The 72,089-nt window shown below is 36.2% G+C and overlaps 1 pseudogene; it reads left to right on the top strand.

The window, feature by feature from the left end:
• The first annotated feature begins 13,901 nt into the window (after positions 1 to 13,901).
• On the top strand, positions 13,902 to 14,552 carry LOC136145862 (large ribosomal subunit protein uL30 pseudogene; annotated as a pseudogene).
• Positions 14,553 to 72,089: the final 57,537 nt, after the last annotated feature.

Below are 72,089 nucleotides of genomic sequence, written 5' to 3' on the forward strand. Positions count from 1 at the left end.
ACTCCAGTTTTCCTGCCTGGAGAGTTCCCATGGACAGAGGAGCCTGGTGGATTCCAGTCCATGGAGTCACAAAGAGTAGGACACGACTGAGTGACCAAGCACAGCACAGCACGTGCAACATCAATGACAAAAGTACATTCATTTTCTGTAAAAGTCCAATATAAAAAGATAGTTATATTTTTATATCTATCAGTGACAGTTTAAATAGTGTCTCCCAAAATTCATGTCCACCCAGAACCTCAGAGTGACACTTTATTTGGAAATGTCCTTGGAGGTGAATTAAAGATCTTGAGACAGTATCATACTAGATTTATGGTGGGCCCTAAATTCAATAACTAGTCTCCTTTTAAGAAGAGGAAAGGAAACAGAGAGACATAGAGAAAGAGGCCAAGTAAAGACAAATGCCGAGACTGAAGCTGTGCTTTCACAAGCCAACGAACACCAGGAGGCACCAGATATTGGAAAAGGCAAGTAAGGGATTATCTCCCAAACCTCTCATTAGTCCTGCCAACGCTTCGGTTTTGTCCTTCTGATCTCCAGAATTCTAAGAGAATAAATTGCTCTTTTTTTAATTAAACAGCTCAGTTTGTGGTAATTTAGTTTTTCGCCCCTGAAAAATTAATAAATGTACCAAGAGTTATAGTTGAAATTGAAATTGAGAAAGAAATGAAACAATTGAATACCCAACTAAACTTCTAAACAGAAAGCCATAAGGTAAATTTAAGAATAAAATTAAAATATTAAGTAAATGCAGGGACACAAAGAAAATGGATTAGAAGTCTTAACTCTTGTAAAAACACCAATTTCCCTCTAGATCATCTCCATTTAAATATATTACCAAGCAAAATTTCAATAGATATTTTTGCTTAACTAGATAAACCCTTTACAAACCTTGCATGCAAATGATCAAAAATAGCAAAGACACTCTTGAAAAAATTGAAGCAAAGCAGAAGCAATTTCTCTACTGAATTTCAATAATTATAAACCTGCTAATTAGGTCATGTGATATTAATACCAACTAAGTACAGACAAGAATAAACAAAGAGACCAATGAAAATTAATTAAGGGCCTAAAAAAGATTTACATACAAATAAATTCTTGATTTACAGTCAACATAGTATTGTACAACAGAGTAATGAGACATTAATTATTATTTCAATAATTTGTGCCCCCATATTGACATCCTTCTGCATGATTAAAAAAAAAACCACAAAACTGGCTTTGAGCTTCCAACATTTGCAAAATCAATTTCAGTTTGATTGGATCCTTAAGTGTGAAAGGCAAAAAAAAAAAAAAAAAAAATCTCTTTCTGGAGAGGATGTTAGAAAATAAAATTATCTTGAACAAGAGAAAGAGTTCTTAAATAAGACCTAAAATCACAAAATATGAAGATAAAGCTTGATAAAATAAACTATATTAAAATTAAGAGCTGTTGACAATCAGATTATGCCCTATTGTGCGGTCCAATATGATAACTAATAGCCACATATGACTGTTAAATTTTAAATTAGATAAATTTAAATAAATTTACAATTTTTTTTTTTCTTATTTGCACTAGCCACATTTTAGGTGCTAATGGCTAAGTCGTATAAGAGAGGGGAGAAAAATCTGTGAAAAACGCAGTTGTGTAGCTGCTTTGCTGCTGCTACTACTAAGTCACTTCAGTCGTGTCCGACTCTGTGCGACCCCATAGACGGCAGCCCACCAGGCTCCCCTGTCCCTGGGATTCTCCAGGCAAGAACACTGGAGTGGGTTGCCATTTCCTTCTCCAATGCATGAAAGTGAAAAGTGAAGGTGAAGTCGCTCAGTCGTGTCTGGCTTGGCGACCCCATGGACTGCAGCCTATCAGGCTCCCCCGTCCCTGGAATTCTCCAGGCAAGAGTAGTGGAGTGGGGTGCCATTGCCTTCTCCGGTGTAGCTGCTCTAGAGTGAGTTAAATAAAAAAGACACAGAGTTGAGGAAGCTATTTAAAATACATAAAATTCTTGTAACCAGAATATATTAAAAACGTCTACAAATCAACAAATAAGACAATATAATAATGAACAACAGACTTAAGACTCTCAACCTAGAGACTACCTTGCATACAGAAATGTCTAAGTAGCAAAAAGGGCTATAGAAAATGAGTAGTGAGATAACCAGTGGGAAACAGCAGCGGGACATCACATTCTAAGTGCGATGAGAAAACACACTCGGAGGACTGTGAATGACAAGTGGCATGGATTTGCCATTTTTAAGGATCTCTCTGGCTGCTGTGCAGAGAATAGACTGGGGTTTATAAAAGCAGAAACCTAGAGATTAGTGAGAGTACAGTATTCCTGTAAGAGATAACAGAGATTTGGACCAGATGGAGAAATATGAAGTTAGAATTGCCTAGGATCAAGACATATTTTGAGAATAGTTCTGATAGTATTTGTTGTTTGACTTCAGTATATGAATGGATTCTGGATTAACTAACATAAAAAAAATGTAGAAGAATGAATGATTTGAGAGGAATGATTCTATGAATCTAAGTCCTGCTTTGGACTTATTTTGTTATATAGAATCAATTTTTCTGAAAGACATTTGGATATATGAGCTTGAAAAGTAAGAGAGTCATAGATAAAGAAAAAGATGTAGGAGCCATCATAATTTTGCTTAATATGAAGATGTGCAGATGAAATATTCAGAATTATTTGCAAACTACATATCAGATAAGGGAATAACATCCAACATATAGAAGGAACTCATACAACTCAATAACAGAGCAAAATAAAATAATCCAAATTTTAAAAAATGGGCAAAGGACCTGAATAGATGTATTTTCCAAAGAACACATACAGTGGCCCAACAGGTACATGAAAAGACGCTCATCCTCACTAATTATCAGGTAAATACAAGTAAAAAAAACCACAATTGGCATCATATTACACCTGTTAAAATGACTACTATCAAAAAGACAAGCAGACATATCTTGGCAAGGATGTGAAAAAAAAAGGAACCCTGATGTACTATTAGTGGGGATGTAAATTGGCACAACCACTATGGGAAACGAGTAAGGAAGTTTCTCAGAAAATTAAAAGTAAAAACAACATTTTATATAGCAACTCTTACTATCTATCTATCTATCTATCTATATATATATATATATGGTGTATATTTGAAGAACGTGAAATCACTATCTGCACCTCCTATATTTATTGCAACATTATTCAGGAAGCCAAGATCCGGAAATGCCCTAAGGATCTACCAACGAAGAATTGTATAATAAAAATGTGGCCTCTCCCTCTCTATTAATGTGCCATATTTTATGCATACAATGGAATATTTGCTATTGCTGTTTAGTCTCTAAGTCATGTCCAACTCTTTGCAACCCCATGGATGGTAGCCTGCCAGTCTCCTCTGTCCATGAGATTTCCCAGGCAAGAATACTGGAGTGGGTTTCCATTTCCTTCTCCAAAGTATTCTCTGACCCAGGGGTCAAACTCTCATCTCCTGCATTGGTAGGAGGATTTTTTATCACTGAGCCACCAGCAAAGCATAATGGAATATTATTCAGACACAAAAATAATGAAATTGTTCCCTTGAGACAATGTAGATTAACTGTGAGGGCACTTTGCTGATTGAAAAAAGTCTAATAGAGAAAGATAAAAATTTTAAGATCTCACATACGTATGGGATCTAAAAAAACAAAAGCTGAACTCATAGAAACAGGGAGTAAAATGATAGTTAAGAGGGCCCAGGAATACAGGAAATGGGGAGATTTTAAAGGGTACAAACTTCCAGTAGTAAGATTAATAAATTCTGGGAATCTAATATTCAGAATTGTGTCTATAATTGTATTATATACTTAAAAATTGCTAAGAAAGTAAATCTTAAGTGTCCTTACCTCACACACACACACACAGGTAATTATGTGAGGTGATGGAGGTATTGACTAACTCTGTTATGGCAATCATTTCTAAATTGATTCATATGTATAATCAACACATCATATGACTGGAACTTATTGTTATATGTCTGTTGTCTCTCAATAAGTCAGAAAACTGAGGGGGAGAAAAATGACAGCAACAACAAGAAGCTCCAATATTTAGTGTGAAGTTTTGGCTTACCCAGTGGGAGCTGATGGTCATTAACTAAAGTGTAGATGGAGAGCCTGATGGGGTTCAGTCCATGGGGATGCAGAAGTTAGATATAACAGCAACTAAACCACCAACTACCAACAAGTGCAAAAGAAGGAGCGAGTGTGCTGGACCTTCTATAGTAAGTGGAGTGAGAGGGAATGAGAATTTCATGTTAGTGGTATCTCTCACACCTGTTTCTTGTCTGCCCTCTGCTTGGTTCTTTTATTCCAAGAACAATAAAAATGTCAGTACCAGGAGATTACATGAGATGATACAGTTGCTTGGCATCAAACGAAACAGGCAAAAGCTGGAAAGAGTAAGAAGATTGTGTTGCAATTAATTTTTTTTTTTTTCTCTTGGTAGCTATCACTTTTAAGTTGCATTTCTTTTGTTCTCCATTTTGATTGTTATCCCCTAACCCCTTGCCTTTCCCTTTTGCATTTATTGTTGGTATTTCCATCTAATTCTGTTTCAGCCTTATTTATGATATTTAAAAGTAATTTTCTGTAGTTATGTTAGTTTGCAATTCTCAAGTTATTTCCTTAGTTTATCAATTTCTCTTCAACTCTCACTCTACTTTTCTTAAAGATTACTGCTTTGAGTCCTTATTTTTTTTTTTTTTCATAATTGGAGCAATTTATTTCTTTAGCATACAATACTTGTTTAAAAAACTAGTGTTTTGATTACTTTTGCTTATTCTTTGAGTTACATTTTTCTATTGCCAGAATTTTTCATCTTCTTTGCACACATTAGTGTTTGTCATTTTGTTTTTTGTCTGTATAGTTGCATAATTGTCTTGCCATTCTTAATTTTGCTCTTATTTAAAGTGACTTGCTCTTTCTAAGGCACATAGTTAGTCCTCTGCAAAACAAATTTAAATTCTTTTTATCTGCATGTTTTCAATACAATGTGAGGGCTGGAAATTGTATACCCATTCGGGGTCCAAAAGCATAAACCCCTTCTTGAGGACTTGATTTTGATCTCTCTTTTGAGGTTTTTTTTTTCCTGTGTAATGTATAAATGTTCCATTTATATCGGGATATTCTAACACAATGGATGGATACTCCTAACCTTACAGTAATTTCCCAGTTTATGCCTTGTTTAGCCAATGCCTACCTTAGAGTTTGTTGTCATTTTTCAGCATCATGTGAGTTCCCTCACCCATCACAACAATTTCAAAACTGAAAAGCCTAGGGCACCTATTGGTTTTGGGCCAGGTTTTTTTCAGTATATGACAGGAGCAGTCTCACCTGGATTTCTGAGTTTCTTTGTTTGATACTCCTATTTTCTCTGGGGATTCTAGAATATTTGCTTTCCCTTGTTCACAGTATTTCTCAGTTACTACGCATTGTAGGAAGAACTGGCTCCCTGTGGCTACGGTAACTGCGTTTTCTCTTTCTGCAGTTCTCCCAGACTGGAGAGGGAGCATTGTGAACAGCTGTATTCCTTTTGTCTCTGTTGAGATAGTTTAATATTGATTCTTAGACATTTTTCAGAGACTTTTCCATGAATATTGCAGACAATTGCTGGATTTTGTCAGCCCACCTTCATTTTAAAGTGTAGATTCTGGGAAGGAAGGGCTTACATTTTTAAAATTAAAAATAATTAATAAAATGCAATATCTAACCACCCCCCTTCATGTTTTTCTTGAAACGACACTTAGGATTATTTCATTTCCAGGAAACTTCTGTTAGGTCTATACCTTATGAAGTTTTAATCTATACAAGCTTAATTTACTATCTTAATGTGTAACTTTCACTAGTTTATAGATATATTTCAACTTACACAGCTTTTGGTTTCAGCTGAACTTTCCCAGAAAAATTATTTTAAGTGGTTCACCAGGATTTATTTTTATTTTATATATAATAAATGCAGTCCTCCAATTGCCCATTAATTTTTTTTACAGAGATAATCAAAATGGTTAAAGGTTACTTGTTACAGCTGTGTAACATTAAAAAGAAGAAAGAACTACTAATTACAATAATTAGAGAAGGAAATTGAGAGAAAACAGTTAGATATATTGGGCTTATTGCTGTTTTATTTAAAGATACGCTTTAGATGATCTATTAAAGATTATTTAATTAAGAGGAATAAGATTTTCTGATCACAGACTTGAGTCAATTTGAGCAAAGAAATAGCTATGTTGAAACTGCTGTTCAGTTAATGAGACCAAGGCTGATCCAAACACAATGTGAAGAGGAAATATTCAAGTTCCACACTCAGTCTCCCAGGCTTTTTAATTACATGTATAATTATAGAATCTGTACATTTTCCCAAACTCAACCTTAGAGTCCCACTGTACTGAAACACTATTATTCCAGAAATTCTTAAAGTTTCTCTGTCTGTGATACCATTATGGTGTACTTTTTTTTTCTATGACATCCATAGGCCAAAGAAATCATCATTTTGTTTGTTTAATAGGTTAAAAAAAAAAACCTTAAAACTGTTCATATTCTAAAATGTACTAGTGTACATAAACTGAAAAAGAATTTTATTTCATTCTTGAAATATTCACTAACTTATTAATGGGTTGTGTGTGCCTATTTCAACCCTTGAATTAGATTGGATCCTAATTCCTCTTCCAAACTGATTTTTGAGTGACAATTTCTTAAAAAAAATTTTTTTCTATTATTAATGTATTAAGAGTTTATTTTCAGAGCAGTTTTAGACTTATGGCATATTTGAGGGAAATATACAGAGATTTCCTATGTATTTCCTGACCCCACACTTGCAAAACATTCTGCATTACCAACATTCACCACCACAGCATTTGTTTTAATTGATGAATGTATGCTGACAAGTCACCCAAAGTCCATATTGACATTAGCATTCACTTGATATTGTATATTCTATACATTTGGACAAATGTATAATGACATAAATCATCATTATATAATCATACAGAGAATTTTCACTGCTCTAAAATCCTATGTGATCCAACTGTTCATCTCTCTCCCCTCCCCCAAGCCCCACCAACCAGTAACTTTTTTATTGTCTCCATAATTTGTATAATCCAGAATTTCATATAGCTAAAAACATAAAACATATAGATTTAAAAAATTAAATTGCCTTTCACTTAGTAATATGCATTTAGGGTTCCTCCATGTCTTTTTATGACTTGATAGCTTATTTCATTTTAGTGCCAAGTAATATTCCATTGTCTGGACGTACCAACCAAGGATATCTTGGTTGCTTCCAAGTTTTGGCAATTATGAGTAAAATAAAACTCCTGTAGACATCCATTTGTAGGCTTTTCTGCTGACAGAAGTTTTAAACTCTTTTGGGTAACTACTAATGAGCATGGCTATCATATCACATGGTAAGAGTAAGTTTAATTTTGTAAGAAACTGCCAAACTGTGGCAGTGGCATTTTGCATTCCTACCTGAAATGAATGAGAGGTCCTGTTGCTCCACATCTTGGCCAGCATTTGAGGCTGTCAGTGCCTAGATATTGGGTATTCTAATAGGGGTGTAGGAGTATTTCATTGTTGTTTTAATATGCATTTCCCTGATGATCTATGACATGGAACATCTTTTCATATGCTTATTTACCATCTGTGTATCTTCTTTGATGAGGAGTCTGTTAAAATCTTTAACATTTTTTAAATCAGATAGTTTGCTTTCTTATCACTGAATTTTAAGAGTTCTTTGTGTGTTTTGGGTAAAAATTCTTTATCAGATGTCTTTTACAAATATTTTCTCCAAACCTGTCTTATCTTCTGGTTATTTTAATATTGTCTTTCACAGAGTGTAAGTTTTTAAATTTAGTGGAGTCCAGCTTATCAATTCTTTCTTTCATGGATATTAACTCTGGTATTATATGAAAGAAATCATCACTGTATCCAAGGTCATCCATATTTTCTCATATTTGCTTTCTAGGAGTTTTATAGTTTTTAGTTTTACTTTTATACCTGTGATCAACTTTGAGTTAATTTTTGTGAAGGGTATAAGGTATATGTCTATATTGGTAATTATATTTTATCACAAAAATCACTAGAAATCTAGCTTGCAAAAATGCATTATTATTCAAAAGAATGTAGTAAATATAATGCTGAAATTGTTAACTTCTTCAAGCTAGTATTTTACACATTGTTCAACAGATATTCAGCATTGCTGAATTTCCTTTGAAAATTTAACATATCCTACAGCATTCCCATGAGTTCAGGTGGTATATAGAAGTGTCACAAGATACATTTTGGGAATTGTGGGTATCTACCATTGATAGAAAAACCAAGGGCCTAAAATGTATAAAAAAACAAATCTACAGACATTATTAAAGCAAAATGCTAAGTAGCAGAAGATATTTGAAGTACAACTGGGAGAAAATATTTGCCAATGATGTTCCTGACAAGGGCTTAGTTTCCAAAATATAAAAATAGCTCATACAATTCAATAACAACAAAACAACAACAACAAAACAACCTACTCAAAAATTGGGCAGAAGACCTAAATAGGCATTTCTTCAAAGAAGGCATACAGATGACCAACAGGCACATAAAAAGATGCTCAACACTGCTAATTATTAGAGACATGCAAATCCAAATTCCAGTGCAGTACCATCTCACACCAGTCAGAATGGATGTCATAAAATGTCTACAAATAATAAATGCTGGGGAAGGTGTGGAGAAAAGGAAACTCTCTTCCACTGTTGGTAGGGATATAAGCTGGTGCAGCCACAATGGAAAAATGGTATGAAGGTTCCTCAAAAAACTAAAAGCAGAGTTACTGTATGATCCAACAGTTCCATTCCTGGGCATATGTACAGCCAAAAACTATAGTTCAAAGATTCATGAACCCTATGTTTATAGCAGTACTGTTCACAATTGCCAAGACATAGAAACAACTTAAATGTTCACCAACATATGAACAGATAGAGAAGATGTGCATATATACATACATACAATGGAAAATACTCATACTCAGACAAAGAATGAAATGTCATTTGTAACAACACTGATGGACCTAGAGATTATTATACTAAGGGAAGTAAGTCAGAAAGACAAAAACAAATACCATATGATATCTCTTACACATGGAATCTAAAATATGACAAAAATGAACTTATCTAAGAAATGGACTCACACATGTAGAAAATAGGCTTGTGGTTGCCAAAGGAAGGGAGTGGGAGAAGATGAATGGGAGTTTGGGATTGGCAGATGCAAACTATTATATGCAGAATGAATAAACAAGGTCTTAATGCATACACAAGGGACTATATTCAATATCCTACGATAGACCATAGTGGAAAAGAATATGAAAAATATCTATGTATTAATTATTAATATGCATAATTGAATCACTTTGATGTACAGAAGAAATTAGCACAACATTGTAAATCAACTGAACTTGAATAAAATAAATTTAAAGCAGTTCTACAAAGCAATCATAAAAGAAAATATAATTCAACAGGAAAAAAATGAATAAATGCCATTATTTTGTAATGAAATATTTCTGAAGTATTTTATAGGAGAAATATATGAAAATGCAATTGATTTCTATAGCAATAAGTGAATAAAAAATAAAACTATAATAGATACCATCATATACTCACTGTAGGGACTTAGCAATACATTGAAATCATTAACAATTTCTATTTTTCCAAAAGTACAGAATGATAGAATTTTTATATACTACTTGTAGGAGTGTAAGCTAATATATGGACTATGGAAATGAGTTTGGTCATTAGAAATTCACATATTCTCTAAAATGTAACTCCACTCCAAGTATATACTCTAGACACATGCATGCTCAACTACACAGATGTTGCTCAGATTGAGAAAAACTGGAAACAAATTAAATCTCTAATAAAATAAAGAATTAAATTGTATATTCATGAAATGGCCTATAACACAGGAAGGAAATGAGCAATATTGAACACAGGAAGGAAATGAAAAATAAAATGTCAAATCAAAGCCAGACACATAAAACATAGTATGTGAAGCCACTGACATAAATTTCAAAATTAAACAAAATTAAATGATTTTTCATGGATTGCTGGAGGTAAACTCAACAAAACAAGTTACTGATTCCCACAGGTTTTGGAGTAGGGGTATTTTATAGAGAGTATGATATTGTGGGCTTCCCTCATGGCTCAGAAGGTAAAGAATCTGTCCATATTGCTGGAGACCTGAGTTTGATCCCTGTGTTGGGAAGATCCACTGGAGAAGGGAACAGTTACCCACACCAGTATTCTTGTCTGGAGAATTCCATGGACAGAGGAGCCTCACAGGTTATAGTCCGTGGGGTCACAAAGAGTCAGACATGACCGAGTCACTTTCACTTTCAAGATGTTGTGAGGAAGAGACAATTGGTAACAATTTAGGAGATTCTAACAATGTTATATATTTTGATCTGGGAGATAGATACACAATGTTGACTTTGTAATAATTTGTTTAACTGCAAGTTTTGTTTTACACTCTTTTCTATGAATGTATTACATGTCTCAATTTTAAAAATAAATGGTTAAAAAACTAGGAAATATAAAATCAAAATGTTAAGAACTGATTGAAATATAATTCAGTATCTTTTTTTTTTAAGAACTAGGTGAAAAGTTTAGATAGCAAAAATTAGCATTTAAAATTTTGGGTGGAGAGAGATGATTAGTAGTTGCATTTTCTACATTTCTGCTGTGTTTTTTCTCAAGATGTATCAACAATAAACAAACAAAAAATCAAAACGGGCCATGTATACTAACAAAGCACACTTACTCTCCAATACCTTCTGTAGTTGTCCCTACTGTATAGTATAATGATGTTTTTACTGGTAGATTTTACAGGTTTTGCAGGTTGTAGAGTCACATGAGACAAAAACAAAAGAGTTTTCTGCAGATTAATGGATTATATTACTATCTAGAGTAGAATACATAATGGAAAAGGGATGATTGACAGGTCTAATTGGTAAAAGCAGAACAAACTTGAGAAGATGCCTGTGGAAATAAGTTACACTGCTAAGATCAGGCTGTTTCACTATTACAAAAAAGTTAGAAGAAAAGCTTAATTTTATTTAAAATTCATTTGTTAGGCTACAGAGAGGGACAATCTGTACTTTGCAAGTGAACAAGATATAAGATGTAAATTTTATAAGTGTTTGTAATCCAATGAAACATGGGTAATCAATTGTTATTACATAAGCTTTAATTGTCTTCATCATATAATTTTGACTGAGGGGCTAAAATGAGTAAAGAATTAAAAAAAAATATTTTTAAACAATTTCTGGAATGAGTGTGTGTGTGTGTGTGTGTGTGTGTGTGTGTTCAATCATATCTGACTCTTTGTGACCCCATGGACTGTAGCCTGCTAAGATCCTCTGTCCATGGAATTTTCCAGGCAAGAATACTGGAGTGTTGGTTGCCACTGTCTACTCCAGGGGACCTTTCTGACCCGGGATCATACCCGTGTCTTTTGCATCTCCTACATTGTCAGGTAGATTCTTTATTACTGTGCCACCTGTGAAGCCTATTGTATCACAGACACACCAAAAACACGTATTAAAAAAAAATTAATAAGATTTTTATTCTTGAAAACAGTTGTACAACCTCCATCTGCCAATGTAGAAGAGGAAGGAGTTGTGGGATGGATCCCTGGGTCAGGAATATCCTCTGCGGTGGGAAATGGCAACCTACTCCGGTGTTCTTGCCTGGGAAATCCCATGGACAGAGGAGCCTGGTGGGGTCACAAAGAGTCAAACACTACTGAGCGACTGAACATGCACGCACAGCCTAAAGCAAAATGTTTAAATGTTTTATATATTGACAATATAAATATTTAAAATAAAATACAAGCCTTTCTTTTACTCATGTTATAATCTATTTAAGACATTTTCTGTAGCCCTCCTGCAAAAGTGGCCATGCTCAGAGTAATGTCTTTCCATTAAACTCTATTGATTCTGGTAGTAGGTTGCACAAGATCAGAGATTGAAGAGCAAATGGACTGGTGAAAAGAAGTTGTGCATAGCTTTGGTCAACCCATAGGTAACTTTTTTGTTTGTTTTTGAAAATTTAAAAGAAATTCCTCCTTTTTTATCAAAGGGAAGTTTGGCTTTATCCCACCCCCCATCACTCCACTCCATACCCACTTCCCATAAGCTAGATGTCTTGTGCAATGTACAGTATGCAAAATCATACTCGATTACTCTGTAGTTGAGGGACTCCAGGTTCAAGATCTATTTTATGATGATATTTTTTTAAGCCACTGTTAATTTGACAAGTTAGGTTAAATATTATATGTAAATATATACATGAATGAAATTGTCTACTTAAAAACACATACACACACACACACACAAATACTTCAGGTTAATTAATTTAGTAAAAGTTCAACTAAATATTTTAATGTGAAACACTACTTTCAACAATCTGTTTATACCAATAGATCAGATTGTTCTGTTTCCATCTGCCTTAATAAGTTTCGTATCACAATTATGTTGTAGTGCAATTTATTTTGCCAAGATATCTTTTTAATGTTATGAATCCTGTTGCTTGTGATATGACACATTTGTTAAAAATGAATACTTTTGCATGAAGTGAAGTAATGTACATGATATAAGTTGTATGTCCTATAGGAAAGCAACATGATCATACCTCAAAGTCCTGTTGACTTTTATTTCCTATTTTAAAAGCAAAAATAGTTTATAGCACCATAAACAGCATGTAATAAATACTTTTCATGATGTGACAATGTGAATACTAGTCCCAATAAATATATTATTGTCCTAACACTCACAGTTCATTAGAGAAATGCTGCCAGTTTGTAAACAAATATGCAAGCCATCAAGCTTTAAGGCCAAACTTGATCAGCAGAAGAATTTTAATTAGAAATGGCTCAAATCCCAGATCACAGGTATGAAAAAAATAGTATAAAATGTGAACTTTGAAATAGGGGGAAATTTTATTTCACTGATTTCTTTAAGCTATTCCATCTATAATATATTGTTCTTGACTTCTTGGAAGAAGACTAAAAACAAGAATGCTTGACTGATTAGGATTGTTCCATAGGAAATAATAGATGCCTGTTATTAATTATAACATCAAATGCAAAATAAGAAGTGATTTTTTATTTCTATTTTTGATGCCAGATTATTAAAGTAGATGAAAATAATGTAATTAAATTTGCTTTTCAGATAACAGCAGGGAAAATTTCACTATGTCAGATCACTGGTTACTCTACTAATTTTCAATTTTCTATGATGTAATATAAGGTACTTAAATGCTAGTTTTTGCAGAATCTTGTTTCTGAGTAAATATACTCCATTGTTTTTTAGAACGATGATGTCTTTCAATTTTTTTACCAAGAAACACACACACAAATATATTTTCCATCATGATGTAGCATATATGTATGAATTACATTTGTGCGCATAAGCAAAAGTTCATACACACACACCCTGAATGGCCTTTATAGGTGTAAAAACTTGCATATAATCCACACTATGCTTCCTTGGAAGCTCAGATGTTAAGAATCTGCCTGCAACACTGCAATGCAGAAGAGGCAGGTTTGATCTCTGGGTCAGGAAGATCCCCTGGAAATGGGAATGGCAAACCACTTTAGTATTCTTGCTTGGAGAATTCCACAGACGGAGGAGTCTGGCAGGCTACAGTCCCTAGAGTCACAAAGAGTCATACATGACAGAGCAATTAACACAAACATGCTATTTTATCTATTATATAATTTTCATTAATAATAATATCATTTTATTATTTTTCATTAAGAAAAAATAAAGATCTCAAATCTCTTCAAATTAATGTTACTGACTTTACTAACAGTTTGAAAAACATCCCCTTTCTCTTTCCCAGCTGGAACGATGGAGGGTGCAGAAGAGAAGAAAAAGAAGGTTCCTATTGTGCCGGAAACCCTTAAGATAAAGGGAAGGATTTCAGAGAGATTAGGATCAAGTGCCTTAGAAAGAAATTTTCCCAAAAGATGCTTTGAAAGGCAAGGAGGAAGCTTATCCATGAAAAAGCTAAGCACTTCACAAGGAATACAGGCAGATGTGAACTGCATTTGAACTGAAATTTGAATGGCTGTGGTGGCAAGATAAACCTGCAACTTTTTTGTACCCATGGAACCCAAATTGGCGTTTGTCATCAGAATCAGAGTTACCAATGAAGTGAGCACAAAGTTTTTGAAGGTGTTACAGCTTCTTTCCCTTTGTCAGATCTTCAACAGCACCTTTGTGAAGTCCAACAAGGTTTCAATTAACATGCTGAGAATTGTGGAATCATACATTGCATAGGGGAACCCAAATCTGAAGTCCATAAATGAATTGATCTACAGCATGGCTATGGCAAAATCAACAAGAAACAAATTACCTTGATGGATAATGTTTATTTCTCAATCTCTTGGCAAATATGACCTCATCTGCATAGAATATCTGGTCCATGAGATCTGTACTTTTGGAAAATGTTTCAAAGAAGCAACAGCTTCCTGTGGCCCTTTAGTGTCTTCTCCATGAGGCAGAATGAAGCAAAAGACCACCTGTCATTTGCATCCACTCTCTTGAGTTACTTCTACAGGGAGTTGTTGCAGTTAAGTGCTCATTCTATTACTTTATTTATTTATTTATTTGAAGAAAAGGCACACTTCAAGGCTGAAGCAGGGAAAGACAGAACTATATTTTAATTGCAACTCTACCATGTTTTATTTGTTATTTTCTGAGACTGCTTTCTTATTTACAAATCTATACTAACAATTGATATCCAAGTTTGTTATATAGATTAAATTTTATGATGAATACAAACCACTAAATTTCAAAAAAGTCAATAAATGTTAAATGATGTTAATGCTAATGGCTGTCTTACAATATACAGCATGTCTGTAAATAATTTTGTTTATGTTCTGTTGGACTTCTTGCTTTATCATATCTTTCTTCCTTTTATTTTTGTCTTAAAAACTGAAGCAATGTAACCAACTGCCATGAACCCATTGACATGACTTCTGTTCTTTGATTTAAACAATTTATCTATAAAATGTATGATCATAATCTTAACTTTATCATGTCGGAAAGCATTGGTAATAATGCTAATTAAAATAGTGATAGATTACATGGAATTTTCTACAAAGTCACACATGTATAACTATTAGACACGTATAAAAATAAGTCATCTTTGGGGGGGAATACCAAAGGGAATTACAGGATCAGTATGTTATACTCATTCAACAATTATTTCCCATGCTTCAAAAAACAGAAACTCTATATCTAGCTACTTTGCATAAACAAAAAATATGTATCTAGCAAAAATAAAGGAACAAGGGTATTCCATTAATATTTTCTCAAATACTAACCTGACATGGAAGTACTACATCTTACAAATCCTGTACTATGTTCTCATTTTTTAATTCTGCACTTGAGAGATGTCAGCCTTCTGAGTCTGACTACGACAGAGTAGCTTATTTCGGACCAAACAGTTCATAATGAATAATGATTAAGAATTTTAAAAGAAATTATTTAAATACAGTAAAGAATGACCAGGACTGCTAGGGCTTGTGCCAAAATCACAAAGAGGAAAATAATGCATTGAAAGAATAAAATTTTTTGCTACTTCTTCCACTTGGGGCATTGACGGATTCTTTGTTCAGGCTTTTGATACTCATCATAATTACTTAGAGATTAATCTATTTTGCTGCATGTGGTTGTGACTTTTTTTTATTTTATCACTTGGTAGTATTCTGTTGCCTAGATAATATCAGCTGACTTATCCATTCATCTGCTGATGACATTTGTTCTTTTTCCAGTATTTGGCTATTTTATTATATTTGGCTATTATATGGTTAATCCTCCCATGGAAAGTGATAGATGCTCAGTCATGTCCAACTTTGTGTGACCCCATGGACTGTAGCTTGCCAGGCTCCTCTGTCCATGGGATTTTCCAGGCAATAATACTGGAGTGAGTAACCATTCCCTTCTCCAGGTGATCCTCCCAAACTAGGGATCAAACCCCAGTCTCCTGCATTGCAGGCAGATTCTGAACCACCAGTGAAACCCACTGTATTATGTTGTTAAAATTGCTTTAAATATTTGGGGAAAGTCTTTCTTTTAAGGAATTGTCCATTTCATATAAATTTTTGGATTATGGACACAAAGTTGTTCGTAATAGTAGCAGTTAGTCTTATGGCATCTGTAATTCCTACCTCCTAATGTTCTTGCCCTGTATAATCCCCTCCCTTGATGCATGGACAAGACCTGTGACTTTCTTCTAGCCAATAGCACAAGGCAAAATTCTGTGCAGAAAGAAGTGTACAACTGTAAAATTTCCCTCATAAATCTGAGGCAGAGTATTTCTTTTAGGCAGGAAAATGAGGCAATCATATGTTCACCTTCTTTGTTTCCCATCTCCCAAGGATCACTTTAATATCCACTGTCATGAAAACCCTTTTCCTCCCAAGATTTTGGTGTTTTTTTTTTTTTTCTTCCCTTGTGGAAGGATAAATCCGGCCCCTGTTCCTCCATCTTGGTCAGAGGCAGATGTCCCCTTATATATTTTGAAATATAAATTTTGAGGAGAATTATGTCTGCCTCTGAATCTTGTTCATAGAATTTTATTATGGTTTCTTGAAGTAAAACTATAAAGTAGTGCCATTGCATATCATAAACATTTATAATTAAGTAACAATTCAAGTTTTCATTTTCATATTAGTTAAACATTTAAACTTATACCAACAAATAATGATTGTATTGTTCCCATTATTCAGTTTCTCAGTCATGTCCAACTATTTGAGACCCCATGGACTGCAACACAGCAGGTTTTCCTGTCCTTCACTATCTCCTGGACTTTGCTGGAACTTATGTCCATTGTCCAATGAATGTATAGTGTTGTATAACCTTTTTCTTTTTTCTACCTTCCTTTACCAGTCTGATACCTTTATTTATTCACTTTCTCAGAAACTTCTATTTTAATATCCTCTTAAAATCTGTAATATGTGTTGGATATCTCTGTCTTCTTTCCTCACGCTGAATCAGTACATAGGGGCCTCAGAGGAAAAATTTCTCATTATACACTGTACATTTCAAAAACTGAAGACACAACCAAACTTAAAGACTGCTTTGGGAATGTCGTTCACTGATTTTGGAACCTGAAATAAACAAACAAAAAAGGTCTAATGCAGTTCTACAGACAGAGATAATTTTTTTCTCCAAATGCCCTGACCCCTGGTGGAATAAATCCTCTTGAATATTTTTTTTTAATTGCCTCATCTATTAAAGATAGAAGACCATTGTGGGACTGTGACTGTGGTACTCAGCACAGAAAGACACAATGGCACAAATACTATATGTGCATATAGTTGTAGTAGATTGATATAAATAATTTAATACTGAAGGGATTCTATGTGGTTGCTTAGTTGCTAAGTCATGCCTTACCCCTTTGTGATCCCATAGACTGTAGCTCACCAGACTTCTCTGTCCATGGGTTTTCCTAGGCAAGATTACTAGAGTAGGTTGCCATTTCTTTCTCCAGGGGATCTTTACAACCCAGGGTTTGAACCCATGTCTCTGGTTTGGCTGGCCGATTCTCTACCACTTAGCCACATGGGAAGCTGTAATAATTAAGCTCTAACTATATATTTTTTTCTTAAGTTTATATTCACTTATAGCTATGGAACCAAGAAATGCCCTGTGGGGTCATCCCCCAGGTAAAGTCCTCTCCATGTCCCCTGTCTCCTGTTTGTAGAAAAGCTGAAATCTCTCAGACTTTCCTGAGTCAAAAAAGAACAGACTCAAGCAGTTAATGATTAGGAAAATAGAATCACAGACTCACTGTCTAATGTACATTCCTGAGTTGTTTTACAGACACTATAACTGCCACCAGAGGGAAAAAGCTAACTGCATGACAACCAGACTGTATCCATTACATAAGCTTGTCCATCTTGAGCAGTATTGAGGCTATGGCTAGGGCAATTTCAAGAACTGGCCTTAAAAGGATGGGATTAACGGTATTTCTCACAATAATCTACATATTTATGGGTATTAAAATGATTGTAGCTTGCTCTATCCACACATGTAAGTGGGCAATTAAAATGGTCAGCAAAGAGATTCTTCAAAACCAGATTAATGTCTTTTTTTTTTTTCTAAGACTTCAATACCCTTTCTCAGCATGAAGCAGTTACAGGAGACAGACCTTTGTCCTTAAGCCCATAGAGAAGAAATGAAATGATATCTGATAGGGGTGAGTGGGGGGATTTGTAAGCAGCTCTTTGCAGGGAACTACCCTCAGCAAGAAATCCTTTCTCCTCGTCACTATAGCAAATCTATATTGCAACTAAACTTAAATCAGGCATCTCTATTCTCTGCTCATCTCCAGTTCAAGCACACTTTTCAAATCATTTGATCACACATGCCTCACATAACCTGTTGTTTCTTCCTGTAGAGCAAAGAAATAGACATGAAGAATAATGTAATTAACAGAAGACCAAACCTTTCCCCTAGCTTCCCTTTCAGTAATGTTATGAAAAAACTGTGTGAACAAACTGTTGTCAAGGTTAGTATCTAAAGAAAGATCATAAGACAAGCTTGCATTTAGTGGGGGTGACAATGGCTCTGCCCTCTGTCTCAATGATTAACTGAGATTTACTTCCACTTTTCCCTTTAAAATTTTCATAGCCAAGCAGAATCTTCAGAGACGGTTTTTGGTGGACCCTGAGTTCACCATCTCCCTAGACTTACAGTGATCTTATTAAAAGCAACTTTCTTTTCTACCAACAACTGCCTCTTGGGTATTGACTTTTTGAGTGGCAAGCAGCCAGACATGAGTTCAGTTATAGGTAAAAAGTTATAACCATCTTATAATTATTATTTAACTTTATTCAAGAGAGACCTAAAGTTTTCCATTAGCTATCATTTGCAAAATCAACTAATAAATTATAGTTAATTATTTGCTGAAATAATTAGTTAACTAATTAACCAACTCATTAAATTGTCAATTAAGCTTATCATAGAGCAAATAGAACCGCTTGTGAAAAACCATGATGTTATAAGTGAAGACATGCAGGAAATACTCTTCATAGAACAGAAATGATAGACTCATGCTTGACAAGAGAAAAAATATTATTATCACTAGCCTTCTTTTCCCTTAAACTTTTTAGACCAAGACTAATATTTTTTTTTTTTTAAATAAGTCGTAGGAGAGTTTCCTCCAGGGGGTAAAAGGAACAAGTTTCAGAATATAGAGTAAGTGAAAAATTTGTGAGCTCTGAAAATTTTTATTTTCAGCAACACTTGATATTATTACATTCTAATTAGTGTGTGAACATTTAAAAAATGATTTTAAAACATCTTGCATATGTCATTTACCATAATATGAAATACTTGGACATACACAGTTTCTTTTTTTAAAAAATAATGTTAAATTACCATTATTTCTATTAGTAGTGTGCCCTATTGGCTCAATTTCAATACATGTAGGGAGGTGTAGTAGTTTATCAATCCATTGACAAAGAAAGTGACAAAATTATTAACAAGTTCAAAATTTCACATGTTAACTTTTTATCATTACAATAGAGGAAAAAGTAAATGATCAGATTTGTAAATGCATTAAACACCAATTATATCTTTATATCTTTGTAAGTTTTATGCTTTTCAAAGATAATGATAAACATTATTATGTAAAGTGTCATTATGTAATAAGAAATATCTGTGTTATGCAATTATTTATAATTAATACATAACTATATAATTCTTTTTTCATTTATCATTTTCAAAAAGTATTATATGAATACAGCAGACTGTGCATAAATATTACCCTTTTCAGCCAATGTTCCTTGAAATAATATAAAATGAACTTTAAGAAGAAAATATTTCCATAGCAGCACTGAAAAAGAAGTCTATGATCAGTGGAATAAATACATTAAGAAGATATGTATCACAGCCTGAAAAATCCAAGATAGGAAAAATATGCAGGTGTGAATATGAAGATAAACTTAAAATATCTTCTGTTTGATGCCTCAATTCATTTTCTTTTTCTTTTTGCTCCTGCACATTTTTGAATTATAGCATAATACAGGAAAATGCTGAAATCATACCTGTACAACTGAACAAATTTTTGCAAAATGAACTCACCCATGTAATCAGAACCCAGAGAAAAGAGCCCACTATTACCAGTATCCCAGCATGCTTACTTGTATCTCCCTCCAGTTACTAATCTCACCAGCAATAACTATTTCCCTTTTGTAAACGAGACTCTGGTAACTCATTGTGTTCTATATTTGCTTGCACATGCTACACAATTTTCACATGCTTATTCGGCATTCTCTTTTGTGAAATCACCGTCAAATATTTTGTACATTCTTAAAATTGGATTGGCCTTCCCAGGGATACTTCATATCCTACTACTGTTCTTGACTTCATTTTTTACTTCCTTAATACTGTCTTTTAATAGGCAGAGATTTTTAATTTCAGTGATGTCCAGTTTGTGATAATGATTTTTATGTTTTTTTAAGAAAGATGTTACTTCAAACTGCTGCAGATATATTGTTATCCAATTGTTCACAACAGTCATAGCTAATCATTTTGATACCTTGAGTATCTGTTGCAATGGTATTTTTAATTTATGATATTCATAACATGTCTTTTCTCCCTTTTTTTCTCAATTAATTTCTCTAGAGGTAAGTAAAATGTGTTAATTGCTTAAAGGACCAGTGTTTAGTTTAGCTCATTTTCTCAAATGTATGTTTTCTATTCTGTTTAATCAGTTTCTGTTATTTTGCTATATCTTTACTTGAGTTTATTTTTGCTTAATTCATTTTTTCCCCTCCAGTTTCATAAGCTAGAGCCCTTTATATTTTTATTCAGGCTTTTATTATTTTTTATTTTATTCATTTAGAGATATGACTTTTTCTCTGGACACTGACTTAGTTGCATCTCCCAAATGTTCACCTGTCTTAATTCCATTATCACTGAATTCAAAATGGTTTCTAACTTGGCTTGTTTTACTATATCTTTACTTCCACAATCTTTGTGCTTAATTTGATGCATTCAAGATTATAACCTTGTCTCCACTATTGAAAAGTTGATTATAATGTCATAGTTTATGGACCTCTTTTGAGTTTACTCTGTTGGAGTTCATTTAACTTCCTGAATATGTAGATTTGTGTGTGTGTTTTTGGCTCTGTGTCTGTCTGTTTTAGATTAAATTCAGGGAGTTTTCTGCCATTATTCTTCCAGATGCTCTTTCTGTCCTTTCATCTATTTCTTGTTCCTCTAGGATTCCTATTATGTCTATATTAGTATGTTCAATGATGCCCCCAATGTCTCTTGGGCTTCCCTTATAGTTAAGTTGATAAAGAATCCGCTTGCAATGCAGGAGACCAAGTTCGATCTCTGGGTTGGAAAGATCCTCTGGAGAAGGAAATGGCAACCCACTCCAGTATTCTTGCTGGAGAATCCATGGACAGAGGAGCCTGGCAGGCTACAGTCCCAAGAGTTGGACATGACTTAGCGACTAAACCACCACCACCCATGTCTCTTAGACTGTGCATTTTTTTCTCCATTCTTTTTCCTTTATGCTCCTCAAACTAGACAATTGCTCTGTCTTCAGGTTCTCTTATACATTATACTTACTGTCTACTAAAATCTACTACTGAACTTCTCTAGTGATTTTTTCATTTGTTACTATACATCTCAGTTCCAGTATGTCTGTCTTTTTTGTTCTTCTTCACATTTAAAAAAAATTTCTCTTCATATTCTCTATTTTTCATATAGTGTTCTCTTGGTTTCCTTTAGCTCTTCGAGCATATTTAAGATACTTGATTTAAAGTATCTGCCTAGTAAGTCAGTCCAATGTCATACTTTCTTAAAAGCAATTTTTGTGAATTTTTTATGTGAATGTGTTACATTTTCTTGTTAAAGAAATGTTTTCTTCGTTGAAAACTTGCTATTTTGAATATTATAATGTGGTAACCCTGGAAATACAATTATTTCCTTCTTCACAGTTTTTGTGTATTGCTTTCTATGCCCTGTAGGTGTTTGTTTAGTGTCTTTTCCAATTTATTTTTGTAAAGTGTGTTTTCTTTCTCATATTTGATCTCTCAAGTCTCTTCTTATTAGAGATTGGCAGAATTTCCCTGAACACCAGGAGCCCTCTTCCACCTGGGGGTGGGGGGGGAGGGGGAGGAAATAGAGAGAGATAGAAAAAAGTAAGTAGGTAAACAACAACAAAAAAAGAAAAAATGATCTCTCATAATCTTTGCAAATTTACTCTGTGCTGGGAGCACTCCTTCACCCATCAATTCTTAGCAAGGGTCTTTACAATTCTGCCTTACCTTTACTTTCTACCTACATGCAGTAAGCCTAGAGATGATAGTTTATGGTCTTTACAGGTCTTTTCTGAGCATGTGGTATGCCTGGGCATGAATGTCATTTTCTATGTTTCCCAAAATGCACGGGTTTTGGCATGCCCTAATTTCCCCCCAAAAAAATTCTTTCTAACTTTTCCTCCATGACTTTCAATCTCTATAGTTTGTTTGAACTTTAATCTTTTCCCCTAGGCAAGAGAAATGCTGCCACTTTTCTATCCTGAATGAGTTCTAAGTTAGGCAAAATGAAGACAGATGTTTCTCCTGAATTGTTCAGGTTCATACAAGCACAATTCTTTGGTAATAAAGTTTGCTCTACTCCCTACAGATACAGGAAACGGCTTTCCAAGCTGGGAATCTAGGCTACTGCAAAACCAGGGAGGCTGGTGAAGCAATGGCAATTAAAAATACCATAATGTTTTCCAATTGTTTGTTTCTTTGTTTAAATTTTTTTTTTTTTTAATTTTACTTTTGTCTGTGCTGGGCCTTCTTTGCCATACTCAGGCTGTCTCTAGTTGCTGCAAAGCACGGGCTTTGATTAACCAGGGATCAAACCTGTGTTCTCTGCACTGAAAGTCAGATTCTTAACCACTGGACCACCAAGGAAGTCTCTCCAATTGTTTTTAAGTTGCTTTTTGCTTGATTAGCATTTGCTTGCTTGCTGTGAACCTTTTAGTATATCCACTTGTTCTCCAGTTTCTGTGAAGAGATAGCTCCTACCTACTACCTACTTACTCTACCATTTTCACCGAAATCACTCATAGCACTTATTTTTAAAATTACACCCTATGCAGGACCCTGATATGTCAAAATACCGCTTCTTTAAATTGGAACAATTTAGAATATGAAGGAGGAAACAGAGTCATTACAGTCACCCCTTTCTAGGATTTGTCTTTGGAAGTGTTTCCTTTAACATCTAAATATTTTTTATAAACTGCTTGAAAAATCAGTGATATAAACCCATTTTGTAGATAGAAAATTGTGGTTCCTAGACATGAAGCAAAATCTTCTAACCCTACAGATAAGATAAGAAAAACCTGAGACCCAAATCTAGGTATTTTGGCTTCTTTTATATTGTTCTTCCCACCAAGCTTTTCTCTCCCCTTTCCTCTAACCCACCTTTTAACAAAGAACTCTGACACTGTTAGGGGAAGCACACTGACTGAAACCACCCACCCTGGCCAGGCACCATAGTAACCATTTGCATGAGTTGTTTTATGACAGGAGGTCCTGGTAAGGAACATGGAAATAATAAGCCACCACCAACCAGAAGAGTTCAGGAAAGGTCAAAAGGAAACACCACATGTCTGACCACTCCCCAGAATCCTTCTTGCTGGCATCCATCTTGGCTGAACAAGGCTGGACCACCAGGAAGGATCCTGAGTCAGAATGATTGGCTGAAGACAACCAAGAAACTAATCCCATCACCATAGGAGACTGCCAGCCACGTGGCAGGGCAGTTCTCCTGGGTTCTCTTACTCTACTGATCTATTGCCAGGAACCCACTCCCAATAAAATCTCTTGCTTTGTCAGCACATGTGTCTCCTTGGACAATTCATTTCTGGGTGTTAGACGAGAGCCCAATTTCGGGCCCTGGAAGGAGTCCCCCTTCATCCAACAACACCAATGAGTTTTCATTTAATTTTGAAAATAAAAATATGTGTGAAATAGAAAAATATAGATGATATCAATGAAAATTTCTGAATTCAGAAAAGTAACAGATCACTTGATGTGAAGAACTGACTCATTTGAAAAGAACCTGATGCTGGGAAAGATTGAAGGCAGGAAGAGAAGGGGACAGCAGAGGATGAGATGGTTGGATGGCATCACTGACTCAATGGACATGAGTCTGAATAAACTCCGGGAGTCGGTGATGGACCGGGAGGCCTGGCATGCTGCAGTCCATGGGGTCACAAAGAGTCAGACTCAACTGAGCAACTGAACTGAACCGAACAGATCAATAAAATATTAAGCAAGCTGACAAGAATTAAGGTGAAATAGATCCAGAATAAAAACTAAAGTTTGAGGATTGAACTAGTTCATACATCCATGCTAACTTCTTACCTGGTGTACTTTCTACTGCCAAATTAATACTGATATTGAATCCTGAGTTTGCTTTAAAAGGCTTATACAAAGAAAAGTTTGCCTGACAGACTGAAATAATGAAATTTTAATAGCATACAATATCCACAACTTTATATGAATTTTTGTAATAGTCCAAAAGGTTTTACTTCTTGCTCCAAATAATGGCACAAATTTCTAATTCTCCATATGGACTCATGAGGTCTTGTGCCTAACCTAAATACATGAGTACATGCTCAATGGTGTCTGACTTTCTGTCCGTAACAAACTACCCCTCACTCCACCCACCATCATTAGCTTTTTGGATTGTATTTAATACTTATCTCAAGGAACTTCAACTTAATGCAGTGAAAGTTTCCAAACCCACAGTTATATTGGCTTATTGTGAACTCTAGTTATATTATTAGTATTGGCGTCATTTATTATTCTGTGTAAACTATATAAGGTTCTTGCTCCATTATTATAGTTACTTATTACAAGGCTATTATTGTTATTTTCCAGGTAAGCCTCCACCAATTCATGCAGCAAATTAATAATCAAATTACACAAAAGTGAAAAGCCAAAGCAAACTAAAAAATCCCCAAATTACATATACAAGATATGCTTTTGTATATGTATTTGATTGAAAGTCAAAGTGAGAGTCTCTTAGTCATGTCTGACTCTTTGTGACCCATTTGATTATATTCCTATAATTTTTGTTAAAAGCGCACTTGTTTTTTCACCATATCTTTATACACAGACATTGAATTGGTACATCATTTCATAAATCTCATTGGAGAAAATATTTTAAGATATAAAAATCAATATAATATGGGTTTTAATTTACTACAGCAAATTTTAAGTGATTTTTACATTTATCCCCAAAACAATGGACTTCTCTTGAAAACATTAATCTTTATCATCTCCTCTAAATTTTCTGCTTTATAATCATTTCTCACATCACCTTAGCTCTCCACAATCAACATGGCATTATAAAGATAGTCTAAACACATGTAAATGTGGAAGATATTCACATTCAAATTTATTCTGAGATTGTAATCATGCATTTTTCTTGGGATTCCATTGTCTGCTGGAAACCAGAGCTCCCTCAAAATAGCTTTGCAACTGCTATTCAATATTCATTTACTGGAAATGGTACAATGAGAACACCACATGATGAAACACTGTGCAGAAGGAACCAAATATTCTATATAATTCAGGAAGAAGAATGCATCTTAAAAGACATGCACTAAATTAATGTAAGCATGAAATTAGAAAGATTTATTTTAGCATTTTGTATGGTAGTGTCTCATACCACTACAGCATGTGGAATCTGACCAGGGATGGAACTTAGGCCCCCTGCATTGGGAGCCTGAAGTCTTAGCCACAGGACCACCAGGGAAGTCCCTTGATTGGCTTATATATTGGGGATAGACAGGTACACCCTGCTATATTTAAAATGGATAACCAACAAGGACCTACTGTACAATACATGAAACTCTGACTAATGTTATATGGCAACCTGCATGGGAGGGGAATTTGGGGGAGAATGAATACATGTGTGTGTACAGCTAATTCCCTTTGCTGTTCACCTGAAACTATCACAACATGGCTAATCGGCTATACCCCAGTACAAAATAAAAGGTTTAAAAATGAAAACATTGTTGAAACATGGGAAAAATAAAATAAAATAAAAGCAATTAACATAAGCAAAGAATTTGATGGCAGCTTAATGCCAGAGACCTGAGTTCAATCCCTGGGTCAGGTAATCTTGCCTGGAAAATTTCATGGAAGGAGGAGCATGGTGGGCTACAATCCATAGTGTCGAAAAAAGTCAGAAACAACTGAGTGACTTTGCTTTCACTTTTGGCTACCACTAAAATCAGATTCCTAAGTCATTTAGGTATGATGTTTTCAGAATATGGCGTTTACTTTGATATTATTAATGATGAGAATGTAAGGAGCCTAAGAAGCTTCTGATATTCACAGATAGTAGAAGTTCTCACAGTATATTATCACATCTTTTTCAATATACTTAACACTGTTTTGTTAAAACCTGCATCATTGTCAAGTTACCATGCCCAAAAGGTAAATATACACTATCTTAAAAACTGCATTACACATACAAAAGTTCTTTTTTTTTTTTTCTTGTAATATCCAATCTATTTGTCTGTAGTGCAGGTAAAGGTGATTATCTGGCCACATATTGTTTTTCATTTCATTTTTGGAGAAATTTGGTTTAAGAATACATAAAAACAAAAAAGATGCCTAACAACATTATAAATTTCATGGGGAAAACTGAAGTGTAAGAATATAATTTACTAAAAATATTAACTGTCAATTTAAAAGACTGATGACCATAATTTATCATTTCATTAAGCTGGTTTTAGAAAGGCAGAGGAACAAGAGATCAAATTGCCAACATCCACTGGATCATTGAAAAAGCAAGAAAGTTTCAGAAAAAGTTCTATTTCTGCTTTATTGACTATGCCAAAGCCTTTGACTGTGTGGATCACAATAAACTGTGGAAAATTCTGAAAGAGATGGGAATAGCAGACCACCTGACCTGACTCTTGAGAAACCTGTATGCAGGTCGGGAAGCAACAGTTAGAACTGGAACAACAGACTGGTTCCAAATAGGAAAAAGGGTACATCAAGGCTGTATATTGCCACCCTGCTTATTTAACTTATATGCAGAGTACATCATGAGAAACGCTGGGCTGGAAGAAGCACAAGCTGGAATCAAGATTGCCAGGAGAAATAACTATAACCTCAGACATGCAGATGACACCACCCTTATGGCAGAAAGTGAAGAACTAAAGAGCCTCTTGATGAAAGTGAAAGAGGAGAGTGGAAAACTTTGTTTAAAGCTCAACATTCAGAAAACTAAGATCATGGGATCTGGTCCCATCACTTCATGGCAGATAGATGGAGAAACAGTGGAAACAGTGGCTGGCTTTATTTTTCTGGGCTCCAAAATCTCTGCAGATGGTGACTGCAGCCATGAAATTAAAAGACGGTTACTCCTTGGAAGGGAAGTTATAACCAAAGTAGACAGCATATCAAAAAGCAGAGACATTATTTTACCAACAAAGGTCCTTCTAGTCAAGGCTATGGTTTTTCCAGTGGTCATGTATGGATGTGAGAGTTGGACCATAAAGAAAGCTGAGCACTAAAGAATTGATGGTTTTGAACTAGGGTGTTGGAGAAGACTCTTGAAAGTCCCTTGGACTGCAAGGAGATCCAACCAGTACATCAGTCCATCAGTCCTGGGTGTTCATTGGAGAGACTGATGTTGAAACTGAAACTCCCTTACTTCGTCCACCTGATGTGAAGAGCTGACTTATTTGAAAAGACCCTGATGTTGGGAAAAATTGAGTGCAGGAGGAGAAGGGGACGACAGAGGATGAGATGGTTGGATGGCATCACTGACTCAATGGACATGGGTTTGGGTGGACTCAGGAGTTGGTGATGGACAGGGAGGCCTGGCGTGCTGCAGTGCATGGGGTTGCTAAGAGTCGGACAGGACTGAGCGACTGAGCTGGACTGAATTGAAATGATATTTCATGAAAATATAAATTAAAATGTAAAGACATTAAGCTTTTATGTCTAATTGGAGAAGAATGGGATGAAATAAAGATCACTTCAGTTCAGTTCAGTTCGCTCAGTCGTGTCCGACTCTTTGTGGCCCCATGAATCGCAGCAAGCCAGGCCCCCCTATTCATCACCAACTCCCAAATAAAATAGCCTTAACTTAAAAATAAATCCAAATTCAATCCATTTTCTTTGATAATCCCTTACTGTGTTTAATATAAGCAAGCAATTTACCTTCTATGAATCTCAGATTCAACATTTCTTAGATGAGGATAATAATACCTAACAAATGATTCTATGAAGTTTATAAAGGATAAGCTTTTTAAAGGATAGATATAGACATTGTTTTGTTGATAGAGCAATGCTTAAATTAAAATCACTGAAAGGCTTTAGTTTTACTTACTATAAATATTCAAGTATCGTTTTCAAATAACAACATTTCAAAATATTTTGGAAATTTTACTGCAAATAACATAGTTATGTTAGACATTGTTTACTAAGTATTGGGAACTGTGCTAAATTAATCCTTGTGGCAAGCAGATCAGGAAGTTTTCATTAATCACATATAATAAACAATTTTAGCTAAAATTAGTTGCTGAAAGTCCCAGAGCAATTGAGTGGTAGAGCCAAGATTTATGCTAAACTTTGGCTCAACATACAAACAAGGTATTTAAAAACCAAGCTACACAGAATCCCAATAACTTTCTTGTTTGGTCAGAAAACAGGATATCCTTTTCTACATTTAGTTGGGAAAAAAATTCTTGTAAACAAAATTACTTCTCTTGTTAAGATGAAAAACAGGAAAGAAATTTAAAATTCAGTTAGGTATAGACGTCTGCATCATATAGGTTACATAGAGATGTCCAGTAATTCCAGAACCATTTGCTGAAATAGCTCTTTTAAAACTGAATGTCTTGGCACCTACGTCAAATATCAATCAAATACCAACTGTGTGCCTGATTCTAGACTCTATTCTCTCCCATTTATTTCTATGCCTACCCTAAAAGCAATGAACTTCCCTGGTGGTTCAGGTGGTAAAGAATCTACCTGCAATGCAGGAGATCTGGGTTTGATCCCTGGGTTGGATTCCTATGTCGAGAAAATACCACACTATTTTGGTTACTCGAGGTTTATATTAAACCCTGGAAATCAAATAATGTGAGTTCTCCAAATATGTTCTTTCTGATAATTGTTTTGTCTCTTCTGGGCTCAATCCTCTTCATATAAATTTTAGGATCAGTCTATCAATTTCTACCAAAAAATCCTTCTGGGACTGTGATTGAAATTGCAGTATATCCACAGATAAATTTGGGCAGAATTGATATCTTGACAATTTTGAGTCTTCTGAACTACAAACACAGTGCATTTTTCAATTTTTGAGATATGCTTTGATCAGTGAAACTTTGTAATACAAAAAGTATTGCACATATTTTATTATATTTCCGCCTAACTGGTTCATTTTTCATTAATATTATACATGGCACTTTTATTTCAATTTTCACTTTTTCATTGCTAGTATATTAATAGTCTATTGGTTTTTGTTGTTGTTGTTGTTGTTTTGGTATACTTAAATCATTCTATGGTTACCCTAAACTACTTAGTAGTTCTGGCAGCATAATTTGAGGCTTTTCTAAATAGTCAAATTGTTTATTAATAGAGGGTCCTATTTCCTTTTCCATAAGTAAGCACTTAATATCTTTATTATACTGACTACAAACTCTGGTAAATAGAAAAAGTGAAATTAGTTTTCATTTACTTGTCCCCAAAATTACAGGGGGAGAAATAAGATTTTATTGGAAAATGGAATATGAACTTTAGTTTTTCCAAATCTGCTCTGTAAGAATGAGAATGTTCTTTACAGATCCTATTGTGCTGACAGTTTTCAAACACATTTATGCATACATTGTACTGAGATGATCATACTGTTCTGTTGTTATTGCTGTTGTGTTTTGGGTTCTTTTTTAACTTTTTTATTTTGTACTAGGGTAAATGGCAACCCACTCCAGTATTCTTGCCTGGAGAATCCCACGGACGGAGGAGCCTGGTGGGCTACAGTCCACGGGGTCGCAAAGAGTCAGACACGACTGAGCGACTTCACCTACACTATCACTACTATAGCTGATTAACAATGTTGTGATTGACTCAATCATACATATGCATGTATCTATTCTCCCCAAACTTCCCTCCCATTCACAACATTGAGCTCAGTTCCATGTGCTATACAGTAGGTATTTGTTGGTCATCCATTTTAAATAGAGTACACTGTACATGTCCATCCCAAACTCCCTATCCCTTCCCCCATCCTTCCATCTTTCCCCAGGTAACTGTAAGGTTGATCTCTAAGTCTGTCTGTTTGTTTCTGTTTTGTAATCTCATTTGTGTCATTTCTTTTTAGGTTGCACATTTAAGGGATGTCATACAACATTTTACGTTCTCTCTCTAACTTACTTCACTCTGTATGACAATCTTTATGTCCATCCATGCTGCTGCAAATGGCGTTATTTCATTCTTTTTAATGGCTGATTATATTCCATTATCTTCTTTATTCATTCCTCTGTTGATGGATATTTAGGTTGTTTCCATATTTTGGCTACTGTCAACAGTGTTATAATGAACACTGGGATGCATGTATTCTTTCAGATCATGTTTCTCTGAATATATACCCAGGAGAAGGATTGCAGTGCCATAACTCTATTTTTAGTTTTTTTAAGGAATCTCTTTACTGTTCTCCCTAGTGGCTGTACCAATTTACATTCTCACCAACAGTAAGGAGGGTTCCCTTCTCTCCACATCCTCTCAAGCACTTATTTTATGCAATTTTTTTTTTTTTTAATGACAACCACTCTGGCTGGTGTGAGGTGACATCTTATTATAGTTTTGATTTGCATTTCTCAGGAAGCAACAGTTAGAAATGGACATGGACCAACAGACTGGTTCCAAATAGGAAAAAGAGTATGTCAAGGCTGTATATTGTCACCCTGCTTATTTAACTTTTACCAGAGTACATCATGAGAAACACTGGGTTGGAAGAAGCACAATCTGGAATCAAGATTGCCAGGAGAAATATCAAGAACCTCAGACATGCAGATGACACCACCCTTATGGCAGAAAGTGAAGAGGAACTAAAAAGCCTCTTGATGAAAGTGAAAGAGGAGAGTGAAAAATTTGGCTTAAAGCTCAACATTCAGAAAACTAAGATCATGGGATCTGGTCCCATCACTTCATGGCAAATAGATGGGGAAACAGTAGAAACAGTGTCACACTTTATTTTTCTGGACTCCAAAATCACTGCAGATGATGATTGCAGCCATGAAATTAAAAGATGCTTACTCCTTGGAAGGAAAGTTATGACCAACCTAGATAACATATTAAAAAGCAGAGACATTACTTTGTCAACAAAGGTCTGTCTAGTCAAGGCTATGGTTTTTCCAGTGGTCATGTATGGATGTGAGAGTTGGACTGTGAAGAAAACTTGAGTGCTGAAAAATTGATGCTTTTGATCTGTGGTGTTGGAGAAGACTCTTGAGTCCCTTGGACTGCAAGGAGATCCAACCAGTCCATCCTAAAGAAGATCAGTCCTGGATGTTCATTGGAAGGACTGATGCTGAAGCTGAAACTCCAATACTTTGGCCACCTCATGCGAAGAGTTGACTCATTGGAAAAGACCCTGATGCTGGGAGGGATTGGGGGTAGGAGGAGAAGGAGACGACACAGGATGAGATGGCTGGACGGCATCACCAACTTGATGGGCATGAGTTTCAGTAAACTCCGGGAGTTGGTGTTGGACAGGGAGTACTGGCGTGCTGCGATTCATGGGGTTGCAAAGAGTTGGACATGACTGAGCAACTGAACTGAACTGAATAACTAGCGATATTGAACATCCTTCCATGTGCCTGTTGGCCATCTGTATGTCTTCTTTGGAGATATGTCTATTTAGCTCTTCTGCTTATTTGTTGACTGAGTTGTTGTTTTGATATTGTTAAGCATTATGAGCCATTTGTATGATCATACTGCTTTGCTTATTCAGTCTATAATAGCCTATATTAGCCTATAATTTCAAGCCTATTATTATGGTGATATATTGATTGGTTTATCAAATACTGACTGGTCAATTTTGTTTTTTCTAGGAAAAACCTTACTTGGTGACTGTCATATTATGATATAATAAGAAATACATATTTTGGTCTTCGTCCATGGTTTCTGGCACTTAGCTCCTAAATCTCTTGCCATTTCCTAAGTGATAAGAGCTCTAAGGACAACTTTTGTTATGATCTTCATGTGTTTGTTCCTGAAAAAAAGTATAATTGAAATGGATATCTTTTTTATTCCTAATAAACCCTTTTCAATCACATCTACGTTTATGATAATGAAGTGATTTTTGGAAAGTCCCTAGAAAAGAACAGGATGAGAACTGTTTGCTTAAACTAATCATGTGATTAGAGGGGTGGAATTTTAAACCCAATCCCCTGATCTCTGGGGAGAGGAAAGGAGCTGAATTAATTCTTAATGGCCAATGACCTAATCAATCATGCCTATACATTGAAGCATCCCTAAAACTCCCTAAACTACAGGATTTGGGGAGTTTCTGGGTTGGTGAACACAGGAAGTACTGGGAGAGTGATGTGTGTGAAATAGGCATAGAATCTCTATGCCTCTTCCTCCATACCCTGACCTATACACCTTTTCCAACTGTCTACTCCTATGTTCTCTAATATATACTTGTAGAAGGAAGGCAACAGAAAACCAAGAATAAAAATAGCTGAGCTCTCCACAGTTTGGCTTTCTGCTTATTTTCCCTGTTCAAAGAAAAGAGGAGACACCATCTTGCAATAGAGGCTTCATAGACAACTGGGCTTCTCCAGTGACAGTTGGCATTTGATGCCCCATATACCTTGGTTCTTCTTGTTGCCAATGGTCAGCCTGGCGATGGTGGTGAAATAGAAGCAATTAATCTGTAGATGAGGGAGGGCTTCCTTTAACAGTTGAATTTAGAGAACCATTGGGGATAGAAAACTATGAAGTGCTGTTTTTCAGAAATGACTATGAAAGCTTTTATCATTGCTATACCCTTAAGAGCCTAAGCTCTACGCTTTTTGAAATTTTAGGGAGAGTTAGCCTATAATTTCAAGATACCTTAAATAGCAAAACTTGAATCACATCTTCCAAGTGTCATGCTTCATAAATCTATTTAGAACAAGCTTAAAAATCACCACCAGCAAATCATTTGCATAGCCTGTATGGCAGCTGAACTTTCTTCTATTTAATTTTTCAGCACTGCTTTATTATAAGACATAGGTTGCAAAAAATAATAAGCTATTTGTATTGTAAGCTGAAAAGAATAAGAATCATGAAGTAGATGTGAAACAGTCTCTTCTGAGGATAGCAAGAAAAATAGACGTTTCAATGGTGCCTTTAGATTCACAGTCGGGTTGATGGGAACAAATATCCCCAGGTCATTCACCTTAAAACCTAAATAAAGAAACAAGCAATTGGCCAACCAGAGGTATAGAACTGGTATAGAATTCAAAGACTCAAGAGGCAGTGTTCTATAAGAGGTTAACCTGGGGTATTCTCCAATGCACATTAATGATGTCTCCTTTATGTGCAGTTGGGAAGGTGCCCTAGAGGAGAAAATGGCAACCCACTCCAGTATTTTTGCCTAGAGAATCCCATGGACAGAGGATCCTGGTGGGCTACAGTCCATGGGGTCGCAAAAAGTCGGCGACAAATACAATACTCCTATGTTGGTCTTCCCTGGTGGCTAATCAGTAAAGAAACTGCTTGCAACGCAGGAAATTTGGTTTCAATTCCTGGGTTGGGAAGATTTCCCCGGAGAAGGAAATGGCAACTGACTGCACAATACTTCCCTGGGAAATCCCATGGACAGAGGAACCTGGCGGGCTACAGTCCATGGGGTCGCAAGATTCAGATATGACTTAGCAGATAAACCACCACCACTACCACTCCTGTGTTGTGTCCTTTTATAATAAAGTGGCAAGCTAGTAAGAAAATCTTTTTTTCTGAGTTCTGTGACCGACTTTAGCAAATTACTGAACATTAGGGGGAAGTCACAGGAATCTCCAATTCACAGCAAGTTGATCAGGGGCAGAGGTGACTTGTGATTGGTAGCTGAAGTAAGGGGCAGGGGGAAGTCTTGGGGACTGAGCCCTTAATTTGATTCTTGGGGAACAAGGTGAGCTATCCCCAAATGTACCATAATGGCATACTGATTATTTTGAATTAAAGTTACTTAAAATGCTTGAGGGACACTCTGGCACTCCTCTCCGTCTCTTGATAGCAGGAAATAAACCTTTAATGTGAAATGTGCACTCCCGCATCTGAAGGAATAAAGATACCCTTACTGCCAAACATAGTGAATTCAGGGAAGCCTGTATAAAAACCTGTTATTTAATTTACAGCCCCAAACCCAAACTCTGTTAAGATGTTTCACCAAACTGAGCAACCAAGACCTAAATTTCTTTGTCCTGTCAATTTCTTACACATTTATTATTTGTCTAAAAATTGTAAGAGCTTCCTGCCTTGGCCACTTCTTAGGTCCCATTTCTAAGAGACCTCTGAACCTATGAATTAAAATTGGTTTCTTTTTCTCCTGTTAATCTGTCTTGTGTTGAGGTTATTCTTTGTCTAGTCTAAGAACTCAAGAGGGGTAAAGGGGGAAATTTTCCCCTCCTGACACCTGTGAGATCTGATGCTATCTTCAAGTAGACAGTGTTAGAATATAGTTTAATTGTAGGCTACCCAGTTGATGCTTTCCCACTAATTGCTTTTGTTTATTTTTGGCTGTGCCACATGGCCTATGAGATCTTAGTTCCCTGACAAGGGATTGAACCTGTGCTCCCCGTGTTTGAAGCACGAAGTCTTAAGGACTGGGTCACCGGGGAAGCCCCTCCTACTGACTGCTAGCATCATTTCTTTTACAATTTTCCACAGATGTGTGCGTGGACATTTTTTAAGATCTATTTGTCAATTAGCCTGTACTATTTCAAACTATCTACATTTTTATTGCATTATAGTGAATTCTGATATCAGAAGGAAATAATTGACATTTTTATAATACTGAATTTCCCCACCCACAAAGATAATGTAGTTTTCCATTTATGTATCTAACCTTTATCTGATATTATTGAATATTTTAATTTTTTCTATAAAGTCTAATTTTAGATAGGTTTATACTTATGTGAGTGAGTGAGTGGAAGTCGCTCAGTCATGTCTTTGCCACCTCAGTCACTCTTTGCAACCTCAACCTCATGGATGTAGTTTGTAATTTTATGCTATTATAAATTCTATCCCATTCATTTATATCTTTTATCTGTTGTCTTGTAAAATCTATTATTGGTTTTAGCATAGTAGTTTCATATCTTGTAAATTTAAAATATTTCTTACAATTTCACCAAATTTATCCATACATTTTCTTGGATTTTTCTTTGTAAAAATGACAATGATTTCTTTTATTGTTTCATTTACCATGCATTTCATTTTTTTTTCTTTTCTTAAATACTATTTAGAATTTACATTGCAACATTAAATATAAATGCTGTTAATTTAACTGAGATAAATTCTAGGTTATAACATAACTTTTTTGTTAGATTTTAATTGTTTATTATTGTTTTTATTATTTAGATATTTAAAATTCAAGTTAATGGTGAGATTAGCCTTTACTTTTTCTTTTCTTCACAGTATCTATGACTTAAAATTTTGCTGTCAAATTCTAATGGTAATTCTTATCTTTTTGTACACTTTGCTTACAGTATTGACACATTATCTTTATTTCTGATGATAAACTCTTTTGTTTCCTTTATTCTTGCTTTTAAGTGCTCTAATTCTTCTCAAACTAATGCTAATTGCTATTTTAGTCATATTGGTAGTTTCTCACACACTTGCCAGTTTAGTTGCCCAGTCTTGAGTTCTGGGAAATAAAATAGTATGACTGAAACATTTTATAAGGTATCATGATTCTGGATGAGAAATGAAAGCAGCTCTCCTTGCAAATATGTCACATGTCCCAGAATAATAAATAAGGAGGACTGAGTCAAATAATTGCTATTCCTTACAAATGCACAGGTTAGCTTCATTAACAACTGAACAGCACTACCTTGAAAATAGGCAGTATATAAGTTTACCATTGATTTGTGATCCCGTTAACTTCATCTTCTACCTATTATTTTCCTCCGTGTGTCTACACGTCTTTTCTTTTAGAACACAGGCTGTCCTGAAATTTCCTTTCCTTTAACCTATTTTAAATTAATAACCCCCTCAAACAACATTAATAAAAAAATAAACAAATGAGGATTGAGTCATAGCTTTTGCCAAAAGCAGAGGGGAATTTAGAGTTATAAAATAGCGAGTTAAAAAGATTTTTTCTTATTTAATGAATATTTTTCTTATGAGTTTTATCTGCCTATCACTTGTCTCTTGGGCTAAACCATTGGCTATTCCTACCTACACAAAAGCATGCATGTACTTGCATGCTAAGTAGCTCTAGTCATGTTCAACTCTTTGCAACTCTATGGACTGTAGCCTCTATACATGTGGTTCTCCAAGCAAGAATACTGGAGTGGGTTGCCTTGCCCTCCTCCAGTGAAAAATATGCCTGGCATCCTGGATATCTTATAGACAATTATTTTTTCTTGAATGATAGCAAGAAATTGCTATAGAGAGTGTGAACAGTAAACACAACAGTGGATGTTTAAAAGCCTCCCCAATTTACTCCAAATCCTAATTTGACCTCTCACCTTAAGGAAAATAATGAAAATAATGGGACAACAGCATTGTCATTTTGTTTGTTTTTAATTAGCATTTAAATTTTACTTGCAAATATTTTCATTTACATTTTTCAGTCTAAAATTGGATTAAATTTTTTCCTTTTAAAATTTTTATTTAAAGCATTATTAAAATATATTGTGATGTAAATTCATATAACATAACTAAAAAACTGCTTATTTATAATGTAAATAAGGAACTAAAGAGAACTAAAAATCTGTTAAATTATCCAGTGTTTCAATTATTCAGTTGCATAAATCAATTTGAACTATATAAAGATTTTGATCACTACCTATGAAATAAGATTCAGTTAATAGATCTGATTTAAAGTCCTAATTAAAAGTCATTTTACCATGAGGTTGTTAAGCCATGGGATATAAGCTAGTATTTCTGCAGACTATCAGGTAAAGAAGCCAAAAAGTGAAGTCTAAGCTGAGAATGAACCCCAAAGAGAGAAAATCAGAGAAACTGAAAAAAAGATATAATTAAGATAAAGGTTGAAAAAGAGACTCAGAGAATGATTCCTGAGTATGCAAAGAGAAAATGATTGGAAATTCAAAGATGTGGTAAACTTCTGAGAGATCATTACAGTGAAACTCTAGGTGATAAAAATTCAAATGTTTTTATTCCTTGGTTTTTAATTTTACACTGTGCTTTTGTAAAGTTAATATATTTTTAGTCTAAGTCATGTAGAGGATCATTAAATGTCTTCCCCAAATGCATCACTTTTGTATGAGGATTATTTTGAACTAAACACAATTGAGAGCCTGCAGTTTTAAGAGAAAATACTGCCCCTCTATTAACTTACCTAAAAGAGCTTAAACTGAGACTCTTTCCCAGGAAAGAGCTATTACCAGAGATAAATTTTATCTAAGTGGCTCCATCTGTATATTAGGACGAACATTTAATTACTAAACATCTGTCCTTTCTTTTTTTTTTTCTTTTATCATCCTGTGAATGATCCTCTTTTCCTTGAAAGTCCCAAGCTTTTCCTTAGCTCAGGATCATATATACCTCATTTTACCTTTCTTTATCTTGGATGTGGAATTCTCATACACATAACTATAATTTTATTTTATTCTGTTAATGTATCTTACATCAACTTAATTCTTAGATAAGCCAGAATAATCTAGAAGAGGAGAGGAAAATTTTCTTCTTCTTCAAGTGTTATTTTTAAAATATGGAAAAAATTGGTCTTAGGATTTGCTTAAAAGAGGCTTTTATGTATCACATAGGAATCATGATGGAATTTGAAGAAACAAAGAATGGCAATTGTTTTAATAATATAATTAGAAATTATAATAATAAAAATAAATTTTGGATTAAACAAGTGGTGAGTTGTTAGTGAAAAATAGACATTTCTGACACTATGAGTACATGGCTTCTCTGTAGCTCTTGTGGAGGAGGAAAAATAATATTCCCTCTACTTTGAAGGCTCTGGCTGAGATATTTTGTATTAAAAAAAAAAATAACAGGAGACAAAATTTACTAACATGTAGACCTCAGCGATCAATGCAAAAAAAAAATAGAGGAAAACAATAGAATGGGAAAGTCCAGAGATCTTTTTGAGAAAATTAGAGATAGCAAGGGAAATTTTCATGCAAAGATGGGTACAATAAAGGACAGAAATGGTATGAACCTAACAAAAACAGAAGGTATTAAAAAGAGTTGGCAAGAATACATAGAAGAACTATACAAAAAAGATCTTCACAACCCAGATAATCACAATGGTATGATCACCATTGTCTAGAGCCAGACATCCTGGAATGTGAAGTCAAGTGGGCCTTAGGAAGCATCACTACGAGCAAAGGTAGTGGAGGTGATGGAATTCCAGTTGAGCTATTTCAAATCCTAAAAGATGATGCTGTGAAAGTGCTGCACTCAATATGCCAGCAAATTTGGAAAACTCAGCAGTGGCCATGGGAATAGAAAAGGTCAGTTTTTGTTCCAATCCCAAAGAAAGGCAATACCAAAGAATGTTCAAACTGCCACACAATTGTACTCAACTCACACGCTAGTAAAGTAACGCTCAAAATTCTCCAAGTCAGGCTTCAACAGTACATAAATTGTGAACTTCCAGATATTCAAGCTGGATTTAGAAAAGTTAGAGGAACCAGAGATCAAATTGCCAACATCTGTTGGATCATCTAAAAAGCAAGAGAGTTCTAGAAAAACATCTGCTTCTACTTTATTGACTATTCCAAAGCCTTTGACTGTGTGGACCACAACAAACTGTGGAAAATTCTGAAAGAGATGGAAATACCAGACTACCTGACCTGCCTCTTGAGAAATCTGTATGTAGGTCAGGAAGCAACAGTTAGAACTAGACATGAAACAGCACACTGTTTCCAAATAGGGAAAGAAGTACGTCAAGGCTGTATATTGTCACCCTGCTTATTTAACTTATATGCGGCGTACATCATGAGAAACGCTGGGTTGGAGGAAGCACAATCTGGAATCAAGATTGCTGGGAGAAAAATATCAGTAACCTCAGATATGTAGATGACACCACCCTATGGCAGAAAATGAAGAACTAAAGAGCCTCTTGATTAAAGTGAAAGAGGAGAATGAAAAACTTGGTTTAAAATTCAACATTCAGAAAACTAAGGTCATGGCATTGGCTCCACCACTTCATGTCAAATAGATGAGGAAACAGTGACAGACTTTATTTTTGGGGGCTCCAAAATCACTGCAGATGGTGACCGCAGCCATGAAATTAAAAGATGCTTATTCCTTGGAAGCAAACTTATGACCAACCTACACAGCATATTAAAAAGCAGAGACTTTGCCAACAAAAATCTGTCTAGTCAAAGCTCTGGTTTTTCCAGTGGTCATGTATGGATGTGAGAGTTGGACTATAAAGAAAGCTGAGCATGGAAGAATTGGTGCTTTTGAACTATGGTGTTGGAAATGACTCTTGGGAGTTCTTTGGACTGCAAGGAGATCCAACCAATTCATCCTAAAGGAGATCAGTCCTGAATATTCATTGGAAGGACTGATGCTGCCACAGAAATTTCAATACTTCGGCGACCTGATGTGAAGAACTAACTCATTTGAAAAGACCCTGATGCTGGGAAAGTTTGAAGGCAGGAGGAGAAGGGGACGACAGAGGATTGGATGACTGGATGGCATCACCGACTCAATGGACATGAGTTTGAGTAAATTCTGTGACTTGGTGATGGGCAGGGAGGCCTGGAATGCTGCAATCCATGGGGTCACAAAGAGTCAGACATGACTGAGCAACTTAACTGCCTGACTGACTGATACCGTCTGGTGACTCAGATGGTATCTGAGTCAAAACCTAGTTTTGATCCCTGGGTTGGAAAGATCCCCTGGAGGAAGACATTGCAACCCACTCCAGTATTCTTACCTGGAGAATCCCCATGGACAGAGGTGCCTGGCAAGCTATGGTTCATGGGGTAGACTCGCAAAGAGTATGACTGGAGACCCAGGAAAGTTGATGCCCCAAGCTGTCACCTTACATACCATTTATGCTGAAAACTTGGCCCCTGTGTACCAGTGCTGAATTGAATCTCAGAGACAGAGTTTCAGGTGAAGTAAAAAATAATAGCTTAGTGCTTTGTCAGGCAAAGGGAATGCACACGGTGTGTGCCCCTCAAAACAGTGTGTCCTAACCTGAGGGAATTTGATGAGGAGTTTTATAGCAATTGTTGAAGGGTTCAGTTCAGTCGCTCAACCGTGTCCGACTTTTGCGACCCCATGAATCGCAGCACACCAGGCCTCCCTGTCCATCACCAACACCCAGAGTTTACCCAAACCCGTGTCCATTGAGTCAGTGATGCCATCCAGCCATCTCATCCTCTGTCGTCCCCTTCTCCTCCTGCCCCCAATTCTTCCCAGCATCAGGGTCTTTTCCAACGAGTTCAAGGGTAGGGTAGCTGATAAGGACTGGGGTGCGTGCAGGGCCTGCACACCTTTAATCAGCCTCAGGTGGCCTCTTAAAGAGCTTCTTTTGTTCCTTTAATCTGAAATGAAGAGTGCTAACATCCCTTGGTTGTTCAGATGGTACAGAATCTGCCTGCAATGCAGGAGACCTGGGTTTGATCTCTGGGTAGGGAAGATCCCCTGGAGAAGGAAATGGCAACCACTCCAGTAGTCTTGCCTGGGAAATCTGGGAGCCTGACAGCACTGCAGTCCTCCCTTTTCTCTGCATCCCTGACCTTCCCTAAGTAGCAACTTTTTGAATCTGTGCTTTGGAACACAAGGGAGGTAATGAAGGCTGGAACCTATTCCCTATAAACAAGAAACAGAAGCCCTACAGGGTCCTGCTCAGTTTCACTATCTTAAGCTAAAAATAAAAGAAGGTATTGTAGGGGGCTGGGAGGACAATAAGGAGTTTACCAAGAAAAGCACAATAAACAATGATATGGTTGCTCTGCAGATAAAGACTAGGCTCTGACTGTCTCCCCTGTGATCAAAGTTTCTAAAGGATTGAGTCTTCTCATCTTGGTACAGAAAGAGAGATATCCTTAGGAATGGAGATTTCCTTCACAAATGTAAATGTCTCTTTCAGAAGGATAACTAATACTCAATTTTCAGAGCTTTTCCTATGTGTACTGCTTCTTAAAAATAATCAGCCTAAAATAATCCCTATGCAAAGAGGTATCTTTTTGGCTGGCAAATTCTGCTTCTCTCTACTCTTAATGCCACAAACCAGTTATTTTGTATGTTTTTGGCTAAATCTTGCTCTCATAATTTTCAACAGATAAAAATCACACTTGACTATTTACCTCAAATTTTCCATTTAGTTGTCTGCCATTTTTAGACTCTGCCCTACTTATTTCATAGAGAAACTAGAGATTCTCAAGAGTAAAGTTGAATGTTTAACTTTTCATTCTGATATCCTTCTCTTTTTCCCCACCATTCTCAAGCAAGTTCTTAATCTTCTGATAAAAATGAAGCTTTTCTATTATTATTGACCTCAAGCACTCTATCTTTTAAAATATTATTTCTTCATCTTTTATTTCCACCATTTGCTATTTCCAGAAGCTAAAAAAACACTCACCTCTTCTCATGATTTTTGAAAAACTCTCCTTCAACTCTGTCAGAGGAGTTTGGGGACTGGGATGAAAAGAATAATCAAAACAGCATGAGTGTTGAATCCAGATACATCAAGGATTAAGTCCCAACTCTACCCCATCCTTACACTGTAACACCATAAATGTGCCTAATCTTTCTGATCCTTAGCTTTTCAACTTACAAAGTGAGTTAACATCTAACCTTGTGTTTTTGTATAGATTGAAATCCTTTACATGAAAATCCCAGTACCTGGCATTACAAAGATCCTAAACAAATGAAAATTTGTATTATCTATATATCAATTGTATAGTCTCATAGGTTCTGTTTAAAGAAATAACAGGCCCAAAATGAAATTGTGCTCTGTGTCAGCAAATCAAGACTTAACATCTACCCTGAGTGAAGTTTTGGTCCCTCCTAGGAATGTAATCTTAACTAGTCAGTCTGGAGTTCCCTGATCAGCACTAGTTAGGAAATCCATCAGATTGGCCTCTTTCATTCCTTAAAGAAAGGGGAGGTAAGCTACTCTTTCCTTGTCCCTTTGGCCTCTGAAACCTTTCTACTTGCATGCATGCTAAGACTTCTTTTCACTTGTTAAATGGGATGCTGGTCAATTCATAAATCATTTTAAAAAACCAATTTGATTTTCAAATTTACTCAGTTGAATTATTATTATTATTATTATTATTTTTAACAGTACTATCCTTTTTTCTCTCCTTCCAGGGCAGAGACCTTCTGTTTCTACTCATATTCTGGTAGTACTGTGCAACCTGTGACTCAGAACAAGATAAGCCTTACTTCCTATCCTTTTTCCAGGAGTAGATAGCTTTTGATTCTATGACTTCTCAATCATCGCTTAGGCTTTGGGTCCTAGGATTAGGTTGTTTTCCTAATCTGTCATACATTTGTAAAATTCATGAGTGTTAGGTGAAACTAGGGATTCTGGATGATTCAGCAACAGCCCATAAGAGAAATTGAAATAGAGAAGCTTATTATTTACAGATCCTGGGGACAGTACCCACATACCTCAAGGAGGCACATGCCTTTATTAAGATCTGTGGGTGCAGTGCTTTGGAGTTCCTGAGCTTAGACTACATTAGCCAACTGAAATCTTAAAAGTGGGACTTTGATAAGTCCCATGAGGGTCTTGTCTAAGTGTACATAATGGGGAAGCATTGGAGGCAGGAGAGGATCACAAAGGGCAGCTCACAAAGGATAGGTAATGCGTAAGTTCTAAGGAACTTACATTTACTTGTGACTCTGCCAGCTGCTGTCTAGGGCATCTGCTTGTGTGAAGGGCTACTGTCAGATTAAGGTCACTGTAGGCCATCTGCCTGTTATAGCCACACGTTCCGGGAAACAAACTCACTCAGAAGGACAATGCAGATAGTGGAGTGCAGTTTATTACACTGGCGGGCCCAAGGCAGACTCTCCTCTTAGCCAAGGACCCCGACCAACATTTGTGAAAATCTTTTATACCCCATGTGTACGTGTCCAAACCCACCAGCCCAAATCCCTTGAGGCTTACAAAGGAATGGTAAATACAATCACAATAACCCCATCATTCACATATTATGTGTTCAAACAGTTAGTAATCAATAAGCCCGAGGTTACATTCCAACTAATTAATAACCAATAAGCCTGTGGTTACATTCCGATAGATACTGTCCGGAGGCAGGGGTGATTAGTGTCTGTTTTCTCTTAGGTAATGAGTAACCTGGATGTGATCTGCAAGACTTCCCTGCCCAGAGGGGGTCTTATCCTTCCATTGTCATTCCCACAGGCGCTAAGCACAGAGTTCAGAGTCCACTGGAGAGGTGGCCGCACACGACCAGCACGGACAGGACTGAGATGGAGTCCAGGCCCTATGAATTCCTTCTTCATGCCAAATAAAATGAACACAGAGGCAGTAACATCATGGAGTAACTTAGCTATAGTCACAGCACCTCCTTAAGTTTGCCTTCTACTTCTGTAGCAGAAAGGTCTAGGAATGGCATTGATTTTTTTCCTTGTGGCTGAGCTCAGGTGGTTTTGAAGGGGAGCACAATACACTACTCCAAAATATATCTCTTTGGCATAAGTATTATATTAGGTTGATTATTTTTAAGAAACAACAGACAGGAAAAACTCTGAAAACTGAGATTAAGTCACCCTTTTGTAGGAGACATTCACATTTATAAGGAAAATCTCCATTTCTAAGGGTGTCTCCCTCCTTGTACTAGAAAGAGAAGGGTGACTCTAATCTTTAGAAACTTATCAAAGAAGAAGACAGTGATTTATATTTGCATAACATCCATATCCTTGTTTATTGTGCTTTTCCTGGTAATCCCCCTAATTGGCCCTCCCTCCCCCAAAACTTCTTCAATCTTTATCTGGAGATGGTATTAAAGGTGATGGCTTGGGCCATTTTAGGGAGTTACTCAGTTTTTCTGGGTCTCTCCTATATAAAAAGGAAGTGTACATGTTATACAATTCTGTTTATTTTTCTCATGTTAATCTGTCTTTTATTACAGAAGGGTCTCGACCAAGAGCTTAGAAGGGTAGAGGAAAAATTATTTTCTTTCTCCCACCAAACCTTCTGTTATCTTGTATTAGATATGTTAATATTGCCTCACAGGCCCTTGAAGCTCAGCTGATTTTTTTCAGAAAAATATATTTCCTCTTTCTTGTTCAAACTGGATAACTTTTATTGATCTAAATTCCAGTTCACTGACTTTTCCTGATTCTCCTCAACTACTGCACAGGAAGATAGGTTGAGCAGCATAATATATACTTTGTTTTTAAAATGAAAACTAATTTGCAGATAGCAGATATTTTCCTTGATATTTATAAATGACTGTTTCTTTTTCAAAAGGTAGAATGCTTATATCCAAGGTAAAGCTATCATTCTGGTATTATATGATCAAGCTGCTTTTTGTTTTTTGATTCATGCACTTTTGTGGAGTGTGTTTCTCCCATGACCTCTTCTCTTCTGAAATGTCCCGCACACTGTCTATAGGGTACATATCTTTCGCTTTCTATGATCACTCTTGAATTCTTTCCTACATGAAGCTAAGAACCCACTGTTAGAGGTCCATCCCAGGGACTCATCCGAGACCTGAAAAGTATCCTCTCTGGGAGGTGGGGGGTGACACATCCTGATTCCACAAGAAGAGGGTATGAAGCTCTCCATTTCTAGACTCTCCAGACCTTGCCCATGTGTATCTTCATTCGGATAGTTCTGATTTGTGTCTTTTACAATATATTTCTAGTCATGAACAGAGCACTTTCCTCAGTTCTGTGAGTTATTCTGGCAAATTATCAAACCTGAAGGGGTGGTGGGAATTCCTAAATCTGTACATGGTTTGTCAGAAATGTGGGTAGCTTTGGGACCCTCAAACTTGTGGTTGGCTGTGGACAACTGTGACAGTTGACTGTGACTGTTCAGGACTGCATCCTCAATTTTGAAAGTCTGTACTAAATCCAGATGGTTGGTATCAGAATTGCATTGCAATACTGTGATCTGTTAGGCATTTAATACACATTAAATTTTTCTGATGAGACATGGTTCTTAGTCTACATTCTATTCCTTATGTATGTGAAAGTCTTGTATTTTTCACTAATTATTACTTATGAGGATTAAATGGAAAAAGATATATGTACTTAAGTCAGGTGCAATGTTTGGCATCAAAAACAGATTCAATAAATGGAGAATATATTTTTAAGTGATTAGCAAAAGTTAGGGCTTTCAAGATATCAATCTCCACCTCTTTTGGAAACATGGAAGATTGACAGTATTGACAACAACATGGCAGATTATTTCACTCATCAATTTGCAAGAGGTTGAGCTGCTCCAAATTTAGAGTTTTGAATTCATTGGAGTCTTATACTCTAATGACTTGCATACATTATAAATTTAAATGAGAAATTGTGTAAGTGAATAAAATGATGTATGCTTTAGTTTGGTAAAGCTGATTACATTGAAATATGTATAATTTATATATAAATTATATATATAAATATATAAAACTCAATAAATCTTTGAGTGCAGGAAAACAATGAGGAAAACAGAAATCACCATTAACTAACACAGCAGTGATTGCCATGAGGTAGATCTGATGGTTGCTAAAATTAACATCCAGAAATTTAAGCAAATTCAGAATGCTTGCATGTTCATAAAGATCTTTCTTATTAGATTTATTACTAGATGCAAAGTGGGATTGGAGATTAGATCCTGGGATAGAGGCTGGCATAAAAATCGATGAAGTTTCAAAATATTCTGCTGCTTACTTTATATACTATGCCAAAATTAATCTCTTAGTTTTCATCATCATTCTATGATTATTGAAGATGTTTACATGAGTGGAAGATGGATGGGTGGAATGTAAAAACTTAATATTACAATTGCAACATCATGTAACAGTAAAAGTATTTTAACTATAAACATTTTTTTAAAGCATAATTTATTACTGGTTGCCAGGGTCTTGTACTGGGAGAAGACAATTGACTCCAAAGGGAACAAGGGCAATTTTGGGAGTGATGAGACTGTTAGACCTATGTAAATCAACTGTGCTTTGGTTACAGGACTATATTTAAAGTCCATTACGCTACATGTCTATTTAGGTTGAATTTTTGTATATAAATTATACCAATAAAAATTATAATAGTTTTCCAGTATATGTTGGACTAAAGGGTTAATATGAGATTTTTTTAAAGCTACTGTAATAAATTTGCAGTTTGCAATAGCTTATTATATTTCTATACTGTTTAACTTGTTGAAATGCTATTTTAGTTCTGTTCACTATAGTGATTTTTCTATAAATAAAGTACAACTATACACTGAGTTAATATATTACAAGGTAATTAAATATGGATTCAAAGAAAATGTCAGACAAAGCCTATTTTTTCACATTCTGTGCCAGGAAAGTGTGTCAAACTCACAAGTTAATTTTATTTAATTCTAATATAGTAAAAACAAAAATAGCTTTCATTTATAGCATTCTCAGATTGAATCAAGCATTGCACAGTTGATAGGGAATACTTTAGTTAAAATGTCAGAACAATTAACAGGGATAGATATTATCATTGCTTCTGATGTAGAGATTACCAAACTAAAGTTTTTAGAATTGAGGGAATTAATGAACCAGAGATTAAATTGCCAACATTTACTGGATCATAGAGAAAGCCAGGGAATTCCAGAAAAAAAACATCTACTTCTGTTTCATTGACTATGCCAAAGCCTTTGACTCTGTGGATCATAATAAACTGTGGAAACCTCTTAAAGATACAGGAACACAGGTTTCTCCTGAGAAACCTGTATGCAGGTCAAGAAGCAACAGTTAGAACCATGTATGGGACAACTGATTGGTTCAAGATTGAGAAAGGAGTATGACAGGGCTGTCTACTGTCACCCTGTTTATTTCAACTTTATGCTAAACACATCATGAGAAATCCCAGGCTGGATGAGTTACAAGCTGGAATCAAGATAGGCAAGAGAAATACCAACAACCCCAGATATGCAGATGATACCACTCTAATGGCAAAAAGTGAAGAGAAACTAGAGAACCTCTTGATGAGGGTCAAGGAAGAGAGTGAAAGAGACAGCTTAAAACTCAATATTTAAAAAAAAAAAAAAAAAAAACCTAAGATCATGGCATCCAGCCCCATTACTTCATGGCAAATAGAAGGGGAAAAAAGTGGAAGTAGTGACAGATTTCCTCTTCATGAGTTCTAAAATCACTGCAGATGATGACTGCAGCTGTGAAATCAGAAGACGTTTTCTTCTTGGCAGGAAAGCGATGATAAATCTAGACAGCGTGTTGAAAAGCAAAGGCATTACTCCGTGGACAAAGGTCAATATAGTCAAGGCTATGGTCCTCCCAGTGATCATGGTCAGTTGTGAGAGCTGAACCGCAAAGAAGTCAGAATGCCAAAGAATTTATGCCTTCAAACTGCAGTTCTGGAGAAGACTCCTGAGAGTTCCTTGGACAGCAAGGAGATCAAACCAGTCAGTTTTAAAGGAAATCAACCTTGAATACTCCTTTGAAAGACTGATGTTGAAGCTGAAATTTCAGCATTTTGTTTATCTGATGGGAATAACTGACTCATTGGAAAAGTCACTGATGCTGGGGAAGATTGAGGGCAGAAGGAGAAGAGGGCATCAGAGGATGAGATGGTTGGTTGGCATCACCGATGCAAAAGACATGAATATGGGCAAACTTCGGGAGATGGTAAAGGATAGAGAGGCCTGGTATGCTACAGTCCATGGGGTCACAAAGAGTTGGACCGAACTGGAAGACTGAACAGCGACAATAAAATTAATGAAAGCACCCAACTAGTGTGTGCTGGAGCTGAGATCCAAACCAGAGTCTGACTTCACTCTTAGGCAGTATAATGATCAAAATATGTGATTCCATTCCTACTGTAGTTTAAAATATGTGACAATTTTTGGTTCTGTTTCTATCAGGTTACTAACACACTAGTTACTAACATGCTAGTCAACACAGTACAATATTTCAAAGTATTTTCTAAAAGAATAGGGTCCAAAATCTTTTTTTTTTTTCCTGTTAAGTATTATTAAATCTAAAAATTACAACTGAAGAGAGAAGCAATCAATTAAAGTTCAATTTACTTTGTTTTCTAGCAAACTAATCTCTAATCACAAACTGTAACTGGCTTATTCAACCTATTATCATTTGATTAGAAAACAACATTTGGGGTTAAGGTAGATCTCAGAATGTAAGTAAGCAGCAATGCAGTATGTTCAAATAGCCACAAGATTTGAGCTTCTTTTTTTTGTTTTAATAATTCTGGCTTCAATAATGTTTGACCTCATAACAACACTTATATCTCAGTCTTTATGTAAAGGAATATATTTAATACTGGGGAAAGGGATGGGGCTTTCCTGATGGCTCAGTGAGTAAAGAATCTGCCTGCAATGCAAGGAGCCACTGGAGACAAGGGTTTGATCCCTGGGTGGGGAAGATCCCCTGGAGAAGGTAATGGCAACCCACTCCAGTATCCTTGCTGGGATAATCCCAGGAACAGAGGAGCCTGGATGGCTACAGCTCATGGGGTTGCAAAGAGTCAGACATGACTGAGCACACATGATAAGGGAAAAGTATAAATTTATGTAGAAAACATTTGTGGTTAAAAATCACAAAGTTTGAGGGTTTCAAAACCAAGACTTAAAAAAATTAACCAAACTTATCATATTAACAAACCCAAGTGTATTCAATGCCTTGTTTTACCTTTCCTACTTAGCAAATCTTTACTCTATGTGTGCTAAGTCGCTTCAGTCCTGTCCAACTCTTTGCAACCCTATGGACCATTGTCCACCAGGTTCCTCTGTCCACGGGATTCTCCAGGCCAGAATACTGGGGTGAGTTTTGCTGTGCCCCCTCCAGGGGATCTTCCTGACCCAGGGACTGAACCCACATCTCTTATGTCTCCTGTATTGGCGGGTGGATTCTTGACCACTAGTGCCACCTGGGAAGCTATTTATGCATTTTTAGTGTTACTTCATTTAATATTTATTCAATGCTAGAAATTCTTAAGATTAGTGTAAAGCCCAGACTGTTTCTGAATATCTTAATAATGGACTATTTATACAAACACATATTTATTTAGTACTTAAATAAAATCCATAAACAATATTAGATTAAATAAACCTTCAGGTATCAGTATTCTTCATTTAAAGAGTATGAGGTAAATTAGAGCAGTTAGATCCATTTCTAAATATTATTCAAGTCGTGTTTTTACCCAAGGATTATTTTTACTGCTATGCACATGAGTAATGTACAATAATGTACTTTTTATATTATAGATTTTTATCATTTATTTTAATATGCTGTTCTAATCTGCATATATATATAAATAATATATCTTATTACCATATAAGAAGTATAGCATGTTAGTTAAAACTTCAAGTTCTAGCCACTTTTACCCTCAATGATAACTTCATCTATTTTCAGCTGAGATTCCATGGTTCAGATCTACAATCACTTTCAAAAACTCTGAACTTATTATCCCTTTGCTTGCCACAGTCATCTAACAAAAGTCCAAATCAGTTTATACCTACTTATCTGCCTATTTCATATCTATACTTAAAGCAGCTGATTGAGGCTGGAGTGAATTTCTTAACTGATGAACTTGTCTCATGTTTCATGGTGAAAAAGCACAATCAAATATCCCTGTTGGGATGAAAAGCTAACCTATCCATAGTACACTAAGTCCAATAGCCTTATATTTTCTCTAGAATGCTAGTTAAATAGGCATCTCTGCCCTTTGGTGTATCCAATGCCCTCTTTCACCTTGCTCATTTAGCAAAACTTTCCTATATCCCTTTTGTTTAATCCCAATATTCACTTCTCTCAAGAACATCTAATTTCTTCATTCACACTTTTTTGATCCTTTTGTAGATATTTTCCAGACCTTTTCTTCCAATACTTCTGTGTCAATGTATAGTAGTGCTTCCTGTAAAAAATATGTTCATTGGCTTCCTTTTTGAAAAATCTAGGTTGACAATATTTTCCTTCCATTGATGTGCTAATCTATTTACATTTAATGTAATTTCTAAATGGACCGCCTTAAATTTTTTTCTATTTGTTTCATCTGTTCTTTGACCTTTTATTTTTTCTTTTTTGATTTCTTTTGATTTGTTCAGTGTTTTTTTACTTCAATTTCTCCTTTATTATAATTTCATTTATATGATTTTTATTCTACCTCTATTTCATAGACTTACTATAATTTATCTCAATTTGACCATTTACTAACTAAAGCTAGAAACTATAACTTAATCCAATTTAATTCCCCTACTCTTTGCACTACCAATGTCATAAATTATATTGATATATATTAATAACCTGACAGGACATTATTGACATTTAAATTGTTTAAGTCAGTGTTCACTTATTATTACTCTAATTTTTACGTCTATAATGACCTTCCTTCATATCAAAATTGAAAAGAAATGAAAAATAGGTAGCAAGGTAACACAACAATTTTGAATCTTAGAATTCAAATCCAAATTTCTAATAAATTCCTGTTAAAGTGTTCTTGGTATTTGTTTATCAGGCATGATGAGATACACAGACACAGAAATCAGGGTTTTGAAGGAAGAAATTTTTATTCACAGTTTCTTGGAGGCAGGAAGCATGGTGCATCTTACATGGCCACATGAAGAAATACCAGGGTTTGTCACACTGCAGAGGAAGTAAGGGGAAAATGTAGACCATAGCCTTTATGGTGATTTCTTGGAACGGAATGGATGAGGCAATTAGCAGGCTAAGCAGGTTTGAATTGGTTGGTTGAAGTAATTTCATCAGACTCTGGAATGTAGGACCTGTCCTGAGTTGTCTACTATTTGTGCCTGGGTGATTAGGGGATAAAATCTTTCTTCAGTGCTTTTTTATTATTCTTTATATGGAAACATAAGGTCAGAGGGGTGGGAATGGGAAAGCAGACAAAGATCTTAACCTGTTTCCCTAAGGTCATTAGGGCCGTTTTTAATAAACTCAACTTATTCTCTACCCCAATTCTATGTGGTTAAATTTTCTTGACCTTCAGAGAGACCCAAGAAAGCCTCCCATTGCTCCATTGGTTGAGAAGCTAAATCAGTGCTTCTGCATTCCTTGTAGAACCCATTCTTGCTCAGCCATTGCCAAATGTTGCATTGTTCTGTATTACCCAGGGTATTAGAAGAATGATATTCTTAATTGTGAGGTAAGTTACCTCCAGAACACAGAGGTCCACTAAGATTGTGTTTCCTTCTTCATAGCAGTGGTTGCAAGAAGCAGTAATTTTCTCTTACTTTAGATTGGGATTTACTGGCACATTCTTGACACCCGAACCTCTGAAAACATTACTGAAGTGCAAAGTCTTTGATTCTTATAGTATTTATCACCTACCCTCTAGTGTGTATCTTGCTTACCATGATCTCTAGCATACTAGGTACTCTTGATTGCCTTTCTGGGTCATGATGCTATCATTAATATATGGGATCAATGTGCTATTCTGTAGTATGACTAAATAATTCAGATCTCTGTGCATTATTTTGGTAGAGGATGCAAGATACTGGGCAGCAAGAGGAGGCTGATACGTTGCAGGTTTTGTTAGTTGACTCTAGCAATGACATGTTATCTGACAAGGTGGAAGATAAAGCTTCTAATGATTTGTGATAGTACATAGTCATTCTCCAAGACACATTCAGTTTCTGCAGGGACAAGACTAGTAAATTTAATGGATATATAAAGAGTGATCAGGACTATCTCCCTGAATCCTTTAGATCATCAAGTGTGGCTTAATCTCTACAGTTTCCCTGAAATTATATATATAGCATTTACTATCCTGGTCAGGAGAGGAGGGTTGCTAGTTTCAGATGCTAAAACATGATGAGGTAGATAGCACTATAGGCCAAGGACTCTATGGAGGGATTACTTCAGCAGCCAATTATGTGACTCTGATGACCAGATAGTTCTATGCAGTCACTTGATTCACTGTCGAGAATTTTAAACACAAATTCATTCATACCATTGTCTCCATCTGCTGCAACTATAAACTAAAGGACTATGATGATGCAAGTATCCGTGTATCAATGCCAACTCAGACTATGTGTTCAAAATGCTTTATTCTTCTTTCCCATACAAATGGATAAATTTTATTTCATTTCTCTTTTTTTTTCCATTAGTGTAAAGATCTTTCACAATCTTCCCACCCCAGAGGAAGTAGACACCATTTAGTTTTTTAACATTGGCTTAGTTAAATCTAGCCAAGCAAAATACCTTTCCATACCAACGATTCAGTTCAGTTCAGTCACTCAGTCGTGTCCGACTCTTTGTGACCCCATGAATTGCAGCACGCCAGGCCTCCCTGTCCATCACCAACTACCGGAGTCTACTCAAATCCATGTCCATCAAGTCAGTAATGCCATCCAGCCATCTCATCCTCTGTCATCCCCTTCTCCTCCTGCCCCCAATCCCTCCCAGCATCAAGGTCTTTTCCAATGAGTCAACTCTTCGCATGAGATGGCCAAAGTACTGGAGTTTCACCTTCAGCATCAGTCCTTCCAATGAACACCCAGGATTGATCTCCCTTAGGATGGACTGGTTGGATCTCCTTGCAGTTCAAGGGACTCTCAAGAGTCTTCTCTAACACCACAGTTCAAAAACATCAATTCTACTAGCTGGTAATTACTTGACTTGTGATAGTACATAGTCATTCTCCAAGATGCATTCAATTATCAAATTTTCTATGCCTTTATTTTGCTCCTAATTTTTCCATCCAATTTTTTTGCTGATAAAATTTGCACATCTGATCTATGCTCTTTCAGATGCATATTATCTGAATCATTTTGCCCCAGTTTATATTAATGCAGTTTACAGTAAGGTATAACTGAAGCTTACCTATTTCATTTGATGTGTTTAGTTGCTAAGTCGTGTCTGACTCTTTGTGATCCCATGGACTGTAGCCAACCTGGCTCCTCTGTCCATGGGGGTTCTCCAGGCAAAAATACTGGAGTGGGTTGCCATGCCTTCCTCTAGGGGATCTTCCCAACCCAGGGATCGAACCCAGGTCTCCCTCATTGCAGGCAGATTCTTTACTGTCTGAGCCACTAAGGAAGCCCTTTCATTTGATAGGTGGATATTTTTTAAAGTGCAAAGCTGATTCAATTAATTTAAGCAGTTTCCTAGTCCTCCTTGCCTCCTTTCAGTGTTCCTTTTCCAGCTCCTGATCTAGTTTGCTAAGGAGAAAGATGAAAATGGTCTTTACAGCTCATGAAATCATACATTTTCCAAAGTGACTACTGATCATCCTTATGGTTTTTTGAGCTATTTAAGCTTTGGGAAATATTTTTATATGTTAAATGAGTATAGTGATAGATATCTTTAAATATTTGACAAATGTTGACAGTATATCACATTTGATTGATTTTAGTGCACACAATTTTTACATTTTAACCCACAGAAACGGGAATTAATTTTACATGGTATGACATCTTAAAATCGCTGCTAGCCAATTCAAATTTGTCATTTATTTAGTGAAAAATATATTAACACCCTCTAGAGTTTGAGTCAATGAAATGCAGGACAAGATTCTTATAACAGTTAAGTTTTTGTTTTTGCTAATATTGTTAAGGCAAATTCAAATAAAGCAAGAAAGAACTTTCTGACACTCAGAAGTGATAGCTCAGATGTAGAATCATTAGATACAACTTTCTCTGATAGTTCAAATGGTATAACAAGGGCTGTTTCTCCCCATCATTCACCTCTGCTTCCCTAACACAGCTTTACTTTTCAGAATACATGTGGCATCTCCTTGTTCCCAACCACCTATGCACAGCAATAGCCAATCCACATGGTGATTTCAAGATATTCCCTCATTGCATAAAAAATTGCAGCAGTTCTCAAATCATCACAACACAATGCTAAGAGTAAGAGACACATGATTTTTCACAGAAATTGGAATAATGTCACCTTGCTTATCTTTTCACTTGAATAGCTTTCTTCCTCTTCCTGGTTTAATTCATTATGGCTAGGGAAATGGAATGCATTGAATTGATTAAGGCAAGCAGGGGTTACTAGAACTAATGCTAGGGTAAATCCCACATACCACAATTTGATAAATGTATTGATTCATTGATCTTACCCCCATTACTCTTTTGAAAAATTCTAATGAAAGTTACCAAGTACTACTATATAGACAAATGACAGTTAATTTATAGTCCTCATATTATTTGATTATTTAGCCTAATTCCTCAGAGCTTATGACTCTGTCTAAAATACTTGATGAATTTTCAAGACAATGCTCTCTGGGTTTTCTTCCTGTCATATTAGATCCTTCTACTCATGCTCAAAGAATGTTTTGTTTTCACAAAAATAAGTCCAAATCACTAATTTTTACACATTTTTCTGTTTAGAAAGCCTTAATGCTAGGTCTGTTATCCTCTCTGTCCCCTATTTATGCTTATTCTATATGTGACTTCATTTACTACCATGGCTTTAAATACTCTCTCAGCACTAAGGAATCCCAAATGTACGTAACCATCCCTGACCTCACTCTTGAATTTCAGATTGATATATTCAATAGTCGATGTGACATTTCACTTGGAAAATAAAAATTTCAAAATCAGTGTTACAAAAATTTAACTGTTTCACCAACTAATATCTGCCTATAACCCAAATATTACCCCTATCAGTAAGTGATATGAACATTCACTCATTTACTCAAGAGCAGAATCCCACATCTGACTAATCTTCAGATCCTGTTGACTCTACAATCAAAACATATTCCAAATCCAACTACAAGTCACTGCTTGCCTAGAATCCACCTTAGTGAAAGTCATTACACTATTGGGATAATGTCAATTGGTCACTCCCTAAACAACTTCTAGAATGTATTCTAAAGGAGGAGCCAGAGTAATCATTTTCTAGCTTATATGTCAGATCATGACATTTTTGTGCTCAAAATCATTGAGTAGCTTGCTAATCACATTTAGAACAAATCTTAAGTAATCATTATAGTGTACAAGGAATTACGTTTTCTGTATGCCTTGCTGAAAGCAATAGGAAAAGAAGGTGGCTGAAGATGAGATGGTTAGAAAATGCATCACCAGCTCAATGGACATGAGTTTGAGCAAACAGTAGACAGTAGAGGACAGAGAACCCTGGCAGGTTACATTTGTAGGGTCACAAAGAGTTACACACGAATGAGTGACTGAACAACAACCACAAATGCTTTTCTGGTACTATCCTCTTGGGTTAACTACTGGAAGAATTTCACTAGTAGAAAGATAAAGTTGTAAATTTTCTTGATTAGTCCATCTGAGAATATGAATTTTTATCACAACAGCCCTACTTAACAGAAAGTTCATATGATCTTCATCACCAGTCACACATAGTCCAACCAGCTGAACTCTGTACCTACTCAGTGAGTTGATTGTGAATGTACTTTTGTGTGAGAGAGAAAGGTGAGAGTGGAGGGGAGCACATAGGGGTCTTTTTGATTGATAACTACTAGTCTTCCTTAAACTACAATGCAGAAAACACGCAAAGTTGCAGCCTCATTTTGGGAAGCTTGAGGAAGACTTGGCTTGGTCAGAGCACTGCTAAAGTGTCTTAAAAGACATCAGTTTAATATTCAGTTTACTTGGAGAACATAAAAGGCTATTCTTATGGAATTCATAGCTTAAACATTTTCTCCATTGGTGACTTTTTTATTCTCTACTACTTTTTCATTTTTCATCAGTTATTTTTTCTTTTTCTTTTAGTTCTCAGATTAAATGACATTTCTTTAAATAGTGCAAACAGTCCTTAAAAAAGGTGGCAAGTCAATATGCCCCCCTCTCTCAGTGTCTGTTCCTTTGTCATTTGGTAGATCTGTCTTTCTTAATTATTGGCCTCCCTGTGGATGCTTTATACTTTGGATGGTAATGTTCTCAGGGAATATTCACTTCAGGTAAGGGGCACTTCTTATGGAGAGTTGGTTTGAATGCCATCACATCCTCCTTCTATTTGTTCCACATTTTACTGTATCCTGGAAGGGCTGTTTTTCATACTGCGTTTTGGAATTGCAACCATAACCCAGTTTGATAGAAAATGGAATTTCCCTTTTTTGTTTTATACTTTAATACCTCTTATGAGATTCAGGGAGAAAAATAGGGTGGAAATTAATTTAATTCAATATCCCTTTGATAGATCACTTTCATGCTGAGTTTTAATGCCCTTTCATTCTTACCAATGACACTTATATAGAGCCATCTTCTATAAATATTTGATAAATAATAATGCAATACCTTAAAATATATACTAAAGGTAATATCACATAAAGCCCATGTGATAATTCTAAATTTAATGAAATATAAATTTATAATTTGAATGTTTTCATGACAATATTATTTTCTGATCTCAATTAAAAATGGTTGGCTTTATTAAATATATCAGAGTGATGAATAATAATTTCTTCTAGTTTTATATTTTAAAAATATGTGTTTCTATGTCTTTAAAGTAGTGGAGTTCAAGAAAGTGGCCTTATAAAACCCCATTTAACACTTACCAAAGAATGTGGCTATAAGCCACTTTTAAAGTAATCTCCATTATCCATTTTAGCTAGTTTTTGTGTTTTGTATAAAATGTCTAGAGTTTTTGAAGCTTTCAGCTTATTCATCATCCTCTCATGTGGAACTTTATCAAAGGTTTCTTTCAAGGAAATCAAAAGTACTTATTCCATGTGCACTTTGATAATACATTTTACTTCCCATCTTAATGAGGAAAAGTTAACTCAGTCAGAAGAAATTATATATTAATCTATGTTGATTATTTTATACCAGTGATTAAGTTGGTATTTTCTCTATTTGTAAGATGTATATGTAATGTATTATGTCATATATACTTATATAGCAATCAAAATGATTCAATAACTTATTTCTAGTTTAAGTCATTAACACATAATCTACTTGGGTGATTATGGAAAACGATGTCCTCAGAGTAATGATAGATCTTCCTTCTATAGTTATATTTTGGTTGTTTTATGAAAAAAATGTACATTATATTCATATAGTGACAAAATTCATCAAAGTGGATGCTGAAGACACAAATCACTCAAGTAAAGGTTTCTTTTAAAAAATAAAAGTGTTTGGGTGACATATTTTTACATATTTTAGTTTTGTGTCATGATTTTGATTTATACATTAAAAAAGCCTTCTTTTTATGGTATAAAAACATGAGCTAGTTAGAATGCAGTCTTTCCGATTCATTGATATCTCACATTAAACTTCAAGATTCAGATCTAAGTAAAATACTTCCATTAAAGACTGAATATAAAAGATACAGAGAAGGCTGCTACAGTATCATAAATTATTTGAAAGATCTGATATTACACTCCTTTATTGAGTCCTATGTAAGCCACAATTTCCATGCAGGTATCACTCCTCAGAATGGTTATGCACTTGGATCCTGGAGGCAGGTAGCCTAGATCTAAACTCAGGTCTGCCACTGAAGGAATGTACAACCTGGACCAAGTCATCAGAACCTCAGATGCCCCATCTACAAATGGAAATAATAATAACCATTTCCTCATAAAACTGTTGCAGTTTTTTTTAAGCTACAGTGAATTTTCACAACTAAACACATCCATGTAACCAGCACCTTAATCATGAAACAGAACACTTCCTCCAGTGTTGTTGTCCTTTAATGGACCAGAACCAGGTGGTATGGAGTCGACAATAAGAAACTGAAAGAGAGAAAGAGGCTGATATTCGCTGGTTTACACAGAGAACCAATAAACTCCTTGACACAGGACCTGTATCGCTCACGAAGGCACCAGGCGCCCCCTCAAGTGGGTGAAGGCACAAAGTGCCTTCTCGAGAGAGTCTTAGAAGCCCAGGCAGGAAAGTGAGCACGACGGGTCTCCACGCTCCAGAGAGTCTGCCAGAAAAGAGAGAGAGAGAGAGAGAGAAACAAAAAAGACCCGGGGACCTAAGCTCTGATGGAGCAAAGGTGCTTTAATGATTTTCCTATGAGTATATATAGGCTGTGGTACAAGAAACTTCTTTCGGGAATGACAGAGATCAGAAAACCAAAGATACAGCAACCGTTACCAAGGGGACAAGGGGTAATGTTAGTCACAAGGTCAGGAGACAATCCATATCTCAAGAGGGGGGAAGGAGACTAAGCAGTTTTGTCCTAAGGAGAATGCTTACTAAAGGAGACCAAGCCTGCCTCACACAGTGACCTCAGTCCCCGGGAGCAGCGTGCTGTTCCGCTTGAAGAGGGACAGAGGGCTCATGGGAGACAGCACGTAGGAATCCTCCCGTCAAACACTCCCTGACACTCTAGATGTGATCCTTACGTTCCTTTCCTGTCACTGGGTTTTAAAGTAACCGCCACCCTCATGTCTAAAAGCATATATTAGCTTTGTCTACTTTGTATCTCCTGTCAATGGAATTATGTAGAATATTCTATTTTGTATCTGAAACCTTTTCCTTAATATTATGTTCTGAGATTCATGTGCTGCTTGTAACTGTGAATATTTCATGAAGAAAGTCTAGAAGTCACAGAGATTGGGAGAAACGGGTGGGCAGTTCAGAATCAAGAATGTCACTAGCAGACTAAATTTAAATAGGGAAATTGGTTAGCATATGAAGAAACCATCACCATTATAATCTGTAGTTTGGCAAAATATTTTCCTTGTAGTCCAAATCTCTCTTCCATTCTGTTCATGAACAAATATAAATACTACTATTAGTCTCCACTGAGAAATTAAAGTGGTCACAAATATGAAGAGCTAAGGTCAGTTTAGGAAAAGATAGAATAACCCTCATTTAGAATCCTTGTTTCCACTGTTTCCCCATCTATTTACCATGAAGTGATGGGACCGGATCCCATGATCTTAGTTTTCTAAATATTGAACTTTAAGCCAAATTTTTCACTCTCCTCTTTCACTTTCATCAAGAGGCTCTTTAGTTCTTCTTCACTTTCTGCCATAAGGGGTGTCATCTGCATATCTGAGGTTATTGATATTTCTCCCGGCAATCTTGATTCCAGCTTGGGCTTCATCCACCTCAGCATTTCTCATGATGTACTCTGCATGTAAGTTAAATAAGTAGGGTGACAAAATATAGCCTTGACGTACTCCTTTCCTGATTTGGAACCAGTCTGCTGTTCCATGTCCAGTTCTAAGTGTTGCTTCCTGACCTGCATACAGGTTTCTCAAGAGGCAGGTCAGGTGGTCTGGTATTCCCATCTCTTTCAGAATTTTCCACAGTTTATTGTGATCCACACAGTCAAAGGTTTTGGCATAGTCAATAAAGCAGAAATAGATGTTTTTCTGGAACTCTTGCTTTTTCAATGATCCAGCGGATGTTTGCAATTAGATCTCTGGTTCCACTGCCTTTTCTAAAACCAGAAATTGCAGAATTTTGAGCACTACTTTGCCAGCGTGTGAGATGAGTGCAATTTTGCAGTAGTTAGAATATTCTTTGGCATTGCCTTTCTTAGGGATTGGAGTGAAAACTGACTTTTTCCAGTCCTGTGGCCACTGCTGAGTTTTCCAAATTTGCTGGCATATCGAGTGCAGCACTTTCACATCTTTCAGTATTTGAAATAGCTCAACTGAAATTCCATTACCTCCACTAGCTTTGTTTGTAGTGATGCTTCCTAAGGCCCACTTGTCTTCACATTGCAGGATGTCTGGCTCTAGGTGAGTGATCACACCATCCTGATTACCTGGGTCATCAAGATTTTTTTGTACAGTTCTTCTGTGTATTCTTGCCACCTCTTCTTAATATTGTCTGCTTCTGTTAGGTCCATACCATTTCTGTCCTTTATTGAGCCCATCTTTGCATAAAATGTTCCCTTGGTATCTCTAATTTTCTTGAAGAGATCGTTAGTCTTTCCCATTTTATTGTTTTTCTCTATTTCTTTGCACTGATCACTGAAGAAGGCTTTCTTATCTTTCCTTGCTATTCTTTGGAACTCTGCATTCAAATGGGTATATCTTTCCTTTTTTCCTTTGCTTTTGGCTTCTCTTCTTTTCACAGCTATTTGCAAGGCTTCCTCAGACAGCCATTTTGGTTTTTTTGCATTTATTTTCCAAGGGTATGGTCTTGTTCCCTGTCTCCTATACAATATCATGAACCTCCGTCCATAGTTCATCAGGCACTCTGTCTATCAGGCCCAGTCCCTTAAATCTATTTCTCACTTCCACTGTATAATCATTAGGGATTTGATTTAGGTCATACCTGAACAGTCTAGTGGTTTTCCCTACTTTCTTCAATTTAAGTCTGAATTTGGCAATAAGGAGTTCATGGGTGAAGCTGTGTTCCCTCCCTGCCTTTTACCTGGGGTCAAACTATGGTGGAGGTAATGAAGGTAATGGTGACCTCCCTCAAAAGATCCCACGCATGTACTGCTACAGTCCATGCCCCTATCCCTGCAGCAGGCCACCACCCACTCCCGCCTTTACCAGAGACTCCCAGACACCCACAAGCAAGTCTCCTGTGGGGTCACTGTTCCTTTCTCCCGGGTCCTGGTGCACAAGTTTCTGCTGTGCTCTCCAAGAATCAATTTCCCAGTCCTATGTAAGTTCTGGCAGCTCTATGGTGGGGTTAGTGGTGACCTCCTCCAAGAGGATTTATGCCATTCCCACACCCCAAGCCCCTGTCCCTGTGGCTGACCACTACCGACCCGTACCTCCACAGGAGACACTCAATCACAGTTCTGCCTCAGTCTCTGTAGGGCCCCTGGGTTCTGGCACTAACAAGGTTTTTTTGAGCCCTCTGAGCATCTCTGGCAGGAATGGGGTTTGATTCTAAACGTGAATTCGCCCCTCCTACTCTTTTGCTGGGGTGTCTCCTTTGCCCTTGGATGTGGGGTGTCTCCTCACAGCCACTCCAGTGCCTACTGTCTTACTAGGGTTTCTTTGACCTTGGACGTAGGGTATCTCCACACGGCTACTCCAGCCAAGTGCAGATGCCACTCCTGACCTTGGATGTGGGAACAGTGACAGACTTTATCTTTTGAGGGGCTCCAAGATAACTGCAGATGGTGACTGCAGCCATGAAATAAAGAGAGACACTGCTTGGAAGAAAATTTATGACCAATCTAGACAACATATTAAAAAGCAGAGACATTACTTCGTCAACAAAAGTCCATCTAGTCAAGGCTATGGTTTTTCCAGCGATCATGTATGAATGTGAGAATTGGACTATAAAGAAAGTTGAGCACTGAAGAACTGATGCTTTTGAACTGTGGTGTTGGAGAAGACTCTTGAGAGTCCCTTGGACTGCAAGGAGATCCAACCAGTCCATCCTAAAGGAGATCAGTTTTGAGTGTTCGTTGGAAGGACTGATGTTGAAGCTGAAACTCCAATACTTTGGCCACCTGATGTGAGGAAATGACTCATTTGAAAAGACCCTAATGCTGGGAAAGATTGAAGATGGGAGGAGAAGGGGATGACAGAGGATGAGATGGTTGGATGGATGACTCAATGGACATGAGTTTGAGTAAATTCTGGGAGTTGGTGATGGACAGGGAGGCCTGGTGTACTGCAGCCCATGGAGTTACAAAGAGTTGGACATGACTGAGGGACTGAGCTGAACTGAACTGAAAATCCTTGTTTTTATCCAGATGACAAAAAAAAAAAAAGAAAGAAAGAAAGAACGAAGGAAAACTGTCAGATTTTTTAGAGTGTATAGAAGAATGGCCTTTTATATAGATGATTTTCTGCTATTGTGGTTAGGTTCCAGGAAATATTAAGAGCAAAAAATAAAGTTATATAATAAGATATAGTTAATTCAATTGCATTCTTCACACAAACATTTATAAGACACTATGTTCTAAGCTCTGAATTCAGAGCTAGAGATTCAAATGTAAAAGGTAGATACTGAAGGTCTGAAGTTTCATGGGGATATGTGCGTGTGTATGCTCTGTCACTCAGTCATGTCTGACTCTTGGCAATCCATGGACAATAGACCAGCTGACTCCTTTGTCCATGGGATTCTCCAGGCAAGAATACTAGAGTGGTTTGCCATTCCCTTCTCCAGGGGATCTTCTTGACCCAGGGATTGAACCTGTGTCTCATTATGTCTCCTGCATTGGCAAGCGGGTACTTTACCACTAGTGCCACCTGGAAAGCCCAAGTGGTAAGCTAGAGGTATGCAGATAAGCCATAGGAGTGGGACCTAATCTGGACTAGGAAGAGGTGATCCATTAGCAAGGAGACTTGCTAAAGTTGGGAAAATCTGTTAGTGAAGAAACATGAGAGAGGGAGGTCAGAATATTTCAGTCTGTTAGGGGAGCCATTGACCAAAACCGTCCACTGTGGCCAGACCCTATAGTGACCATTAGCATGGGTTGCCTCATAAGAGGAGGTCTTGGTAAGGAATGTGGAACTAACAAGTCAACACTACCTGGAAGAATTTGGGAAAAGTCAAAAGGAGAGAGGAAACACCAGTTCATATGTCCTGCCAATCTCCCAGAATCCTTCTTTCTGGAATCCCTCTTGGCTGAGCAATGCATGTGCCACCATGAAGGATGCTGAGTTAGAATGTCTGGCCAGAGATGACCCAGAAACTAACCTCATTATCATAAAACCTGAGACTGCAAGCCATGTGGCAGAACAGTTCTGATTTTCCTCATTCTACTGTTCTCTGCCTGGGCACTCCTCCCCCATAGAGTCTCTTGCTTTGTCTCCTTGGACAATTAAATTCTGAGTGTTAGACAAGAGCTCACTCTTGGGCCCTGGCAGGGGTCCCGCATTCTGCAGCCTGACTGTATAGTTCTTATACCTGCTCCATGGAGCATGAGCAAGGACTGATGAGAAAGGTGGCTGAAGAGACCACTCATGATCAGTCATGGTGGTACTCCATGGCATGGCAAGAAATTGATCTAACTCCAAAGGCAGTGAGGAGCCTTGGAAAGAGCTTCAAAGGACAGTGACATAATTAGTGTTGTGTTTAAAAATATCAATTAATACAATGCATAGAAAACAGATTAGGAGACAGCCGAGTTCATAGTTATTTAAATAGTCCATGAGAAGTATCAGAAGGCCCAATCCACTCCTATGGCAATAGATTCAGAATCCAGACAAGAATAAGGGGTTATAGGGGTCCTTTCAACTGAACTATATTATGTTAAAAAACAAAAGTTCAGTTGTTTTAAGTTTGAAGGTCTAATTGACTTTATTAGGCAATTCATGAATCAGGCAGCATTCCATCTAACAACTAGAAGAGCCTGCTGAGGGGCTGTACAAAATGGAAGGTTTTTTTTATGGGAACAATGGTAGGGGATGGGAGCTAAATATTAGCAAAAGAAAAAAAAGGGGGGTTATCTTTAGGCTAGAATATCTTTTGTGGGGGAAGGAATGGGAACAACCAGGTTTTGTTTTTTTTTTTTTTTTCATTTACTTTTATTAGTTGGAGGCTAATTACTTTACAATATTGTAGTGGTTTTTGTCATACATTGACATGAATCAGCCATGGATTTACATGTATTCCCCATCCCGATCCCCCCTCCCACCTCCCTCTCCATTTTATCATGCAGTTTTTCTGGTTTTCCCTAGGGGTGGAGAGGGCCCAAGTGGCAGATTACCTCATTGGTGAAAACAAAACATTCCAGACTGGTTGATTACAATGGGATTTCTGGGTAAGGTAAAAACTGTAGTTAGGTTAGGTACTAAGTCTAGGTTTGGTATCATGGCATGAACCATGGGCATGAACCATGGGCATGATGTCATTCGGGGCCTGGTATTTACAAGTACCAGGGAGATTGTAGATACAATAAAAAAGATACAAAAAAAAAAGGGCTGGTATTTACAAATACCGGGGGGATTGAAGAGTAGCATAAAGAGTAAGTGAGTCCATAGAAATCTAAGAATTACAGTTTGGAGATCTCTTAACAGTATTCCTATAATAAATCGACACATAAATCCAAATATTTCCTTTCTTTCTTCCTTAAAACCATTAGTAAGAAATAACATTTGTTGAAAGCTTATGAAAGGCACCATTCTAAGTGTTATATGCATGCTAAATATTTAATCCTCCTGACAACAATATTAATGAGAATCTTAAGCCATTCTTATCCACTGTTTAAACTTTCTGGAGATACAATTTCTGATAAATAGGTTAAACATATTTTGGGTAAAGTTTTGAGTAGGAAAAAAAAAATGATACTCATATCATCAACCCACTGGTGGCAATTCAAACCACAGAAATAGAATGAGATCATAAGAAGAATATAATGCAAAAGGGCAGAAGAGGAGGCCCTGATTGAATACAAATGTTTAAGAGATGAGCAGAAGATGGGGAACCTGGAAAGAAGTTGGAGAAAGAGAGGCTTGATAAGAAAGTGTCAACAAAAACAAAAGAAGGGTCCATCAAGAAGTCAACTTCACTAGCGCTTAGACCATGGCTTTTGAAATAGCAGTTTCAACTAGTGATGAAGAAACAACAACATAAAATACAATGTATTAAGTTGAAAATGGAGATGAATAATCTGAAGAAAGTTAAAGTAGTCTTTTATTTTGAAGTTAGGATTGGAAAAAAGCACAATAAAGAAGTATTTAAAAGAATATGTAAAATAAACATGGAATGTAATATGATAGGGAGAATAATTTCACAAATATTCTGAAAGGAAAGAAAGAGAAGTTGAAGGTGTGAAAAGAGGAGAAATCAAAGTGATGGATCAGTGTCAGAGGTGATGAGAACAAATACAAACTAGAATATATGTGAAAAGTGAGAGTGAAAATGTTAGTCACTCAGTCATGTCTGACTCTCTGCAAGCCCAGGACTGTAGCCCACCAGGCTCCTCTGTCCATGGGATTCTCCCAGCAAGAGTACTGGAGTGAGTTGCCATTTGTATTTATCTTTAATATAGTAGGGAAGAATCAAGTTTCAACTGAAATTAGAAGGAATTAGATGAGAACAATTTGGTCACTGACTAATGAGGAAAACTGTAAATCAGGGAGCAAGAAAATGCCAGCAAAGTTCTGAGGGAGCTGTTTTAGGAACGCAAGAAGAAGTTAACCAGTGATATGTACAAAGATCTCCAATTAGTAACAGCATCTTGTTGAGCTTAGAGGCCATATTTTCAAAGAAAGCAAACCTCTAATTAGGATGATTTTCACTTAAATACTGAATGAATGACCCATGTGTATGAACTGAGCATGTAAATTTATGGATTGATTACTCATAGTGTATGTATTGGATTGTTGCAAGAAAAAGACAAGGGGCAAAACTGGTAATGGTATTAAGTGATGAACAAAGTAAAGAATAGATCGTAAGAATTAAATTTATTCACAGAAAACTGGATATGTTGATAAGGCAGGAGAAAAAAATTGGCTGGAAACAATGAGAGTAAATTTGAAAGACAGAACATGTGGTCTTGATGATGATACTGAGGGGAGAGTGATGGAAATTAGTCATTTAAGAAGTGTAGAGATAAAGAGCCTCAGTGTGAACACAGGAAAAAAACAAAAAGATTGTATAAGGTCTATACATGGGCCATTCACATATATGGTGAAGTCGTATGAGAAGATGCCAGAGAAGATTCTAATCATCAAGATTTAAAGGGGATAAATTAGAAGCTTGGCAGATAAAGAGGGAGAATAGTGATACTGGATAGGATGGACAGGTACCAGGAACTTTTAAAGATGGAAGGCATTTACATTGGATGAAAGCAGAAGTGGAAAGCTATGGAAAAGTCAATCCTCACTTGAGCTAAATAGAGTGAACACTTATGACACTTATGATGAATGCAGGAACAGACTAATATTAGAGGAAACTTAGGTTCTAGTGAAAGACAAGAGATTGGTGGAGAATACTGCTGAGGATGTGTGGGGGTTGTTGCCCATGGAATAGAGATTCTGTAGAGAATAGTGGGGAAAATGACAGAAAGAGGAATTTGGATGGACCTAGGCAGAGAACAAAAACACTGAAAAGCATGGAAATTAGATTAAGTCAGTTGTCAGCTACCCCAGATTTGACTTCTACTTGGCAGTCACCAAAAAACTAATTGCAAACATCTAATACATGGAATTTATCAGTCTAAATTTCTCAGTGGATACTAGAAATTTTTTTTTCAAGTGCAAGTGGAAATGTCAATTTGGAGTTTTTAAATAGCCACACAATTCACACTCTGAAAACTTTACTGAGGACAACAAAAGAAATATTAAGAAATTGTTCGGATCCTTCCAAGGAGAACTTGGCCCCTTTGGACAAAGCTAGTTATGTGTTTAGAAGTTCACCTGAGTGAGAAATAACAGCTGCTTTGGGGCTGCAGCGGAATATCAGCTTCTCTGTAGGGTGTTAGCTAGAGCAAGGTTTGATTCTGCTGTGTATGTATAAGTCATGTCCAACTCCTTGAGACCCCATGGACTATAATACTAGAGTAGGTAGCCTTTCCCTTCTCCAGGGGATCTTCCCAATCCAGGGATCAAATCCAGGTCTCCCATATTGCAGGCAGATTCTTTACCAGCTGAGCCACAAGGGAAGCCTTGATTCCACTGTAAATCAGATCTAATCATTCCATTATGAAGACCAGCAGCCTCTAATAGAGAAATCAGCCCTGTAGCCCTTCCTTACACAGCCTTAAGTTTCTAGAATAGCTGTGGAGTGTCAGACAAACCACTTCTTACACAAAAGCAATGAGATGGGCTAAAAGCACAATTTGTTGGAAAATCTGAGTTAGAAATTGATGGTCAAGTTGGTTTTCTTTTTCTTTTCTTTTTCTTTTTTTTAGAAATGGTAGGTGGCTCAGACAGTAAAGCATACGCCTGCAGTGTGAGAGACCTGGGTTCAGTCCCTGGGTTGGGAAGACCCTCTAGAGGAGGAAATGGCACCCCACTCCAGTATTCTTACCTGGAGAATCCCCATGGACAGAGGAGCCTGGTGGGCTACAGTCCATGGGGTCACAGAGCTGGACATAACTGAGCGAGGAAGCACACACATACACATGAACAACATACCTATGGAGGGTAAAAGAGAAAATAGTTTATAGTTTTACTACATTGGAAATAACAAGAGACTTTGGAGCAGATCAAACCTAAAGTTCACAAGTGTGATATAGTTGCTCACTGATGTAGGAAAAATATTATATAGCATCTTGAATTTTCTAGTTACACATAAAATTGTAGTAATAAAAGTATTTTGAGAAAGATGCCTATCAGTCTGCCTGAAAGATTAATATTATAGGACTCAGTACAGTTTGAGTACTCTCTAAAATTGAATTGTGGAATAACCAAATAATAAATAGTTTAACATGCTACAATAACACCAACCACTAGTAAAATTTGTATTACACTTTTATAGTTTCTAATTTTTCATGTGTGATAAACTAAAAGTTTGAAGAACTACTTGCATCATTAGCCTGTTCTTTAGAAGGACTTCTTCAGGATGATTTTGACAAAGTTCTTTGATGACATTTTTGAGGAACTGATGAACTGAGATGCCTATCTTTTTAACCCACTTAACAAATAATCTTGAAATAATTATAGGTTCACAGGAAGTTGCAAAGATAGTATAGTGAGGTTCAGTGTAAACTTTATCCTTGCTCCTCCAATAGTTATACCTTGCATAAATAAAGTACAGTTATCAAAACTAAGAAACTGACATTGGTACAATTGGCACATATATTTCTATGCCATTTTATCATATGTGCAGATTCATGTAATCACCACAGCAATAAAGTTTCATAGCCACTGCATCAGCATAAGGATCATGTCATGGTACCTCTTTATCTGTCGTATCCCACCCTTACTATCCTCAGTCCCTGGAAACCACACATATGTTTTCTATCTCTGTATTGTTATGATTTTAAAAATTCATGTCAATGGAATTATATAGTAGTTTGCAGCCTTTTGAGATTGACTTTTTTGTTCAACATAATAGCCTTGAGATACATACAAGTTGTTGCATATGCCAATAATTCATTAGTTTTTATTCCTGAGTAGTATTCCATGGCAATAAAAATACCACCATTTGTTAAACTATCCACCCACTGAGGGACGTTTTGGCTGTTTCCAGTTTATGGCTATTACAAATAAGACTGGTATAAACAACTATCTACAAATTTTTCTGTGAATATAAGTTTTTGCTTTCTGGATAAATACCCGAGTGCATCTGGTGTAAGAGCATGAGCATGCTTTATATGTGTATGCATGTATGTATCTATGAAACCTATTTTCCAGAGTGAAAATATCTTCCAGTGTGACTGTATCATTTTTACATCCTCACAAACAACATGTAAGAAATCCAATTTTCCTGAAACCTTGCAAGTATTTGATATGAGAGCTATTTTATTTTTATTTTTAGCCATTCTGATAGATGTATAGTAAAAGCTCTTCATGTTTTTAACTTAGCCTTTCCCTGATGGGTAATGTTATTCAATATCTTTTTATATTCTTATTTCCCATCTATGCTTCTTTGGCAAAACATTTTTTCATGTCCTTTGATAATTTTGTAATTAGATTGTTTACCTTTGTTTTTCTGTTGAGTTTTGAATGCTCTTTAAATATTTTTAAATATGAGTCTTTCAGCAGATATAGGATTGGGAAATATTTTGCCCAGTCTCTAGTTTTTTTTAAAAAATTCTTTCAATAAGATCTTTTATGGAGCAAAAGATTTTAATTCTAATAAGTTCCAATTTAACAATATTCATTTTCTATACAGATTGTGGATTTAATACCATTCATTTTCTGTGTTTTATTTAATAAATTGATAACAAGACCTTTATTGTTTGATACAGGATCAATCTCCATAAAATTTTCTTAACAATGTTTGTCATTACTTGTAAAATTACTGTTGTCTCTTAGTATTGGTAAAGTGGCTCTCGGACTTGTGGATATCCAAATCTGGGGACGTTTAAGTCCCATGGCTAATCATTGGTATCTGTGGATTATGTATCTGCAGATTTAACCAACTGTGGATCATAAGTGTTGTACACGATCTGTAGTTGGCTGAATCTGAGAATGCAGAAGTAAAGATATGTAAAGCTAACTTGCCGGGGTCCAGCCCCCGCAGGATCCAGGGATACCCAACGGCATCAGCTAATGAGAGAGAGAGTGAGACAAAGCTCGGGGCTGAGTCTGAAGTTTATTTTTGCACGGCCCCTTTATAGCCTTAGCAACATCTTTGGGGGAAGTGCATATCGCTTACACACAGGGCATCTCAAAACATTATAGCAACTTGACCTTCAACAGAAACAGGATGTCACCCACATACTTTTGTTCACAAGTCTTTCTTATCATTTGGCCTTCAGGCCTGCTAACATTTTACGGCTTGCACCTGGTGTGACTTAAGCAACTTCAGTAGCTGACCCTGTTTTTCTTATAATTAATCTATTTTCTTTCTAAAAAGCGTCTTCTCTATGGGAACTAGATAGGATTACATTTTTACAGAACAGAAATGCGAAGGACTGCAGAAACAGCAGATATGGCACAAAACAGGCTCTTAGTCGAAAAGTTAACCACCTGCAAGAAGTCGCCAGCTAATCTCTATCTAAAGTATTTTCTATTAGGCACATTTGTGGCTATTATTTGTGGAGCTTTTCTCACCCCGTGGAGGGGCCTATGCTTAATAGTTTCTTTTGTTAGCGTACTGTGTTTAGGATGTTTAGAACAATCAAGAGCATTTTGTGCAACGAGATCACACATTTATCAAACAAGCCAGAATGCCAGCAAAATGTTTGAGTGGAAGCATTTCCTTCATCCCTGGCCCCTTCATAGGGTACCAGCGTCCAGGAGATTTATTAATTAGGGTTTTAAGTTGGTCTTTATTCAGTGAAAGAGGAGCAGGAGAGCTCTCGGCAGGCAACACGAGAATCCGCAGCAGGGTAAACAAGAACAACAGCAGAAAAGGAGGGAGGATACAGGGTGGGGTAGATAGAGGCCGAGGCCAACCTGGAGGGTCCCTTATCCTAGACGGCCTTGCCTGTCAGGTTTTTTCCTCATGTCCTTGTCATGGATGGGGTCCCGGATGGCCTTGCCTGCCCGGTATTTTCTTCATGACCTCGTCACAGGCGGGACCCCCCATAATGGCTCCGGCACTAACTGTTTACTAATTGTTTCTAGTTTCAATTGTCATACTGCTAATAATAACAATAAACATAAAAGCTCATGTTTTATCATCAACCAAATGGCAGGCCAGTGATTTGCAATAAGTCTTGCAGGATAAGCAACAAGATCCTACTAGATAGCACAGGGAACTACATTCAATATCTTGAGGTAAACCATAATGGAAAGGATACAAAAAAGAATGCATGTTTCTGTATAACTGAGTCACATTGCTGTATACCGGAAACTAATACAATACTGCAAATTAACTATACTTCAGTGAAAAATCAATTAAATAATAGAATAATCTATATAGTATTACGTTTGATATTTGCAGCAATTCTTTGGATTATATACTATTATTTATTTCCAATATCAACACTTAGAGCTCAGAAGGTTTAAATAAACTAAATGCATGTTTTAATCACAATGCTAAGATCAGATCTAGTTTTGAACTGATTTGTGCACAAATTGTCTTTGACAAAGTATAACTCTATCTACTGCCCTGTTGCTGTGTTTATTTTATTTACAACCTAAACACTCTGAAAACTCCTTTGGTTTGACAACAACCCAGAGTTTCAGAGATTTTTGTCCTATGAATTTATCTAAATCCACTGGTGTAGTTATTCAAAACAAATGTCTTTTTTCTTTTTAAATAAATAAGTGGATATAGAGTCAGTTATGACTAGATTCCAGTTCATTTCTCTTTGAAAAAATAAATATAATTGCCTAGCACACAGTTGAGTAGAAAGATAACTAAAAACATTCAGTTTCCATTCTACAATATTGTTAAGGCTAGATTACATTTTTTTTAGAAACAGTTTCTGTTTTTCTTTTTTTTAATAGAGGGATACTCTATCAATAAGAGTAATCATAATAATTAGTGGAATAATTAATGTCTTACTTTTTCAATAAATTTTCAACATAGTCCATTCTATTTAATTGTTTATGAGTTTTAACACAGAAAGGATATTTTAAAAAGCTATAAAAAAGTAAAAGGAAATAAATTAAAACAAATTAACTTTCTTATTACTTAATTTTCCTAAAACTGGATGCAAATAATAAAATGATTAAATATTTTTTTAATGTCTACATAAGCATACTTCAAATTCTAATGCACACTAATTAACCAATTATATGTTCATTGGATATCTGAATTTTTTTTAGTTTTTTTTTTTTTTCCTACTCTTCTGGAATTCCCACTATCTCGTCACCTAGTACCAATTCACAATCCTGAGTGAGTTCTACAAAATTGAGGAGGCCTAGTTGAATACAAAGTCTCAGTCTTCAGCATGAATCCATGTCTGATCTGTGACTGTATTTGACAAGATAAAAGGAAACCTTTATATATTATTTATTACTTTTCCTTAAAGCCGTGAAAATTACTAAAGCTCTAAGTACCTATCAATATTTTACTTGGGCCTCCTCCTGGGAAATGTGCAACTGATGAAGATCAATGCAAAAGGTATACTTTTCAGTTTTCCAAATTTTATCTTTCAGTATGCTTTTTGATGTGATATTTCACTAACAATTCTTCCCAATCTGCCTTCTAATGATTGCTCATTCCTCATGTAGTCTATACTTGCCTATCTTTGTTAGATAATTTACCAAGACAGGTTTTTATTCATCTGGAATACTCTAAAATTTTCTCTTTGCACTTCCACATTTATTGACAACCTACTATTCTAAGCAATTTACTTCAAAACAAACA

The sequence above is a fragment of the Muntiacus reevesi genome, chromosome 1 (genome assembly GCF_963930625.1).
Source record: "Muntiacus reevesi chromosome 1, mMunRee1.1, whole genome shotgun sequence".
Lineage (NCBI taxonomy): Eukaryota > Metazoa > Chordata > Mammalia > Artiodactyla > Cervidae > Muntiacus > Muntiacus reevesi.